The sequence below is a fragment of the Pistacia vera genome, unplaced genomic scaffold (genome assembly GCF_008641045.1).
Source record: "Pistacia vera cultivar Batoury unplaced genomic scaffold, PisVer_v2 Contig508, whole genome shotgun sequence".
In the NCBI taxonomy this organism is placed as follows: domain Eukaryota; kingdom Viridiplantae; phylum Streptophyta; class Magnoliopsida; order Sapindales; family Anacardiaceae; genus Pistacia; species Pistacia vera.
The window spans coordinates 183,077-255,165 of record NW_022196344.1 but is presented as its reverse complement, the minus strand read 5'-3'; the positions used below and the strand labels follow the sequence as shown (position 1 = coordinate 255,165).

The 72,089-nt window shown below is 34.8% G+C and overlaps 2 protein-coding genes and 1 pseudogene across 2 annotated transcripts; 2 read left to right on the top strand and 1 right to left on the bottom strand.

Annotated features, from left to right (window-relative positions):
- Positions 1-28,996: 28,996 nt before the first annotated feature.
- LOC116106021 lies at positions 28,997-37,271 on the top strand (annotated as a pseudogene).
- Positions 37,272-44,137: 6,866 nt separating this feature from the next.
- Positions 44,138-47,733, top strand: LOC116106039 (protein WVD2-like 4). Its single transcript, XM_031392399.1, has 9 exons — positions 44,138-44,371; positions 45,145-45,364; positions 45,485-45,871; positions 45,966-46,024; positions 46,192-46,269; positions 46,375-46,447; positions 46,540-46,611; positions 46,728-46,835; positions 47,104-47,733. The coding sequence occupies exons 2-9, from the start codon at positions 45,182-45,184 to the stop codon at positions 47,557-47,559; spliced, it is 1,416 nt and encodes a 471-aa protein (XP_031248259.1). The 5' UTR covers positions 44,138-44,371; positions 45,145-45,181; the 3' UTR covers positions 47,560-47,733.
- Positions 47,734-53,641: 5,908 nt separating this feature from the next.
- Positions 53,642-56,710, bottom strand: LOC116106041 (fasciclin-like arabinogalactan protein 16). Its single transcript, XM_031392402.1, has 3 exons — positions 55,214-56,710; positions 54,073-54,200; positions 53,642-53,880 (listed from the first exon to the last, which is right to left on the bottom strand). The coding sequence occupies exons 1-2, from the start codon at positions 56,526-56,528 to the stop codon at positions 54,127-54,129; spliced, it is 1,389 nt and encodes a 462-aa protein (XP_031248262.1). The 5' UTR covers positions 56,529-56,710; the 3' UTR covers positions 53,642-53,880; positions 54,073-54,126.
- Between the last annotated feature and the right edge of the window lie 15,379 nt (positions 56,711-72,089).

Below are 72,089 nucleotides of genomic sequence, written 5' to 3'. Positions count from 1 at the left end.
TTATAGATTATCATATATTTATTATTATTACATAAATTATCATAAATATTTTAAATGTTTAGATAGATATTTTATATCAACACCCATAAATTTATAGTGAAATGAAAGTCTATTGTAATATATGATCAATACATATGTGTAATTAATTTGTTATATATATATTATCATTACTGTCTACATATAAATTTTGTATCAACACCTATAAATTCATAGTAGTATGAGGGTTTATTATAATATATGATCAATACAAATGTGTGATTAATTTAGGTTTAATTAAACTATTATATTATTAAATTTGTTATGCTATACATCACTTGATTATATAATATGTTATGTTTATCAATTTACCATATTATATTTATTATTTATTAATTGAAATTCTATCTTATAATATTTAATTATTGATTACATTTGGAAAAAAAAAAATGAAGCTATTATGTTATTGGATTTACTATATTATATATCACTTGATTATACAATCTATTATGTTATTAAATTTGTCATGCTATGTATCATAATAATTTATTACTTTTTAATTAAAATGCTATATACTTATATATTTAATTATTGATGACATTTGGAAAAAAAAAAATCCAAACATATTATATATATAAGAGAAACAAATTTATTACTTTTTAATTAAAATGCTATATACTTATATATTTAATTATTGATGATTTGGAAAAAAAAAATCCAAACATATCATATATATATATAAGAAAAACAAAAGTATCATAATATTTTATTATTGATTACCATTAAAAAAAACTCATCCAAACTAAATCAAACATAATATAAAAATGCAAAAAAAAAAATTATAATAATGCATAACATGTTTTTTGAACATAAACGAACAAACAATCGAACGATTGTTCGCGAACAGATGGATTAGTCAAACGTATAATGTTCGCGAACATAATCGAACGAACAACCCCTGTTTGAACTCGATCGAACATATTATCGAACGAATATCGAACTATTTGCGAGCATTATCGAACAGTAATCGAATGAACAACGAGTTGTTCGTGAACTGTTCGGTTTGTTTGCAACCCTAGGTATAATCGAATCCTTATATGGATTTATGTTTTTTTGATCTAAGCGTGGAAAAATTAGAGTAATCGATGGGCCAAATTAATTGTTTTTACGATACCAACGTCCATCGATTACTAACAGTGGTATCAGAGCTTTGGTTCTAGGGTTTCTGATTTTGGGAAATTTCTTGATCCTAAGGTTTGTTAAAATTAGGGGTTTCTTGTTTTAACGATTCCTGGTTCTGGAAATCATCAATCCGGTTCTTGATTTGGGAAATTTTTTATTCTAGGGTTTTTTAAATTGGGGGTTTCTTGATTTAACGGGTCCTAGCTAATCTAGGGTTTTGGTAATCATCAATTAGTTTGTCAATTAGTGAGAATCAAAAATCAATTCCGATTTCTAGGGTTCAATCAAAAATTCACACAATGACTATGACCACTCACATGGAAATCACCCAGTATGATGGGAAAATTGATTTCAATAGTTGGAAAAAGAAGATGAAGGCTCTTCTACCTCACAACAAGGTGGGAATTGCACTGGAGAAGGATTCCACAAAATGGCCGGAGGAGAAGTTGAAAAAGAAGGCTGAGGTTGATGAGAAGGCATATAATCTCATCATCCCAAACCTATCAGACAGCGTTTTAAGGAAGGTAGATGGCCTGGAAAATCCAATCGCTTTGTAGGGTAAACTTGAAATTTTATTTGTATTATAGTCTGCCCCTAACTTAGATTTTTTAAAGGGTTCTTTGTTTGCATATAAAATGAATGTCTCTAAATATTTAGATTATAATCTAGACAAGTTCCTAAAAATGACATTAATTCTTAAAGGCACTGACCAAGAATTAGGAGACTCTAGCTTGGCGATGATCCTGTTAAATTCCTTGCCTAAAGACTATTTAGTTATTAAAAATGCATTGCATTATAGTGGGATTGTCCCTAGTGTTGATCTGATTGTGGCTGGATTGAAATCTAGGGAATTAGAACTAACAACTTAGAAACTATAATACTTTCTCTCTAGCTAGTATACTCGGAAAATAAACAGTATTATAAGAAAATATATTAATATATATATATATATGAGTAAGAAATAATGGGCCCATATCTAATTTTTTTTCTTTATATACAAATCTTTACATAATATTATAAAGTCACAAAATAGTAACTCGACAGTGTTGCCAAACCCTTCCGCTTCTTGACGTTCCAAGTGACCGCAACCACATCTACTACCTACAAAAATATTGAAAAAACGGGGTGAGCACTAATTGTTCTGTAAGTAAACCCGCTATGCTACCCTTCTCTCTCCGTTGCTTAAATTCTGAATTTCTTTCCTTACATCACATTCTCTATTATTCTCTGTTCTTTCTCTATTCTTTCTCTGTTCTTTCTCTATTTTTTCACTGTTTTTCTCTATTCTTTCTCTATTTCCAATTTCTCACTACTCATGATAATAGGCATGGTATCATGCATAGGTATGATGCAAATGCACAAATGCATAAAATGTGCATTTTCTTTCTATTTTTTCTTATTCTTGTTCTGTTTCTTTTTCTGTACTTCTTTCTTTCTTTCTTTTCTAGTCTTTCTTTCTTTCTATTCTTTCTTTCTTTCTATTCTTTCTTTTCTTTCTTTTCTTTTCTTTCCGTTCTTTCTGTTCTTTCTTTCTTTCTATTCTTTCTTTATGTTCTTTCTTTCTTTCTATTCTTTCTATTCTTTCTTTCTTTCTTGCCGATCGGACTCGATTGAGGCATGAATTTGGAACCCTGGCCGTGTGAGTGTATTCTCTAATTCTGGGTACAGTCCTTATCCACATGCACTTATAACGGACTGTACAATTCTTCTTTCTAATTCTGAGGCTGCTCACTAAAGGCGGTGTGCATGCAGGGCTATGTCACTTATGATTTCCTCATCGTAACAACCTTCTCTTCTCTTATCTTTTTACACTTCTTTAGATAAAATTTCAGATTTGAACTTCTTTAATATTTCTCATTTCTTTCTATTTGTTCTTTAACTTTAATGTTCATTATTGCTCTTTAATGCTCTTATGAGTATGTATGCATGTATATGGGCTCATGCTTATTATTCTTTCTAAATTCACATGTTTGGATGCAATAATGCAATATGGAATGTGAACATGTCATTCTCTACCATCTACCAACTCATCTCAAGATATCAAATAATTATAATCATGTATGCACTTCTCTTTGACATTTCATCAAACAATTTATATGTACATATCAACTCTAATTTGGCTACATTTCTACTCTCTTCAAAGCCACCAAAATTTGGAATAAAACACACCAAGATTAACATCAAACCTGTCCAAGATTCACACTCCATAAATTCTACTCCAATTCTTCCATAATTCATCCAAACTGTCATCAACCATCAAGTACACAAACACTACTTCTCATGGATAAATTCTAACCATAATTCAATATCCATTCCATCAACAATTCTTCATATATAAGCATATACATGCATAAAAGAAATTCTCTATAGTTCATCCAAACTCTTTTTCTCTTTGTTCTTTAATATTCTCATACATGTGTATGTGCATGGAAATATGCTCATTCTTTGCTATTCTTTCTAAATGCAAATGTGAGAATGTGAGAATGCATTGTGGCATATAAAGATATCATTATGGAACTATTATTCTCTACCAATAATATTCCCATACTTGAAATCAATCATAGATTATCAGACTAAAAATAACTAATAAATTGGAGGTACTTTTGAGGTAGTCATTTTGTGCAGGTCATATTCAAGAACGCTATACACATCGGATCGCTATGATATTGGCCTCATTTTAAAGCTTAGAGAAAGGCTACAACTTTTATGTTTAGGTCTCAACCCAATTCGATGGGTATGATGCTTAAAAATCACTTAGAAGGTCACGGATTTGACAGGGCAACCATGGTAACATGTTTTCTCTTAGGATTTTCATTAAACAATTCATATGCACATGCTACGACCATGTTGGCTACACTTCCACAACTCTCTAAATCAACCAAATTGTGAAACAAAAACTCACTAAATTGAGTATCAAACCTGGCCGAATTTCTCACTTCTCTACACTCCAAAAATCTCAACACAAAATCTTCCACAACTTCAGCAAATCATCACATAACCATACACTACTTCTAATGGCTAGAATTTGTACATCAATAAACAAAAAAAAACAGGCCATAATTCTCTCATACCATCACATACAAACATGCAAAAAAAATTCATTCAACAAAGTCTTGCTCAAATTAAGGTTCAAATTAGGTTTACTTACCTTGAATTTGAGCAACTCCAATACTATACTCTCTCTTTGGTAGAATTCCCTCCTTCTCAAACCCTAAGCATATACAACCATAAGAATTCAAAACTTTAAAATTTAATCTCACTTCTTGGTGTAAGAATCTTACCTTTGGATGCTTAGGATTGAAAATCTATCAAAAGTTAGCCAAAATCCTATGAATTTCCTTGGAAATTTAATGAAGAAATTTGAGAGAATTTGGGTAGAGAATGGCTTGTATGTTGGGTAGAGTGGCTAGGGTTTCTCTTCTTCAACTCTTAATATCATAAAATAATATATATTAGATTCCCATTTTACCCTTGCACTTTCTATGAAATTCCATCTTTGCCATTTAGTCAATTACCATAATGCCCTCATTTTTATTGCATTCTCCATGAAATTCTATCTCTTTTCACTCCCCACAGTTTCAACTAATTATGAGTGAAAAGACCATTTTATCCCTAATGAAATTTTGAGGGATTTTCTTCACACTTGTTCAAGAAAACTTTAACAAAATTCAACTAAGGGTATTAGGGCATAAGTAAAGCTACGTACCTCGATGTGGACATTGCAGAAATGAAATAGCAATAGCTTGTTTGTAAAAGGTAGGACTGATACTCGTCAATTAGGAAAAGAGGCAGGAAGAGTGTTTTAGCATAATTTAGGGTTCAAGAATAAAAAGAAGTGTAAAGGTAACAGTAAGCTGAAATAAAAAACTAGGAAATGCTTTCACTGTAATAAAATTGGGGATCTTAAAAAGAATTGCTATGATTGGATTAAGAAATAGAAGCAGACTAATATTAAAAGCAATCTAGCATGCACTAGTAATAGCATTGAGCTTGCTGAAGCTCTTATTGTTTTAAACTTTGTTAGTGTTAAAGAGTGGGTCTTAGACTCAGGGTGTTGTTTCCACATGAGTCCAAATAGGGACTAGTTTCAGGACCTTAAATGTGATGAGCATGAAATTGTGTTTATGGGTAATAATCACTCGTGTAAGGTCTAGGGAGTTGGTAGCATTGCCATCAAGCTAAATGATGACAGACTAACCAAAGTAAGATACATACCTAAACTAAAACAAAACCTAATATCTTTAGGGACACTTGATGAGGCTGGATACTGTTATAAGGCTTAGAATGGTTGTATAGTAGTGTACAAGAATAATCATGTATTGCTTAAAGGGATTAAGAAAAATGGGTTGTACATTCTATGTAGGCATCACTATGATAACTCTTTTTATACTACTCTGTTTACTACTAACATGTCTGCTGCAAAAAAATGTCACTTGAGGATGGGCCAGGCTAGAAAGGTATGAACATTCTCAAACAATAGGGTTGTTTTGGGAATGATACAGTCACTGACCTAGAATTTTGTGAAATATGCGTGTTGGGTAAACAACATAGGATGAGTTTTCCAAAAGGAACTCATCAAACCACTAAGTGTTTAGAGTACCTACATACGGATCTGTGGGGTCCTGAGAGGGTTAGTTCTCATGGTGGGAACTCATACTTCCTATCCATTATCGATGACTTCAGTAGGAAGGTATGGGTATACCTCCTAAGGTCTAAGGATGAAGCCTTTACCAAGTTTAAAGGCTAGAAAATTCTGGTCGAAAACCAAAGTGATAATAGAGTTAAGGCTCTTAGGACTGACAATGGTTTAGAGTTTTGTAACTCTGAATTTGATACCTACTATAGTGACCTAGAGATCCTAAGGCATAAGACAGTTAGGAGAACCCCTCAGCAAAATGGGGTTGTTGAAAGAATGAATAGAACACTGTTGGAAAAGGTTAGGTGCCTCTTATTCACATCAAGGCTGCCTAATTTTTTTTGGGGAGAAGCCATAACTACTGCTACCTACCTTATCAATAGGAGTCCATCTAGTGCTATAGAATTCCAGTGTCCCAAAGAAAGATAGTCGGGTAGGAAGCCTAGTGTCGATCACTTAAGGGTATTTAGGTGTCCTGCCTATGCACACAAAAATGATAGGAAGTTAGAGCCAAGGTCTCTTAGATGTGTGTTTCTAGGATACCAAGAAGAGACAAAAGGGTACAGACTTTGGGAAAGAGAGGCTCGGGTGGTAAGAGTCATAATTAGTAGGAATGTTGCCTTTAATGAACGTGTTTTTCCTTATAAATCTTTTAAACCTACTGTAGGTACCTCTAATAGTGAGACTGAAAATCTGAACCAAACTGATACCACCCAAATTGAGGTGGAGCCAGCAATGTACCCAACTGATCTAACCAATTCTGATGAAGAAGCTGAAGCTGCAGAGTTGCCACAACCTGCAGATATCACTAAATACATTGAAGATGAAATAATATAGCTTGTAGGATACTTTCAACAAGTTGATCTTGCTTAGTATCAGCTTGCAAAGGATAGGATCAAGCGGGAGATCAGACCCCCCTACAGGATAGAACTATGCAGACCTGATTTACACGGCATTGGTGGCTAGGGTTAAAATCGAAATAGTTGAACCTGCCACCTATGAAGAAGCTATAAACTCAAAGGATAGAAAGCTATGGTTGGTTGACATGAGTGAAGAGATGCACTCTTTAAAGGTAAATAGACCCCGCTCATTGGTTCAAAAACCTAAAGATCAGAAGTATGTAGAGTGTAGATGGTTGCTCAAGCTAAAAGAAGGGATAAATCAGTTCGACCCTCTAAGATACAAGGCCAGGTTAGTTGCAAAGGCCTACACATAAAGAAAAGGCATTGATTTTAATGAGATATTTTCTCCAGTGGTTAAATTTAAAATAATTAGGTTAATGTTGTCTATAGTTGCTCACTATGATTTATAACTAGAACAATTAGACGTTAAAACTGCATTCTTACATGGTGAGTTAGAAAAGATTATATCCATGAGTCAACCTATTGGTTTTATAGATAAAATTTGCTTGAGCATGTGTGCTTGCTGCATAAATCTCTATATGGTCTTAAATAGTCTACTAGGCAATGGTATAAAAGGTTTGACTCCTTTATTGTTGGGATTGGGTTTGCTAGGAGTAAACATGACAATTGCTTTTATTTTGCACTTGCTAGTGACATGCCTATATATTTGTTTTTGTATGTTGATGACATATTGTTAATATGAGAGTCTAAGTCCAAAATAAACTATTTAAAGGCAAAGTTAAGTGCTGAATTTGGTACGAAGGACTTAGGATGTGCAAAGAGGATTCTAGGAATGGTGATAGAGAGAAATAGGAAATCAAATAAGCTAAAAATTCACCAAATGTCATATTTAGAGAAACTTACATCATAGATTCTATAGTTGTATTTTGTTTTCCGCTGTAAAGTTTATGTTTTCTTCATCATGTATTTATTTCTTGTTCTGGATTATTAAAGATATGGAAAAAAATCTGATACCATACATTTCATTTTGCCTAGATCCGAGTATAGATTATACTGTTAGCATGTTTATAAACAAAAATTTGTATAAAGTAAATCCATTCAAGGATTAGAATACTTACGTACGTTTGGAGCTCCTTCGAATATCTCTGATTTCGGACGGGAACATTGTTCATGGTACTATTCACCATCTACTGTTCACAGTTACTGTTCACCATCTACTGTTCATGTGATTTTTCGCTAATCAATCCATAGTAGGATCGCACTCACGAAAGTCCACATAAAGATAATCCGAAGAACCCTTGACTATTTTGCTAGAACAATCAAGGGCTTCAAGAATCAAGAAAGAAGAACAAGAAAAGCTTTATTCTTGAGAGAGAAAGAGACAGGGTGGCTAGGGTTTTAATTGAATGAATAAATTCCCCCTGTGTTTTAATTTTAAGTTGCACTTGTATAATGCAACAATTAAAACCCTATTCCACTTAGGAATTGTTATAATTAAAATCAATTAATATATAATAGTATATTAACATTCAATTAATAATAATAATTCATTTAAATATATACATAGATATATTTAAATATAATCTCACTAATTTAATTTTAATATTAAAATTAAATATAGGCAACAACCTCAGCAAATTTAATTGCATTGTGAGATTACCAAAATATCATTTTGTCCTGAAAGACGAAAATACCCTTCTCACAAATTGATCCTTAAATTATCTTCTAAGTGTGTGACTCGTAGGCTCCTCATCATATCGGTAGTGTGTAGTATTGTGATTAATACCAATTAATTGTCTCACTACACACAGACCAAGATTGGCCCCTAGTAAGGCATCATGGCCACCTGATAGATTCTGATTCACTGAAACCGCAGCCTGTCAACAGTTTGGTTACTGTGCAATCAAATCCTTTCATCAACTGTTATCTCATCGAGACCGAGGTACAGAAATAGTGTCAACCTCAAATATCTTTGACATGTTTGTATTCAGTTATTGGACCAATGACAAGAATATTAAATTGGATTGAGCATCAACTCAATCCCATGTGGCCATAGATTTAGTGTCATTGCTATTTACTGAATTACCCAGTGAGATAACTTCTCTTGTACCCAGGAGTGATGAATCTTTTGTCGATCCACCATAGTCTTGATACACTTCTCAATGTAGGCAATCACTATCGTATTGATAGCTCTGAATAGAACTATGTTGGGCTAGTGTCAAACTACACCAATTGGTACACAATGCGCTCCGGTGATCTTAAGTCTAAGGATCACATGCACCACCATCCATTAGAGGATTTATTCCATAGACACTAGGTTACCATCCATATGGAATCCTCTGGTGAGTCTATCCAGTGAACTTACCTCTAGTAAGCACCTATGCATTGCACCAGGTTGTCGGCAAACAACGTTGACAAGTGAGATCAGTCACTGCCTTTCGACAGGGTCGTTCAACACTATGATAGCCTTCCCGCATTATCTGTGTCCTTGGTCAGAATAATACTAGGGCTATAGCTGTTTCAAGAATGGCCATCATATGTGATCATAGGGTACTCACTATCAAGATTTAAAACACTTGATACCCTCATCACGGTTTTACCATCATAAGAAATATATCATTACATACATGATACAGAAGAATATGTCTTTTATTGATAAATAAACATTTATTACAGAGTCAATTTTACAATAATTGATTGGCTCTAGGGCACGTACTCTAACAATCTCCCACTTGCACTATAGCCAATCATTCATGTATTTAATATTGAATGACCTTAAGTGTTTTTCATGCTTTTGCTACGACAAAGGCTTCGTCAGTGGATTGGCGAGATTGTCATCAGTATGCACTTTACTGATCTATACATCTTTCCTCTCAACCATTTCTCTGATGAGATGAAAACATCTAAGTATGTGTCTAGACTTTTGGTGAGACTTGGTTCCTTTGCTTGAGCAATTGCTCCATTGTTGTCACAATAGACATCTATCGGATCAACAATCGTGGAAATCACACCAAGTTTGGTGACGAACTTCTTAATCTAGACTGCCTCCTTGGCTGCATTAGATAATGCAATATACTTAGGCTCTATTGTGGAGTCCGCTACAGTGCTTTGCTTAGAGCTCTTCTAGCTCACTGCACCCCCATTGAGACAAAACACAAATCCTAATTGCGATCGATAATCATCTTTATCCTTTTGGAAACTGTAACACCCACATAGAGGTATGTAATTTAATTTATGTTCTTATACCTTTAGTTGATTGTTGCTAAAGTTATTTTGAGAAAATGTGAAGAAAATGCCTTAAACTTGCATTAAGGGTAAAATGGTCTTTTCACTCAAAATTAGTTGAAAAAGTGGGGAGTGAAAAGAGATAGAATTTCATGGAGAATCCAATAAAAATGAGGGCATTATGGGTATTGAATAAGGGACATAGATGGAATTTAAAGAAAGTGCAAGGGCAAAATGGGAAACTATATATATATATTATATAATATATATATATATAATATATATAATATTATATAATATATATATATATATATATATATATATATATATATATATATATAATAATATATTATGTTATATCAAATTGAAGGATTGAAATCCTAGCCACTCTTACCCATTTTCACGCCCCTTTCACCTCCATATTCTCTCAAATTCTTCAATTCTTCTTCAAAGGAAATTCAAGATTTGGGGTATTTTTTAGTGGATTTTCAATCCCAAGCACTTTAGGTAAGATCCTTACCTAAGAAGTGATTTTTCATTTTTAAGTGTTGAATTTTGATAATTTGTGCTCATAGGATTTAAGAAGAAGAGAGTTTGATGAAGAAGATTCTTAAAGGGTGGGATTGCCTCATATCAAAGGTAGTAATCCCACCCAGTTATGATTTGAGAAATCAATGTGTAGAGATTTTACATTATGTATATGCTATGATTTTGAGAATTGTTGATGAAATTGATGAATTATTAATGATTTGATATATTGATGAATAGAATTTAGCCATGAGAAGTGGTTTTGGTTGTATGATGATTAATTGAGTTTGGTGGAAGTTAGAAAGAGTTGAGTAGAATTTTTGGGAGTCTATTGTTTTGGATAGGTTGGTATTGTTTAAGGGAGTTTTACTTCAAATATTGGTGGCTTGAGAAAGAGATAGAATTGTAGTCAAATTAGAGTTTGATTATGCATGCAATATGTTTGATGAAATGTCCAAGAGAAGTGTATGCATGAGTTTTATTCATTTATGAATTGATATGAGTTTGTAGATGGTAGAGAGAAACTTATTTTATGCTACATGGCATCCTTGCATTTAAACATTTGCATTTAGAAAGAATTATAAGCATGAAACTATCTATATGCATACATCTTCATAAGAGCATGAAAAAGCATTAGAATATGTTAAAGAAAAAATAGAAAGAAATAATAGAAAGAAAGAAAAGAAAGAATAGAAAGAATAGAAAGAAAAGAAAGAATAGAAAAAGAAAAAGAAAAGAAAAACTAGAAAAGAAAAACCAGAAAAGAAATAAAGAAATAAAATAAGAAAAATAGAAAAGAAAATGCATAATTTATGCATTTGTGCATTTGCATCATGAATATGCATAAGACCATGCTCATTATCGTGAGTAGTGAAAGTTAAGAAAATTGAGAGAAAAAAACAGTGAACAAAACAGAGAAAGAAGAGAGAATACTCGAGAAATGAGTGTTAAGGAAAGAAAATTCAAGAGTTAAGCAACGGAGAAAAAAGGATAGCATAGCAGGTTTACTTACTGAGCAATTAGTGCTCACTCCGTTGTTTTCAATGTTTTTGTAGGTAATAGGTGAGTTACGGTCACTCAGAACTTCACGTAGTGGAAGGGTTAGGCTACACTGTCAAGTTGCTATTTTGAGTATATTTTGTAAATATTTGTATATAAAGAAAAATTAAATATGGGCCCATACTTTATGACTCGTTTATATGTGTATTTTCTTATATATATTTTTAATGAGTTTCATTGATTATTTTACGAGTACACTAGCTAGAAAGAAAATATTACAGAAACTAGCATCATTGTATCCTCTTACAATGAGCTCATCTTCCTCTCCATAAACCAAGAACATGTCCTCTTTAGGTACTTAAGGATGTTCTTGACAGCTATCCAGTGATGATCACCTGGATCTAATTGATATCTACTACAAGTACTTAACGCACATAAGACATCAATCCAAGTACATAACATGACATACATGATGGATCCAATTGTTGACACATATGGGATCCTCTTCATTCTATCCCTCTCATCATGTGTTTTAAGACACATATCCTTAGAAAGATAGACACCATGTGACATCGAAAGAAATCCCTTCTTGGATTCTTCCATACTGAATCTCTTTATTACCTTGTCAATGTATGTACTCTGACTTAGGCCAAGCAACCTACATGATCTATCTCGGTAGATCTTTATTCCGAGGATGTAGGCTACTTCTCCTAAGTCTTTCATGGAGAAGCACTTGGATAACCAAGTCTTTACCAACTGTAAGTTTGGTATATCATTCCCGATCAGAAGTATGTCATCGACATACAACACTAGAAATGCCACTGCACTCCCACTCACTTTCTTGTAAACACAAGGCTCATCTTTGTTCTTGATAAAACCGAATTCTTTTATGGCTTCATCAAAATGAATGTTCCAGCTCATTGAAGCTTGCTTGAGTTCATAAATGGATCTCTGCAACTTGCATACCTTCTCAGCTTGTCCATCAAGAAAAAACCATTGGGTTGTGTCATATAGACATCCTTTTCAAGGTTTCTGTTCAGGAAAGCCATTTTGACATCCATTTGCCAAATCTCATAATCATGATATGCAGCAATCGCAAGCATAATCCGGATGGATTTAATCATGGCAACGGGTGAAAAGAATTTCGCATAGTCAATACCATGAATTTGTTTGAAACCTTTGGCAACCAGTCATGCTTTATAAGTGTGCACCTTGCCATCCATGTCAGTCTTCTTCTTACAGACCTATTTACACCCTATGGGTTTCACCCCTTCAGGTGGTTCCACCAGAGACCATACTTGGTTCTGGTACATGGAGTCCATCTCAGATTTCATGGCTTCAAGCCATTTAGCAGAATCTAGATCCGATATAGTGTCTTCGTAGGTTATGGGTTCATCGACTTGGTAGACAAGTACGTCACCATGTTGAGTCACAAGATAACCGTATCTCTTAGGCTCATGGCGTACTCTCCCAGATCTATGTAGCTCCTGTGCTACTTGAGGTGATTCACTTTGATCCACAAGTTGTGAAGTAACCTCCTCCTGATGTTCAACCACTGCATATGGCACATCTTCCCATCCTTCCTCTACTATATCTTGTGGCTCTAGAACATTATCGAATTCTACTTTTTTGTCACTAGTACTTCTTAGAAAAAATTCCTTTTCTAGGAAGACACCAGTACAAGCAACAAAAATTTTTCGCTCTTCAGAATGGTAGAAATAGTATCGTTTGGTCTCGTTAGGATACCGCACAAATATACATTTGTAGGATTTTGGGCCCAGCTTCTTCGAAGTCAATTTCCTGACATAAGCTTCGCAACCCCAAATCTTTAGATAAGACAAATTGGGCTTTTGCCCATTCCATAGTTTAAATGAGTCTTGTCTATAGACTTTGACGGCACATGGTTCAAAATGTGAGTTGCAATCTCTAGGGCATATGTAGCACCCACATTGAGGTACGTAACTTATTTATGTTTTAATGCTCTTAGCATGACTTATTTCGAGGTAAAGATTGAAAAAATAGAAATTTCAGACTTCGCTATGGCAAAGGATTTTTCTCATCGTGGCAATGAACTCTCTGCCCAAATCGAGTTCTCAAAATTGCAGGCTTCACCGCGGCAAGGAAAAAATTTTGCCGCAACGACATGCTCTTTAGAATGCTTTGCTACGGCGAAGAAAAAATTTCGCCAGGGCAAAGAACTTGCTTGAATTTTTGAGAAAATTCTAGAAAACTTCCATAAAGGCAAAATGACTATTTTACCCATAATTAGTTGTAAGTGTGGTGAGTGAAAAGTAGTAGAATGTCATGGAGAATACAATGGAGATAAAGGTATTATTGTAATTGACTAAAGGGCAAAGATAGAATTTCATAGAAAGTACAAGGGCAAAATAATAAAGTATAAGTAATAATATGAGATATTAAGGGTTCAAGAATGAAAACCCTACCAATCTCTACTCCCTCACACGCCACCTTCATCCCCAAATTCTCTCAATTTCTTCATCAAATTTCCAAGGCAATTTAGAAGATTTTTTGTTGGATTTTGGTAGATATTCAATCCTAAGCATCCAAATGTAAGAATTCTTGCAATAAGATGTGAGATTAATTTTTAAAGTGTTGAATTCTTATAGTTTATATGCTTAGGGTTAAGAGGAAGAGGAAGTCTATCAAAGAGAGAAAGTCTAGTATGGAACTACCCAAGTTCAAGGTAAGTAAATCCAACCCTAACCCTTGATTGAGCAATAATTGTGTAGAGAATTTCTTATATAAATTTATATGCTTGAGTGTTGAGAATTGTTGATGGATTGATGTTGAATGATGATTAGAATTCCACCATAAGAAGTAGTGTTTAGTATGAGATGAATTGGTGGAAGTTTGAAGAAGTTATGAAAGAGTTAGAATAGAATTTTGGAAGTGCGAATTTCCTGGCCAGGTTTGGTGTTGATTTTAGGGAGCTTTGCTCCAAAATTTTGGTGGTTAAAGATTGTTTAGAGATGTAATCACCTTAGTGCCTTATTTGTGCATACAAAGTATTTGATGAAATTTCAAAGAGAAGTGCATGTATGAGTATGTTAGTTAATTATTATTGACATGAGTTTGTAGATGTTAGAGAAAGAAGAGAATGACATGTTCACATGCCATATTGCATCCTTGCATTTAATCATTTGAATTTAGAAAGAATAATAAGAAATGCCCATCTACATGTATACATGCATATAAGAACATTAAAGAACAAAGAAAGAAAAGAAAATTATTAAAGAAAAGAAATTGAATATTAATTTCTAAAAGAATATAAGAGAAGACGAGGTTGTTGCGATGGGGAACTCGTGAGTGACAAGAAGAAGAATACTCCCACATGCATGCCGCCTTTATTGAGCGGCCTAAGAATAAGAAGAAGAATTTGTACAGTCCATAAGAGTGCATGTGGATGAGGACTATACCCCGAAGAATATACCTACATACACGCCGCCTTTAGTGAGCAGCCTAAGAAGAAGAAGAATTTGTATAGTCCGTAAGAAGTACATGTAGATGAGGACTGTACTCACTCACACGGCCAAGGTTCCGAATCCATGCCTCAACCAAGTCCGATCGGCAAAAGAATAAGAAAGAAAGAAAGAAAAGAATAGAAAGAATAGAAAAGAAAAAAAGAAAGAATAGAAAAGAAGAAAGAAAAGAAAGAAAGAAATAAAAGAGAGAATAGAAAGAATAGAAAGAAAGAAAGAAACATAGAAAAAGAGAGAGAAAACAGAATAAGAAAGCAGAAAACCAGAAAAGAAAATGCACATCCTATGCATTTGTGCATTTGCATCATACCTATGCATGATACCATGCCTTCTATCATGAGTAGTGAGAAATTAGAAATAGAGAAAGAACAGAGAAATTAGAAACAGAGAAAGAACAGAGAAATTAGAAATAGAGAAAGAACATAGAAGAATAGAGAAGTTGATGTAAGGAAAGAAATTCAGGATACGAGTAACGGAGGAAGAAAAATGGTATAGTAGATTTACTTACTAAGCAATTAGTGCTCACTTCATTGATTTCTCTATTTTTACAGGTAGTAGGTGAGAAGAGGTAGGATGGAACGTCGAGAAGCGGAAGAGAATGGCACTACTATCCACCATATTATGGTTTTCTGTATATGACATTTTATTTTATGTAAAGAATTTATATATCAAACTAAAGAAATTTTCTGGGCCCATTATCTTCTACTTATATATTTATGTGTTTTTATAACATATTTAGTGAATTTATATTATATTTTCCAAAGTATACTAGTTAGAAAGAGTTATTACATTTTTTGTATCAGAGCAAAGATTTTGGGATTTGACAGTGTGCCTCTCCCACCGCGCTGACATTCCGTAGCCGACCGTAGTAAGTTATATCTTTCCTTACTTATGGTAGTAGACGAGTTATTTGAGTTGATGCAAAGTGTTGTTGTTAGGTAGATGAGACGTAAGATCCGAGCAGGTAGTAAGAATACAATGAGTACGAGTGAACCTTCCAACCCGTCAGAATCTACTCCCCCTGCCCTCGATGAGGTGAGGATCTGTAATATTATATAGCAAGTATTAGTAGAGAATCAGGGAAGAGTTGTACTGGAGAGAGTTGAAACCCCAGCTAGTGTATTGACCACTAAAGAAGAAAGAGAAAGGTCAGTACCCCCGACAGTTCCGAATTGTATCGAGCCTATACATAGGTAGCGAAGTCAACATCAGTGATAAGAGTGTAATTTATATATTTTTATTCCTTCCATATTATGTTTTTTGTCATTTTTTATGCCTATTTGAGTTGATTAGAGTTCATTTTATGAGTTTGGCATGGTTGGATAGACTTTAGGAAATAAGTGATAAAAGATTAGGAAATTCCAGATTTTTGTTATTCTGACCAGTGCTACGTTTTTCAGGTTTTTCATGGAGTCATAGTTCTCGATTGCAAAAGTGTTCTTCAGAAAAAATTAAGTTGACAAATCAAGCTTTCCAGGAAGGTATTATGGGCGAGAATCCGAGTTTTTTTTGGTCTTCATTAATTGTTGCAAAACCGGACCTGGAATCCTAGTCGTGGAAGGATTTCCTGGCTGAGTACTGAATCTTCGAACGGGCCTAACTAGAGCGTCAAATATCGAAAACGGGTGATTCAAAAGCCCATATTCATCTACTTATCTGGGACTACAATTTTTATGAAGTGACTGAGCTCAGAAAAGATCTTTTACATTGCAAGAATCCTGGTGCAAGCTGGAGACGAATTCTGGAATCTGATAAGATTTTGTCAAATCTAGAAGTCTATCTTTTAGGAAACGTCTAGGAAAGATTTTCCATGATTCCTGGGGTAGAATTAGGAGAAAAATATGTTATTTATTCTGGAGTGTTAGGTTAACCAGGGGAGAAAAAGAGACAGCAGTAGTTTTTAGTTTTTTTTGGGTTTTCTTTTACTTTCTACGTCAAGATGTGAGGCTGATCTTTCTTCTTCAATTCAAGGGGATTTTGAAGCCTAAATTCGTGTCATTGGTGTAGCATAACTTCAGTAACATTGTTCTTAATCTCGTTTTTATTGGAATTTTTTATGTTATTCTGTTTAATTGTTTATAATTTTCTGTTTGGGTGATTTATAATGGCCTGCTGAATTGTTTAATCGGAATTTTTTCTGTTAGAATTAGGAATTGTGATCCGTAATTGTCCTTTTTTCTATTCAATGAGTAACACATGATGATAGCTGATTATGGACAAGTATTCGGTCTATTGTCTTGAATAACATAACCTAAGTTAAATAATCCGAGCTTGCGTGATTGTTGCTTAGATTGATCTATTCTCCTAATTCTTAAGGCTGCCATTGAATTAAATTAAGAGAGCTTGTTCTAGGTTGTTCAAGGGTTAGTATCTACTTAAAGAGCTTATTTCAGTAGTGACAAACTAAGGGAGAATTCGGGTAACAGAGCTTGTTGTTTCCTAGGGTCAGTAGTTCCATAATAACGAGATAGAATAGTGTTACAGTTACTTTATGTCCAATGAATGTTTAGGTGGATCTTAAACCGAGAACTGATGGTTTTTAATCTGATATTTTCTACCATTAGAGATTTCTTTGTGTTACTTTAGTTTGCTTTAACTACAACCCCTTCCGTTATTGTTGTCATGTTTACTGTTTAGGGTTTTATTTTATTTTTCTATTGTTTTCATTGTTTTAGAATATATAAATTAATCGAACCATTCCCTGTGGGATCGACCCTTGCTTACCCTATATACAATTTAGTAGTTAGGTTAGGAAGGTTATTGATTTGAAGCATTCGGCATGCTACCAATCGGTCGTCAAAATTTAGGGGTACAACAAACCCATTAGAGGCAGAAGAGTGGTTTAGGTCCATAAAGCATATGACGGTGCTTTTCCCTTTGACAAATAGAGAAAAGATTCAGTATGCGAGCTTTCTGTTTAAGGGTGATGCCTGAATATGGTGGGAATTGATGGAAGATACCCACGACATAGCTTCCATGACTTGGGGAGAGCTTAGAAGATTGTTTAAGGCAGAGTATAGGACAGTTGATCGAGTTCATGAGAAGATCCAAGAATTTATCAGCTTACAGCAGGGGTCCAGTTCAGTAAAGGAGTACTCTATGAGATTTAATTCCTTTGCAAGTTTTGCGCCTGGTGTAGTGAGCACACCAGAGTTGAGGAGAGGTAAGATTATGCATGGGATGATAGAGAGATTTGGCTTGAAACCTATTACAGTGAGTCAGCCCATTAAGATAGAATTACCGGATGGGGTTAGTGTGGTGACGCAAGAGACACTTCCAAAAGAGTCCGTAGTGATCCATAGAAGGGAGTTACCGGTAGATTTGATTGTGTTAGATATGCCTGATTTTGATGTTATTTTGGGCATGGATTTCCTAGGGAGATATGGAGTAGAGATTGATTGTCAGAAGAAGAAAGCTAGATTTAATCTTGATGATGGTGATAAGTTTAGTTTCAGAGAGCGCCATCAGCTTAGTATGTTAATTAGCAATGTAAAGGCCAAAAAGATGTTAAGAAAAGGGTGTTTTGGGCATATTGCCCATGTGGTGCAAAGTCATAATGTCCCATAGCCAGAGATTCAAAGTGTGCCAGTAGTTCGAGAGTTTAGAGATGTATTTTCGGAAGATTTGCCAGGTTTACCTCCGAAAAGAGAAGTAGAATTTAGCATTGAACTGGCACCAAAGACAGCACCGATTTCTAAAGACCCTTACCAGATGGCCCCAGCCGAGCTTCAGGAGTTGAATAAGTAGCTTCAGTAACTTCTAGACAAGGTTTTATATGACCTAGCCATTCTCTCTGGGGAGCCCCAATCTTATTTGTGAAGAAGAAAGATGGGTCGCTACGAATGTGCATAGATTACAGAGAGTTAAATGAAGTGACAGTGAAGAATAAGTACATGTTACCTCGTATGACGATTTATTTGATCAGCTGAAAGGAGCAGCATCATTTTCAAAAATTGATTTGAGGTTGGGTTATCATCAAGTAAGAGTGGCAGAACAAGTTATTGCGAAGACTACTTTTCAGACTAGATATGGGCATTATGAGTTGTGGTGATACCTTTTGGGTTAACCAATGCCCCCGCAATCTTTATGGACTTAATGAACCAGGTGTTTCATGATTGTCTTGATCAATTTATAGTGTTATTTATTGATGACATCCTGGTTTATTCTAAGTCAAGAGAGGAGCATGAAGAATACTTAAGATTTGTGTTGCAACGATTAAGAGATAAGAAGTTGTTTGCCAAGTTTCTAAGTGTAAGTTTTTGGCTGGATCAAGGTATCTTTCTTGGCCATACTATCTCTAAGGAAGGTATATCAGTGGATCTTAGTAAGGTGAACGCAATTCTTGAGTAGCAAAAACCGAAGACAGTAAAGGAAGTTAGAAGTTTCTTGGGACTAGCAAGCTATTATTGGCAGTTTGTAACAAGATTTGCCCAATTGGCTAAGCCACTTACAGCTTTTACCAAACAGAGAACTCCTTTTGTGTGGTCAAATGTTTGTGAAGAAAGTTTTCAAGAGTTGAAAAGAAGATTGACTACTGCTCCCATTTTTGTGTTACTACAGGAGGGTGTAGATTATGATATTTATACAGATGCCTCACTACAGGGACTTGGTGTTGTGTTGATGCGATTGGGTAGGGTAATAGCTTATGCTTCTTGACAGTTGAAAGAGTACGAGATGAGATACCCTACACATGATTTAGAGTTGGCAGCTGTAGTCTTTGCATTAAAGATATGGAGGCATTACCTATATGGAGCAAAGAGTAATATCTACACCGACCATAAGAGTTTGAAGTACTTTTTCACTCAAAGGGAGCTGAATATGAGACAGGGGAGATGGTTAGAGCTGGTTAAAGAATATGATTGTGAGATTAAGTATCAGCCTAGAAAAGCCAATGTAGTGGCTGATGCCTTAAGCAAAAAAGCCTATTTGTCCCGACTCACAAGGCAAAAAGAATTATTGAAAGAATTGTGCAGAGAACAGATTTAGGTGATACTAGGAAGGATTGCTAGGTTAGAACCCTTGCACTTTCTAAAAATTTCATCTATGTCCTTTAGTCAATTACAAGAATGCCCTCATGTTTATTATCTTCTCCATGTTATTCTATTTCTTTTCACTCCCCACTTTTTCAACTAATTATGAGTGAAAATATCATTTTACCCCTAATGAAATTTTAGGGAATTTTCTTCACACTTGTGCAAGATAACTTTAATAAAATTCTACTAAGGGTATTAGGGCATAAATAAAGCTATGTACCTTGATGTGGGCGTTACATAGATGGCATGGAAACTCCACTGAATCTATAGGGTAAACTTGAATCACTCTACTCCTTATAATCTGCTCCAAATTTAGCTTTCTTAAAGGGTGCATTATTCTCTTATAAAATGGATATCTCTAAATCTATAGAAGATAATTTGGATGAATTCTTGAAAATTCGAAAAGGAAGATATCAAGGATTAGGAGATACAAGCTTAGCAATGATAGTTCTTAATTCTTTAACTGAAGAGTACCAAGTTGTTAAAAATGCTCTACAATATTCGAGTATTGTACGTAGTCTTCACTAAATAATTTTTGGATTAAAGGCTAGGGAGTTAAAATTAAAAGTTCAGAAAAGAAATGAGAATAACTTGTTTGTAAAAGGTAAAGTAGAATCTAGCCAGTCAGGAAATAACTTCTAACGTGTCACTGGTTCAAAGAATAAGAAGAAAGAGAAGGGATTTAGCAAGGAAATGCTTTTATTGCAATAAAATTGGACATTTAAAAAAGAATTGCTTTGAGTTGATTTAAAAACAGAAACAATCAAACACTGAAAGCAATGTAGCCTCCACTAGTGACAGTATCAATGAATCTGAAGTCCTTACAGTGCCTAGATCAAATCAGATTCAGGAATGGGTTCTAGACTCGGGGTGTTCTTTTCACATGAGTGCTAATAGAGATTGGTTCTAAGACTTTGAAAAGGATGAACATGAAATAGTGTTCATGGGCAATAACAATGCATGCAAAGTTCAAGGAGTAGAGAGTATAACCTTAAAGTTGAATAATGGGAAACTGACAATGATGACTAAGGTTAGTTACATCCCTGAGCTAAAAAGAAACCTAATCTCCCTAGGAACACTAGATGAATCTAGATGTTGTTATAAAGTAGAAAATGGATGCCTGAATGTATATAGAGATAACAACATAGTGCTAAAGGACCTGAAAAAGAATGGGTTGTATATACTATATGGGAACTATTATTCTGATAAATTCAATATTGCTCTTGCTTCTTCAAACCCTAATGTGACAGAAAAATGACATTTGAGAATGGGACATATGAGCCAAAAGGGTGTTAGTGAACGACCCAGTTACGCAGCGGAAAACAAAAACATAAACTACATGGATCGTTCCTTAGAACCAAGATCCGGGAACAAAAATCACAGTTTATACAAAAATAATCAAATCTGCATAAAAATTAGTTCAAGTTTAAGAAACATACGCATGTTTGAAGGCTCCTACAAGTTGTCTCTGAACGTATTTTGCTATTGACCCAAATGTAGGATTGAACCCACGTAGTCCACACAAAGACAATCACAAAGAACTAAGGAGGGATTTGCTGGATCCTCCTTAGCTTTAAGAAACAAGAAGAAAATCAAAAGAATTTGATTTCAAAGCAAAATAGCAATTTGGCATGGCAGAGAGTGTTTTGGGGTTGTGTGTTTTCTTTCTCAATCAAAGAATGAATCAATCAAAAAATCACACACACATTTTTCTTTTATAGTCATATTTTAGTTGCCCTATTCCCTTATGGAATAGGCTTGGGCTCCAACCTAACACCCCATCTTTCCAAACACTCCCAATTAGATATTTATTTTAATTCATCATTATCTTCAATTAAAATCAATTAATATATATATATATATTAACATTTAACAATAATGATAATTTATTTAAATATATGCAAACACATATTTAAACATAATTTCACTTATTTAATTTTTCTAATAAATTAAATAAAGGCTACGACCTCAGCAAATTTAATTGCACTATGAAATTACCAAAATACCTTTTCGCCCAAAAAGATGAAAACACCCTTCTTTCTTTCTGGCTCTTAAATTATCTTCTATGTGTGTGACCCATAGGCTCCTCATCATATCGGCAGTGTATAGTATCGCGATTAACACCAATTAATCGTCTCACTAATACACAGACCAAGATTGGCCCCTAGCAAGGCATCATGGCCACCCGATAGATTCGGATTCAGCAAAGTAGCTACCTGTCAACGATATGGTTACCGTACAATTCGATCCTTTCATCATCCGTTATCTCGACGAGACGAAGGCATAGAAATAGTGTCAACCTCCGGTTACTCTCGATATTATCTATTCAGTTTCTAGACCAATGACCAATATTATAAACCGAATAGAGCAACAACTCAATCCCACTATGGCCACAGTTTTAATGTCATTGCCATATAATGAATTGTGTCATGAGATAACTTCTCCCGTACCCGGGAGTGATGAATCCTCTGTCAATCCACCATAGTCTTGATACACTCCTTGATACAGCCAATCACCACCGTATTGACAGCTCTGAATAGAACTGCGTTAGGCTAGTGTCAAACTGCACCAATCGATGCACAAGGCGCTCTAATGATCTCAAGTCTAAGGATCACACGCACCACCATTCGTTAGAGGATTTGTTCCATAGACACTAGGGTTACCATCCATATGAAATCCTCTAGTGGGTCAGTCCAGTGAACTTGCTGTGGTGTATTCACCTACAGTAAGCACCCATGTGTTGCACTAGGTTGTCACCAAACAATCTTGACAAGTGAGATCAGTCACTGCCTTTCGACAAGGTTGTTCAACACTATGATAGTCTTACCGTATTATTTGTGCCTTTACTTCAGAATAATACTGGGGCTACGGAAATTTCTAGAATGGCCACCATATGTGCTCATAGGGTTCTCACTATCAAGATTTGAAACACTTGATACCCTCGTCACGGTTATACCATTCTAAGGACATATATCAATACATATTGCAATAATAATGATTTACACAATATAGAATAAAATGCCTTTTATTGATTAATGAACATTATTACAAAGAGTCAATTCTACAATAATTGATTGGCTCTAGGGCATCTACTCTAACAAAGGGGATGACCATCCTCTTTCAATAGGGGTTGCTTAGTAAAGACACTATGTCTTCTCTTGACTTTTGTGAAACCTATATGTTGGGTAAGCAACACAAAATGAGTTTTGCAAAAGGAATACACCTTGCCACTAATTGTTTAGAATATCTACATGCTGATTTGTGAATAGTTATTTTCTTTCCATAGTAGATGACTTTAGTAGGAAGGTTTGGGTTACCTCCTTAGATCTAAAGATAAGGCTTTACTTAAGTTAAAAAACTAGAAACAGTTAGTGGAAAATCAGGCTAATAGGAAGGTTAAGGCCCTTAAAGTAGATAATGGCCTAGAATTCTACAATATAGAATTTGACAAATTCTGTAGTGAACAGGGAATCCTTAGACATAAGACAGTTAGAAAAACCCCTCAACAGAATGGTGTTGCTGAGAGGATGAATAGAACCTTGCTTGAAAATGTTAGATGTCTCTTGTTTACTTCAGGTTTGCCAAAGACCTTTTGGGGAGAAGCTTTGACCACAGCAGCTTACTTAGTGAATCGAAGCCCTTCCACTACCACAGAGTACATGTACCCGAAAGAAAAATGGTTAGGAAGAAAGCCTAGTCTAAGCCATTTGAGAGTATTTGGGTGTGTTACATATGCACACACTAATGAAGGGAAGTTGGAACCTAGATCCTTAAGATGTGTATTCTTAGGATACCAAGCGGGGACTAAGGGCTGCATACTGTGGAATAAGGTCATCAGGGGTAAAAATCATAATTAATAGGAATGTTGTGTTTAATGAAACTGTTTTCCCTTGTAAATCCACTAACAAGAATGCAGGTATTCCTAATAGCAATGAAATAAGCCCTGGTCAAACAGGAGTTACTCCGATTAAGGTGGAGCAAATTCCACAGTAGCCTAATACTTTTCAGCATGACCAAGAAACTAAACCTAAATTGATACAACTACTGAGGAACCTGACCAAGCAATAAAGGATGAAGAACCACAGCATGATGACCTCACACAGTATCAATGAGCAAAGGATAGAACTAGGAAAGAAACAAGAGCCCCTGCCAGATACTCCTATGCATACTTGATCTACACTGCCCTTGTGGCAAGGATTGAAGTTCAGAGGTGGAACCAAACACATATGAGGATGCTATGAGATCCAAGGAGAAAGACAAATGTGTGTCTACAATGGAGGAAGAAATACAATTACTTAAGGTAAACGACCGATGGTCTTTGGTCTCTAAACCCAAAGACCATAAACTGGTGGAATGCAGATGGCTTTTCAAGCTCAAAGAAGACTCTGACTTTGCAGTGACAAAGATACAAGAAAATCAACCATGTCCTACTGTTTCACTTTGGGTGGGAAGTGTATCAATTGGAAGTCCCAACTACAGCTACTTGTTGCACTATCTACAATAGAGGCAGAGTACGTAGTTGTGGCTGATGCCTTCAAAGAAGCATTGTGGCTTCAAGGAATTCTGAATGAAGCTAATCTAGTGGACAATGTGGTGACAATATACTCTGACAGCCAAAGTGCTATACACCTGAGCAAAAACCCAATTTACCATGAGAGGACCAAGCATGTGGATGTGAGGTTTCATTTTGTTAGGGTTCTAATTGCTAAGGAAGTGATTGATTTAAGGAAGATTCCAACTAAAGATAATCCTGCGGATATGGGCACCAAAGTAGTTACTACTACCAAATTCAAGCATTGCTTAGATTTACTGTCCATTGGATAAACAGTAACGAATAGAACTAAGAAGCAATTGATGATGAGTTCTCTGAACAAATGGGAGTTGTTGTGTTGCTACTAGGAATCCTGACTTTAAGGTAGAGATTGTTGAAGGTGAATTCAGAAACGTCATCGTGCAGCTTATGTTGATATGTTGTCATGTTGACTTGCACCTTCTTGACCGTTGATCTATGTATTGATCTAAAGGTTGCCTTGTTGCCACCTGGATAGGAGTATATAAACGCCCTCTCCCTCATCTGAAGTCAACGAACACAAAAATTGAATATCTCTCTCTCTTTATCGAATTTTACTCGATTAGGGTTAGCATTCTTGATTCTTCTTCTGTGTGATTTCTATAATTGTTGTAGTGACATTCAATCACTCTATGAGGGTTGGGTTTACTCTCAGTTTAGGGGTTTCCAAATTGAGTTTCCCCTAGGGCAAAATTACGGGTATTCAGAAGAAAGGATTAAGGGAGAAGAAAGTGGTGATTTGTAAGTGTGTAATATGTAACAAAGGTTCTAATTAGTACAGAGAGCTCCTCAATTATGGAGTTCAATGTGGATGTAGCTTATCCAAGTCTTGGATAAGTGAACCACGGTAAATCGTGTTCTTCTTGGTTGATTGTTTCTTGCATGTGTTATGATTGATTGTGGTTTTAGTTGATTAAGTTGCAATTGATAATTGAATCGAATCGTAACACGAACCATATAAATTTTTTATAACTAGCTTGCCATGCCATCATTAACTACTTAACTAATATATTATAGTATCATCATGCCAACTTTAACTTGTATATTTAAGAAAATATTTATTACCCTTTTCTTTAAAGTTGTGCAAATAGTCTACTACCATTTTGTATCCCGTTATCCAAAGAGTTATTAACACTTTTTCAATCGACATGTTTATTTGTTACCAGTCGTCTATTCATTTTCCACCTCTTCGTATCCTATTCTCCTATAAATAATCCTCTAACATTAATCACCCATTTAAATTGCTTCAAATATTATACACTTTCATTGTTTGTTGCTTCTCCCCAAGTTAATTTGACAATGGCTGACAGAACATCGCAACCAAAAGAGTCTGTAATGAATATCAGCAGCAATGCCAACAACAATAATTCTCCAACAAAGAAACTAAAAGGTATGAACACAAAATTATAAATTGTCAAACGAAATAGTAATACACATTTCCAGAAATATAAAAACCAAAAAAAAAAAATCCTCTCTTGGTATGTCGAAAGTTCGTTTCATGTTTATATTTACAAAATCATGTTATGTTTAATTCTAAACAACTATAATAAACTATGTAAATGTACCGTTTCATATATTTAGAAAACTTGACTGTATTTTGTTTCCCTAATTGATTTAGCAATTGTTCAAGCAATGTTGGAATTGACGGACATTCTCCAAAAAGTTGACACCAATTTAGACAATCTACATGTTGTTAGACAAAAATTCAAAGAAGTCATTGACCAGATGTTAGACAACATGCAATCTGCCATGGATATTATTTATGGTATAAACACAAGGGAGTATGCATTTGAAGCAGAGGAACTGAAAAATCTTAAGAAAAAAAAATAAACACCACCTACATCATCTAAACCTACTAAACCTACTTCACTAAGTGAAAAACCAATGTACGTATTTCCTTTATAATAAAAGTATTATTCTCTATATTCTACTTTATCTTGCTCTCATTGTTACTCATAATCACATGAAGGTAAAAGAAAATAACTAAAATGTAATTTGATTATACCAAGAAATTCATTCACCTAAAACTTTGAATAAAATTTTAATCTATAGTCTTGCCACAAACATTTTTTTTCGTTATTTTATTTTTAATTTTTTAGTTTTATTAAGACAATAAATGGTGTATATTAGTTGTAATTGTCTAAATATGCTTACAGAAAGTAGATGGGTGGTTAAGACGCATGATCTCAGATTTAAATCTTTTGACTCTCAAGATCTAAGTGAGTGATCATGATGGTCACAGAGTGAAAAACTAATGTACTTATTTCCTTCATAATAAAAGTATTATTCTCTATATTCTACTTTATCTTGCTCTCAGTGTTACTCATAATCAAATCTAACAACATCTATAATATTACCTATGAAAAAATATGCTTAAAAATTGTTTTCTGTCATTACAATAAATTTGTTTACAATCTGTTTCAAAAACATCGAATAAACACGCTTGTGCATCGTGAACCAGCAATCCATCAGCCCTTCTCTCCTTTTTCCAAAAATAAAAAAATTAAAAAACATGAGAAATCCAAGTACCCTATCACATGAAAATTCGAAAAACTTTAACAAGAAAACACACTTGTTCCGGAACAACATCTACCAATAAAACACTCAATCAAGGCAACAACAGAAAAATCTCCAGGCTTATCCATAACAAATTCACCATAACCATTAACAAGTGCTAGGTGATTGAACAAAATGGTATAATATTTGCTTTCAAATCTTTGAGAATTATCGGTAAAGTTAATAAGAGGGTTAGCAAGCAATTTTTTTTAATTATTTTAGGGTTTATCTTTTATTTATTATTTTTAATTTCTTGTACCCTACTTCTTTAAAAACTAACGGTGAAATGGTAATTTTTGACAACAACAGGGGGTTGACTGTAATATCCAGAACTAGAAGGGGTTTATGGACATAGGCTATTCCCCTGTAGCTCAGGAGTTTAGTTTAGAATAATTATCTCATAATCTTTACTAAGGGGGTGTTTGTCTGAGCTTATGAAAATTAGCTTATAAGCAACAAGTACTTATAAGCTAATTTTAGCTTATAAGCATTTAAAATTTTAAGCAATTACGTGTTTGGTTAAACTACTTATAAGTGACTGATAAGTAGTTGACGTGTTTGGTAAAATATGGCTTATAAGTACATTTTATTATAAAATGACTAAAAAGGGTACTATATTAAACAAGGGTATACTATGGAATTTTAAAATTAAATAAGGATAATGTGGTAATATACTTGGTCAAACTAGCTTATAAGCAGAGTGCTTATAAGCAAAAAAAAAAAAAAAAGTACCTCCCCCCCAACTTATTTTTTTTTTGCTTATAAGCTCAACTTATAAGCTCAAAAAGATTATAAACAAACAGGTCAGCTTAATTTTAGAGCTTATAAGCAAGTTTGACCAGCTTATAAGCTTAGACAAACACCCTTTAAGAGATAATGGGTCAACTTGTTACACCATAATTCTTTAGCCTCAATTTATAGAACGGAAGTGGACTCTAGACCCACACCCACCTAATTGATCAGTATTCCCACTTTTAAATATTTTTTTATTTTAACAAATTTAGTCTTAATTTAAATTATTAGAAATAATATTATAATTTCTTTTGTTTTAAAAAATTTAGTCTTAATTCAAATTCCTCCTATGTGATTTGTGAACTTGTTTTGTGTTGTACAAGTATACGAGAGCATAAATGCACCAAAATCTTGCATTATTTTCTTCATATTGTCTAAGACTGTAGGGTTCTACGATATATTTTTATGGTTTTTCGACAAAATTAACATTCAGAGATCAAGGTGAAGTTTGGTTCATAAATGTGACATTTACATCCAAATAAACCTAATTGAGTGTCAGGAGCAAAAACCTTGAATGAAAACCTAAACGGCCACAAAAAAACCTGTATGCGACATTTTGAAAATGAATTTTACTGCTATGAGATTACAAACTCATCCATCTAAATACGAAGAGAAGAAATTCTTGTCATCAAATTGTATGAATTTTCTTAACTTGGTAATGCAAGTTTATGAGTTACCCATTATCACTTGAAAAAAAGGTCCTAAGTCAATTTATTACAACTTGATTAATTGCTTAATAACAACCTGTTATTTGTACCAACCATCAATTATGACACCTAAACAAAAATTGGCGATAGAGGGCTGCTTCCAAATTTTACAGTTTTACAAGTTTCGTTATAGAATGACTAGGGGTGAAAGTCGAGTTGAGTGGCTCAAGCTCGGCTTGTTAAATGTTCTACTCGGCTCAACTACAGTGTCGAGCCGAGTTCAAACACAGTGCCAATGGGCTTGAAAAGCTCATGAGCTTCAGAGAGCTCGAGGATGTGCATGATATTTTTGAAACTAATAGGGGCCATGAGAGATTTTACAGTTTTTAAAATTGCAAATCCATCCCTATGTAAATTATGTGAAATACGAATTGGATGTGGGGATTAAAAATTAGAAAGAAACCCTAAAAATATAAAAGGAAATTCCATATGTATAAAAAGCCTATACAAGTTTTGCTTTCCAACCCTTTCCCTGTTCCCCCAAAAACCTACCACCCAAAGGGCAAAAAACACCTTATTCAATCAATTTCCTGGGCGCTAAAATTATTTCTCAGGGCATTGCAAGGGATATTTTTTCTTTGTGACCAAGACAAGGATGACGCCCTCAGTGATGCAGAGTTTAGTGATTTTCGGGTTTGTTTGTATTTATGTTTTTTGCCCTTTTGATACTTTCTTACCATGGCTGATTTACACTCTTCTTTGAGTGTCTAACATGTTTAATTGATGTTAAACAGATTAAATGCTGTAATGCTCCATTGAAACCTGCTGAAATAGTGGCAGCGAAAAGAGCTGTAAAAGAGAAGCAACCAGATGGAGTCAATGACCGTGGTGTTACCTTTAAAGGGTTCGTCACTCTCCATGCTCTTTTCATTGGAAATGGGCACCTTGAGACTCCTTGGGCTGTCCTGAGAAAATTTGGTTATGGCGATGATTTAGAACTAAGGGATGAGTGTCTTCCTGTCCCACCTAAGCTTGCTCCTGACCAGGTATCTGTACTAAGAGAATTTATGAACATCATTCCGTCTAAGTTTTCAAATCCTACTTTTTTATTTACATGTGGCTGTTGGATCTACATTAATGTGGTTTTATAAAAAATTTCCTCTCTGCCCTTCTCTTTTATTATCTGAGAAAAAAGAAGGAATTTTTTTATTAACTTTTCATAACATCATTTGAGATATTTACTCTTTGATGCCGCCCTGCTGAGTTTGGAGCTAGCAAGTGAGGTTGTGGAATTTCTATGTGGTATCTTTGGAACGTATGACAAGGATAATGTATGTTCTACCCTCTGCCAATATGAATTCTTGCTTTATGCCATTGAGAGTGCTTTATATTTGGGCTGTCTTTTATGTGTTGACTAATACATTGCACTAAATCTGTGAATGCTTTAATCTTGTTGCTTTTGTAGGATGGAGCCCTGAGCCCCACTGAGCTTGAAGATCTATTTTCAACCGCACCAGAAAGGTGAAATCTGTTTTTTCAGACTTGTTCCTCTATCCAGCCAATAATCTAATTTCTAGGTTTTGCTATCTTTTAGCAAATTTTCTTAAAAAAGTTTTCTGCGATAGGATTCACTGAAATTTATACCGATGCCTTATAATTGCTGTGGAGAAATTTTTCTTGGATTTCATAATGAGATGTACAATGAATTATAGCAAAAAACAAAAAACTAATAGGAAGTAAATGTTACATTCCTATTATAATTCTATTTCCTATTCTATTATAATTCTATTTCCTATATTACAATGAGAATAATCTATTTCCTATATTACAAAGAGATAATTCTATTTCCTATTTTACATTTTAACACTCCCCTCAAGCTGGAGCATATAAGTCATATGCACAAGCTGTTACAAATAAAGTCAACACGAGAACCTTTGAGAGACTTAGGAGGGGTGTCTGCTAACTGGGCGTTGGAACTAACATAACTAGTTGCAATACACCCTGATAGAACTTTCTCTCGAACAAAGTGACAATCAATTTCTATGTGTTTAGTTCTTCATGAAACACTGGATTTGAAGCAATATGAAGGGCAGCTTGATTATCACAGAGTAACTTCATTTGTGATACTTCGACAAATCTCAACTCTTGAATTATTTGTTTAACCAAACCAGCTCACAAGTGGCTAAGGCCATTGCACGATACTCTGCTTCAGCACTTGATCTTGCAACAAAAGCTTGTTTCTTACTTTCCATGAACTAGGTTTCCTCCAACAAGAACACAAAATCCTGAGGTAGAACGTCTATCAGATGGAGAACCTGCCCAATCAGCATCTGAATATCCGACAATATGCGAATGACCCTTTTTTTCATATAGGAAGCCTACCTGGTGCTCCCTTGATTACCTTAAAATCGGACAACTGCATCCCAATGACTATCACACGGAGGTTGAAGGAATTGACTCACAACGCTGACAGAAAAGGAAAATCGGTCGTGTGATAGTAAGATAGTTAAGTTTTCCAACAAGTCTTCGATACCTTCCAGGATCAGTAGAGGCTCCCCCTGTCCAGGTAAAAGTTTTAAATTAGGATCCATAGGAGAGTATTGGTCTGCAATCTGACATCCCTATTTCCTCTAGAATATCCAGTACATACTTCCTCTGAGAAATAACAATACCAGATTTAGACTAAGCGACTTCTATGCCAAGAAAGTATCTGAGTAGCCCTAAGTCTTTCGTCTGAAAGTGTTTGAACAAGTGTTGCTTCAACTGTTCAATGCCACTTGATCACTTCCTATAATAACAATATCATCGACATAGACACCACCGATATACACTGCCCTGATGATGTATGTCTATAGAAAACAGAATGATCAGACTCACATCGAATCATACCAAACTCTTGGATAACTGTGGTAAATCGTCCAAACCAAGCACGAGGAGACTGTTTTAGACCATATGAGAATGACGAAGTTACATACCAAACCAGACTCCCCTGAGCAATAAAACCAGGAGGTTGCTCCATATAATATCTTCCTGAAGGTCACCATGAGAAAAGCATATTTAATATCCAATTGATGCCTAGACCAGTTTCGAATGGCAGCCATAGCAAAGAACAACCGGACGGAAGACATCTTAGCAACAGGAGAAAAGTGTCAAATAATCTGTCCCATAGATCTGAGTGTATCCCTTGGCCACCAAAGGGCTTTCAGCCGATCAACCTTCCCATTGGACCAACCTTTAGTGTAAATCCATCGACAACCAACATCAAATGGCCCAGAGGTAAGGAAACTAACCCCAAAGTTGATTATGATGCAAAGCAGACATTTCTTCAACCATTGCCTGACGCCACCCGGGGTGAGAAAGTGCCTCATGAACATTGCAAGGAACAGAAACAGAAGAAAGGGTGGAGACAAAGGCATAATATGAAGGATATAAACGATGATAACTCAAAAAATTGTAGATGGGATGAGGGTTGCGTGTAGACCGCATACCTTTACGAATAGCAATGGGAAACTGATCAGCTGGAGACAGGACCGTGGCATTAGAGGAATCGGGCACAGGACCTGTAGGGACAGGGATCTCAGGAACGACAGTGGGAACATCAGATCGCCTGTAAAAGGAACAAGACTATTGTCGACAGGAGGAGTGGTCCTAGTAGGAGACTGAGGTATCGAAACAGAAGAAGGTGGGAAAGCAACGTATGGAATCGGTAGAACATTACTACCGGATCAGACTCCACGGAGGATGAGGAAAAAATGGAAAAGACTCAAAGAACGTAACATCAGCAGAGATGAAGTAGCGAACGCGGGGGAGAGAAAAAATGGACTATCAGGGAATAATGGAGTGTGGAACCTGGTCTTGTAAGACAGAAGAAGCATGCGGTTTATTAAGTAACAGGCGGTTAGAACCGCGTCAGCCCAAAACCCGAAAGGGACGTGGCTATGTAAAGAAGAGTGCGAGCAGTTTCAATAAGGTGTCTATTTTTACGCTCAGCAATGCCATTCTATTGAGGACTATAAACACAAGAAGACTGGTGAAGAATTCCTGAGGTCATGAATTTAGTAAAGGATCAGAGAAATATTCACGAGCATTATCACTTCGTAATATACGAATGGTAGTATTATGTTGAGTCTTAATTTCAGCACAAAATGATGAAAATATGGAAAATAATTCAGAACGAGAGCGCATAAGAAATAACCAAGTGCAACAGGAATAGTCATCAATAATGTAACAAAATATTTAAATCCCAAAATAGAGTTAACACGACAAGGACCCCACACATCTGAATGCACTAACTCAAAGAGGGACGTAGCCCGTTTATTAACATGCTTTGGAAAAGAACTATGAGTATGCTTTCAAGCTGACACGAATCACAACTCAAGGACGATAATGTAGTAGACCTGGGATCATTTTCCGAAGTTTGGAAAGACTAGGATGGCCCAAACGATATGAATGAGATCCGGAGACTCGAAGACAATGCATGATGTAGAGGGATATGGAGATGATAGAGACCCTGTGACTCAAGTCCTGTGCCAATATCCGTACTGTGCGCGATCCTGTATAACAACAGAGTCAGTATCAAAACGAATAGAGCAATTTAAGGAGCGGGTAAGTTTACTAACAGACACGAGATTAAATGGACATTTGGGAATATAAAGCACAGAGTCTAATGCTAAGGAGGGGAGGGGTTTTGCACATCCAATAGCTTGAACATCGGCTTTAGACGCATTGGCTAAAGTAACAGGAGGTAAAGATACAGTATTTGTAATCTGAGTAAGTAAATGAGGGTTACCAGAAATATGATCTGAGGCACCTGAATCTAGGACCCAAGGTCCTAAAGCGGAAGACTGAGAAAGGAAAGCAACTGAATTACCCGTTTGAGCGACGGAGGCAATGGATGAAGAAGACTGCTTACTGGCCTGATACTGTAAGTATTCATCATAATCAGTACCTGTGAGAGTTAGTTTCCTTACCTCCGGGATACTGTAAGTATTCATCATAATCACGATCGGCTCGTGAAGGCGCGTGCAGCGGCGGCCGACGATGAAAGCACTCGGGTTAGGACGACGAGGAGAAGACGATCAGTCCAGTGTGATTGGACCAAATTTTGATCGTTGCCGGAGAACAGTCGCCGGAGAACAGTTGCCGAAAGAAAAAAAAATGCAAGAAAGAGAGAAAATTTTTGAAATTTCAGATACGAAGCTCTGATACCATGTGGAGAAATATTTTTCTTGTATTTCGTAATGAGATGTACAATGAATTTATAGCAAAAACAAAAAACTAATCTAGGAAGTAATCTAGGAAGTAAATTGTTACATTCCTATTATAATTCTATTTCCTATATTACAATGAGAATAATTCTATTTCCTATATTACAATGAGAATAATTCTATTTCCTATATTACAAAGAGAATAATTCTATTTCCTATTTTACATTTCAACAATTGCCAAATATAAGTTCTTATGTACTGTCCGTTTTTTAATCCAGTCCATGGGATGAAGCTCGTTACAGGGATGCTGGAGAGAAAACATCGCTGGGCAATTTAACTCTTAAGGGTTTCCTATCTGAGGTTTGTATGACTGTCACTTTGATTTTTGCCCTTCCATGGGTTAATATAGCAAATGGTGACATATGTTATCATAAAGCAATATTTTATGGGCTTATTCTTTCACTGTGTCCTGTTTCAATTTTTAGTTTATATTGTTAAATGATTAATCAGTTATGTTCAGTGATACATGCAAATTGCATTCTCATCTGAGATTAACACAATTTTAATATGCTTATAGGAAAAAGTCTAGCAATGGTATCTAAACTCTAATACGTTTCCTATGTACACACCGCCAAATTTTAATTGACAAACTTGTTTTATGGAACTAAAAATGAACACACACCCTGGACCCAATACAGGTTATAACTTATAGTACAATCAGAGAATGTCAACAACAAAACATGCTAGTCGACTTGGCTCTACTACCATGTTGAGGAACCATTAATTCTATTAGTTTGAACTTTTAAAATGAATCATGTCTGAACATTGTATCAAACCAGGTTGACCATGAGGTTTTGTTTAATCTCGATTTATTCATTAACTATGTAAGATGAGCCTGTGCTTGAACACATGAGCGTCCATGTATGTTTTTGTGTTTATTTGGGTTCCCATGACAAGTTTATAAATTATATTTGGCCATACATGGACGGGGTTTGCCAAGAGTTTACACACTTTTGTAGGCTGTTTCCTATAAAGTTTTTGGAATTAATGGTTGCTTAATAAACATCTTTTGGCTTTTAAATATGTTATTTTTACTCTTATGTTATAGTTACAGTTGCCTGGTTTTTATACAGTTTGTTTCATTGACATGTCCGACTTTTTTTTGTGTTTTTTGACTCGTTTGCTTCTCCTATGAATAAAGGCTTTCATCTTTGTCAAGAAAAACTTCATCTGGGCACTATATAGTTTTACGAGTTGTATTGCTTCTATACGTTTTTTAATGTCTTAATGCTTTCTTCTGTCTGTACTATCTGTCCTACCCTAGTTTTTTCCAGGACTTTGTCTCGTTTATGTTTATTTACCCCTTCTCGTGTACATCTTTTGGTTGTATAAAGCAGAAGAATCGTTCTCCTTATATGTTGACTTCCACAAATTACGTTTAACTTTTTGCATATGCATTTTAATCAATTTGAACTATTTGTTAATGGTCTGGTAAAAATGCTTGGTTCAGTGGGCCCTAATGACACTACTTTGATCCACGACGCACTTTGGCTAATTTGATTCGTTGGATTCGTGTGATGCGGCCAAAGTGTTTCATGTTAGTAGGAGAAAATCAGCCGTCGTAAGGAGCAACTAACTGAAAGAATGTTCTTTCGCTGCTTTGTTTTTGGCTCTAAATGCTGGAAGTCTGCACTGTTTGATTCATTTTTGGGAAGGTGTTGACCTGTTCCAATTTCAATGTAACATAGTCAGTTATTGATCTTGCTAATTTGTGCATTACTTTTCATCTAGTTTTTATTTCTTGACTGTAGAGTCTACTCATTTTGACTTTCCATGTTACTCTCTTTTTGTCTAAGGACTTATATTTTAGTGTCCTCGAATTCGATTACAGGCCTTTCTCAGAATATTATTATCCAACAACTTCTGACCGATATGCAGCAAATGTGGTCGACCAGCTTGGGGTAAGTACTAACACTAGAAACACAATGTTATCTGGTAGTTTTATATTTCTACTCCCTCCCCTCCATCTTGATGTCCACTCCTCCCTTTCTCGTTGTATTCCTAAAATTCCGGCCTGGAAGTGAACTGAATTTTTTTTCCTATTATCTTTACATCAATATTCTGATATCTGGGAGATTACTACGTCGTTCATCTGTCATGAGATGTTGCAGAATTGATGGGATTTATCTATGTTATCGTCATTCTGATATCTGGATATTATGCGGTTCATCTGTAAAAGACATTGCAGATTTAATGGCATTTTTCTATGTTTTCAGTATTCTGATTCTCGTACATGTGTTATGCATGTTCTCATTGTCTTGGGATGTTACAAATTTGATGATGATGGTCAGGGAACTAAGAAGACACTTATTTTGCAAGAAATACCCGAAGATGGAGTAAGAAGTTTTCTCTTATAAGGCATATATGGCAACCTGTGATGTTGCTTTATTCGTCTATGATAGGTACTTAAAAACTTTATCATATATTTGCAACGTGAACTCTTCTTGTTGGATTAGTGCTTGTGATTGTTTGTCTATGTATTTCTTTACTACTGTCATTTTATTGGATTTATGCCTCCTCTCTCTTCTGTCATGCATTTGCCTGTGCACCATGGTCAGAATTAAAATTGGGGTGATGCTTTTATTTTATCTTCGTTGGCTTTTTGTGATTAACAAGAGTGTGTATGCACAGTAATTTAATTTCGCTCCCTCTATGTTTTGTGATTCGTTCTGTCATGATATTTTAATTTATTTGAATATGTAGATATCATGAACTGCATTGTTTCTAATTTCCAGTTCAGTTGAACATTCATGGAAAGGCCAGAGGAACTGCTGGTGAGGTTGCCAGGCAAGGGGAAGTCCGGTCATGGGGTGCCATGCCTTCTTATTGCAGCCAAGGATGACTTGGATCCATGTCAAATCACCGTACAATATCAGCAATGGTAAGAACAGTCTTTGGCTACTTAGACTACACAAATATAAACATCTTTGGATGATTGTTCCTATAAATTGCTAGTCATTGATTATGGAGAACAAATAATTTCCTTTCCTTTTCCAATTTTAGGTTAGTCAGGAGATGGGAATCGAGCCTCCTATTCATGTAAGCATGAAAGTAGGAGATCCAAAAATTTATTCAGCAAATTGTGAGGCAGCTGAACACCCTCGTTTGAACATTCCTGAAACTGAGGTCGGGAAGGGCAGGAAGCGATACCCCATCGTGTCAACAACTCACTTATGTTTGTTTCTGGGTGTGTTTGTTGTCTACTAGTTCCACATCTCCCAGGATTAATCCATGAATTGTATAGCACTGATTTTTTTTTGTTAATGTACATTTTCTAACAGGATTTTTGTTTGATTTATCTTAGGGTCTCCGTTACTATTGCTGGACTGGCAGCTTATCGGCCTATGCTGCTAGTAGAATTCTAACTGAGTGTCAGAGCGAAAGCTATGTTTAGCAGGAAACTAAGAGGTAGGCCATATATCAACTGCATTTTGCTGTCTCTTCTGGTTGGTTCTCTGTAGGTCCATCAAGTTTCACTAAACCCAGTTTCTGCCTGAACATAGTGCAAAGAACACATATTTAGGAAGGTTCAAAAACCAATAGCAGTGTTAACTTATTTGATCTTTCAATTAAAAATCATAGATGATAAAATGCCATTTTACTCCAACATGAATCGAAATGTAAATAATACATCTTCTAAGAAATTACAACCAATCTAAACCGCCACAGCGCACAGACATGATCTTGATAAGTCAATTGACCAGATGGAATTCTTTGTGTAAAATAGGTTTCGGATGTAAAACTTAAATCATTTAAAACAAAGCGTTCCTTAACAATTCCAGCTTCTATAGCCATTAACCACCACATGCACACAACCTCAACTAGGTTCCACAAAAACAAAAGTTTACAAAAGTGGCCACCGAATTCCATTCATGTGACTACTCTACTATAACCACCAGACCACCTTGACCATTAAGCTTGAATATTAAGTATAACTACTAAAAGCTTAGTTTAAAATTCAGTACAATACCCTATCTATGAGCATTTAAATGTTAATTACACTACTTTATAATCTTTCTATCAAATTTCTTCACACTTAAATTCATATAACATAATCATCCAATTAAATAATATATACAATAAGTTAAACATTAAACAGCTGAAAAATAAAGCACCTGTGATGACTCGGTAGGAGATATAAGCTGAACGCACATTGCCTAATTTCACGGATCGGTGACGAAACCGATAATATGGCTACGACGATGGAGATCTGGGCTCTGCTCTGATCTGATCTGCTTCTTGCTTCAATTTAAAAAAAAAAAAAAAAGTCATCCAAAAAAAGACAAAAAATATAATTATAACTAAAAATATCTTAGTTTAATTAGCAGGCAGGGGTAGATTCGTATATCGTGGTAATTGGAACTTTAAATTCGAAGAGAAGAAGAAGATGGAAATGAGCAGACTTAAGACCATCTCTAACCCATTGCACCAAATTGGTGCGATTTTATGTGAAACACTATTGCATCTCCAATTCATGCACCAAATATTACACAAAAAAAATATTTATTAAAATATTTTCTTTCTTTTTCTTTATTGTAGTAATCAACAATTAATCTATTTCACTCGTTATTTTTGTATATATTAATTAAATATTGAAATGATATTTTTATTAATAATAATTACTTTGAAAACTATACTAATTTAATAAAATTAAGCATTTATTTAATCAAATAAACATTACATTTATATAAAAAAATTACATCTATATAAAATGATACCAAAAAAAAAAAAAAAAAAAGACACAAGAACCACAAAGTAATTTCATATGATAGTAATTTAATTTTTTGAATTAATATATTCTTCCTATAAATGATCATAATGCATTTCAAGAGTATGGTGAGCCTCTATATCCAGGATTTGAATTCCATAACCGATCCATTCTACGTGAGTTTTTTCAAAATGAGCAATCAAGAATTATGCAAAAAGAGCTCAACAACAAGGTCAAGATCTCAAAAAACTCTTTTTTTTTTCCAATATTTTGATGATTTAGAGGATTCGGAACTAATCTACCAGAATACTAAATTATTATTTTAGTTTATGTTGTATTTTCTTTTATTTTTTATTGTTTTAAATAGTGTTAATTTTTATTTTGAGTTATTGTAGTTTAATATTTGCATTGAATAAAGTTTTGTTTTTAATTTTTTATTATTTTTTGAATCATAATTATTATAAATTATTATATAATATATATAATAATTAACTTAACTAAATACAAATAACAAAATTTAAATAAATAAAATTTTTTTTTTTTTACTGTTTAAATAGTCACGCCAAATTAGTGTGCACGAATAGTATTAACCAATTTGGTGTGTCACTACACGAGACACCAATTAGTGCAGATGTTGAGTTGGAGTTGAATTCACGCTATTTTGGTGTTTTTACACCAAAATAGCGTTGGTTTGGAGATCCCAATAAAGTTAGAGCTTGATTGGGTCAGGATACATCTAATGCACGGGAGTGCAGTGCTCTCTATGGATTATATGATTGAAAATCCCTAAGCCCTGAGAGTGGGACCACATTAGACAGGCAATTTATAAAAGTCTAGTGTGCACTCCCTCCTTCCGTTTCTCCCTGCTTACATATTTGATATTTCTCTTCTCATGGAAAATTTGATGTTGCTAGTTGCCTCCAACTTGGATGATACCTCAAAAGCTTGAACGAGCAGATAAACGGAGAGAAAGACATAATGTTCCAAACAAGGGCCTAGATGAACTCCGAAAAAGATTCCTTACTGGATTGTTTAAGCCATTTAATGGAAAGACATTTGATTCTGTTCAATCACATAGATTTTTTTGAGGTAATGATCTGATTTACTACGTTTCCATTATATATTTCATAGATGTTTTGATGTTTTTATTTTTTGCAGTTAGAGAGTGTTGTTAGCTAGCTCACCAAACACGGGTTCCACGAAGTCAAGACAAAGCCTCAAACATTTTTAAAGGAGTAATGCTAAGTTACATCGATGACGTGACAAAATCTTGACTGTTGATTATTTTAACTTAATATTATGACGATCAGGATTTTGCCAAGTCATTCGGTGCATAAATTCGATGCACTTCTTCGGTGACTGTATCCTTTCTGTTCTTAAAGGTGCGTTTGATTCAGGGAATGTTTATATTACTGAGAATGTTGTATTACTGAAAGATAGTTTATCATAGAATCTTTAGATAAATGTGTTTAGTTGGTTGGAATATTAATGGGTATGTTATAATAATATGTTTGGTTGGGAGGATAAATAAGTGGCTATGTTTTGTAGATTACTAAATTGTCTTCTTTTTAAATATAATATAATAATATATATATTATTTATTTAAATTTTTCTTTCTACCTCCTATATTTGAAATTTTGCTAAACTTAATTTATAGCAAAATCACTCCCACCCACCCCAAGCCACTGTCGACAGTCACTATAATGCGCACGACCGGCCAGATCTAGCGGTCGTGCGCTGGTAAGGCTATCGATCTATGGCCAAAACGGCTTAGATCTGGCCATGAAACGGTGGCCATTTCACATTCACGACCAGATCTATGGCGTTTTCATGGCCACATCTTTGGTCGTGAAATGGTCAGATCTGGTTGTTCTGTGTGATCCATGGTTAGAAACGTTCTTAGGCACACGACGGCAATGTCTTGGGTGACTAGGGGTATTTGTAAACTTTTAAACTTTTTTGTAGTTAGGTGGTTTTAGCTAAATTCTCAAATATAGGGGGTCTGGTAATTTTTTTTGTTAGACATATGAGGGCAAATGTTCCGAAATGATAAGAATTAAAGGCAAAATAGGGTCAAAATTAAGATTACTCGTATCTTATATTAACACCTTTGAGAAGGTAATCTGATTACCCCAATATTACTAACAATAAACACTATTTGCAATAAAAGATTACGTAATATTTTATTGTTTGACAACCAAATAAAGGAATCTTAAAATTAAACAAAGATTACTAGATTAATTTTATGACCCTGAGCCAAACGCAACCAAAGATCATTGTGTGACTCTTATGAATGCTGACTCTCAGGAAATGAAGATTTGTTGAACGAGACTATGCCCAACGAACCCCAATGCGCAAATCTTCATTCCCTTGAACCCGAATCCGAACACACTAAACTCGACCCACACCTAACTCCGAACCGTTCCTGAACCCATGCCCAACCAAAACCTGCACCTGAACCTGAACTCACATCTGAACCAAGGTCCGAACCTGATATGATTGGATAGTTTTTATTTAGTCACATTTTACGTTAAAACAAGGTTGTTCTTTTATGCAAAGTTAATATTTGTTGGAGGTTGTCTTCAAAATTAGTTAAATGATTTCCTCCTATTTTTGTTAATCTTTCAACTCAGAAGTAACTTTTTTGTGATGTGAATGGCTGAGATTCTGAGATACCTTTTCGCTGGACATTTAAGAAAGTTTTGTTTATGAGTTTGAAGCTTATTTTCAGCTTTCATGGATAGTTTTATGCAATCAAGTATCAATATTCAGGATGTGCACTCCTCCATTCTCATCTTTTAAGCATAAAGTAGAACTGCATAGAAATGGTTCTGGGTAAAATCCCAGAAAAAGTCTTTATTGTCATAATTGTGGTTTAAGTTTCTGCTTGTGTAAGAGGTTCAACCATAACAAAAACTGGTGTAGCATTGGATTTGGATCCATTTTTTGATAAAAGGGCTGATTGGCTGTGGAAACTTCTGTAGCATTGGATTTGATCCATTATTTGATATAAAGGGCTGATATGGCTGTGGAAACTTCTGAGGACTTAAAAAAAACTCTCCTGTTTTGTGTCTACAAACCTCATTTTCTAAACTTTTTCGATCAACACAATCTGTACTGTGTTGATTAAAGTTCAATTATGTTTCTTGGAATCCTTTTCCATCCAACTTTTCCTGAAAAAGGTGTAATCGGGCCGAGCCAAGTCAAGTTTTTGCCACGAGTTCGAGTGACGCTTGAGCCATATTGAGCTTGGAAAACTGAATCGAACTCGAACTTGTGATAATATTTCAAGCTCGATTCAGCAGAGTGCAAAATCGAGTTGTAGCTCGCATTTGGAGCTCGACTAGCACAAAAAATGACTTAATGAGAGTGAGAGGGTGACGAGACTATTCCCGAATGAGAGTGAGAGGGAGGCGAGACTGACGACCATGAGAGAGGGCTATCTTGCTATCAATGTGTTTTCTTTTTGCCCATCAAATTAACAAACTAAGTGGACACACGAAAGAGACAAACCAAAGTACAGATTGGATCAGAATCAGATGATAGAAAGAAAAATCAAAGTTGGGGTTTTTGAGAGCTTTCAATAAACGTATTGGATAAAGCAATTCCTTCACAGACTCTCTCTCTCTCTCTTATCTTCCCTGCAAGTCCCATCTGAAATACTACTTGAAAGTCCGTATTCAACTCAAAAATTTGTAGTTTTGATTAAATCTTGGAAGCGCGTGACGACGTTTATGAAGACATGATGAAGGTGACATTCCAAGGCCAGCCTTGCCGTTGGATACAACGTACCACCCACAAAATCCAGAGGTCAACAAAAACGTGGAAAATGATTGGGCTGGAATCCGACGGCTGTGATTGTCTGTCAAGGCCCTAAGATTTCGGTTAGTTTTGCTCTCTGATTCTTGAACGCACGTTGTTGACAGCTCACGCGCGGTTGTTGAAGGTGGGGTCAGTAGTTAAGGTTGGCCTAACGTGAAACCAATCATGTTCGATGTCTTGCCACGTCAGCACTAAGAGACTATCGGAGACACTCCCACCTGTGGCCGATGTGTCTCTGACCCCCACCCTTCATCAATTTTAATTATATTTTGTATACCCCTCCTTTAAAATTTTTCGATTTCCAAACCCAAGATTTTTGGAAAATATCAAAAAAACCCTGAAATCATTTAAAAGCCCCCTTTCTCAAGGGGCCATTTTGATGGTTTTTCAAAAAATTTGGCTGGTTAGGTACATCTGCAAGGGGTTTATATTAAATAAACCCTTTATAAACCCCTCAGATTATTACAAATCCTCCTACCCACGTTCTCAAACAGTGCTTTCTGTTGTATTCAATCATTTTTTTCTTTATTGACCATTTTGCCCTTCTCTCCTGTTTTACACTCTTCAATTAAGGATTTTACTATTTCTAATATATATAATTATTTTCCATATGAACCTTTGTTAATATTTTAGATGTATATCATAATTCAATTCTATATTATATGTCTTATGTTTAATGTCATCATCGACTTTTCAACTTATGAGGTTATTACAAATCTAATATCTAACGTTACAAAACCTTTTAGATCATCGTTTAAGGATTATTAGATTGTAATTCTTCATATCAAGATAATATTAAATTAATTGATGTAATAAAATCCGATACTCTTTTGTCGAGTTTAAAGGGGTTTATAATTTTCATATTTCAAATATTATTTTTAATGAATTTTAGAAATTGGTGAGGGCTAGTTAAATGTTATGAGAGAGTAACGAAATTTTATCTTATAAGTTAATATTTAGCCTTTTTATTTATTAAAATGTCTGGTGTTAATCATTAAATCTAATTATGAGAAGTAATCAAGTTGATAGGCTGTGTAATCTTTGAACAATCTGAGGTTAACAACCTGTTTATTGTAATTAAGATTGATTTTGATTGGTTACCAACTAATTAATTAATTTCAAATACAATTTAATTTAATTATTTATTATTATGTCTTCTTTATTAGGCATTAGCACAGAGATAAAAGTTTTAGAGAGGATACAGCTTCAATTATTAAACACAATACTTGATTTAGAAAACTGACAACTCACCTTTATTTTCATATAAATTTTATTTTGTTTTTTAAAAAATCAAGAGATATTTTTTATAATCTTCAATTTTGTGAGAAATTTTCTGATTAATTTTGAAATTAATAACTTACGCATTTACTTAATTTGAGACACCGATTTATAGCCATTGAAAAATCATAATCCAATGGTTGAAAAGGTAACGTGAAATAACTATTTGTAACTTCCTATTAACCAAGCGTTAAATTGTTTTAAATAAAAACTGAAAATTTAAGTTAAAAAATTAAGTTGATATAATTGTGACCCATACATATACTTCATATTTAATTGATTTTATGGCGTTGAAAAATATCCCAAATATTCACACATTTTTTAATTTAAGAAATGATTTTTTTATTTTTTTTTTTTAAAAAATCATTCATTGTTCATTTTTCACCTTTATTATTCACCCACCACAGGAAGTCAAATTCTATTACCTCTCAGTCTCCTACCAACATTCATAATTTTAAAAAATTATAAATCAACCCCCAATCATGCTAGGGGCATCTTTGTCATTTCACATCTCCCATCAATCTGTCTATGCATATCCTCTTCTTTGAAAATGGCTCATTGCCAACTCCATTGGCTTACTTCTTTGTCATTTGTCTTCTTCAAGCTCTCAAAACACACTACACACTCTGCCTTTCACTCACTCAGCGCATTAACCCTTCTTTCACTATCTCATTTTGATTATTCTTCATAAAAAGCATTAAATATTCTGTCTTTTCAATCACTTCCCTATTGCCCTTTCAGTTTCAGTTGGGTTTGTTTTAGTTCATTGCTTCAGACTCAGTTCACAAGGTGAGTTTTCTTTTTTCTTTTTTTATTTTTGAAGTTCTGTGATTCAAGATGGTAATTCTGAATGTTTTTTTTTTTCTTATGTGGGGTTGGTTGAATTATTGAATCTTTGAAGCTTTCTAGATGAGTTTAAGTTTGTCAACTTATTGTGAATTGGTGTTCTTGATGATGAGTTCTGTTGGATCTTCTTGAAATTCAGTGCTGTTTCTCTTGTTTGGTTCCTGAGAAAATGAGAAGGAAATGACAGTAGAATCTTGATATTCTTCTTATGTTGAGTTTGTCATTTTATGAAAAGTAGAATGATATAGAATGTAAGTGGAGATATTTACAAATTATGGATAGATTTAAGTTTGAGTTTAAGGTAATAGTTGAAATTTCAATTCATGGTCTTTCTTGAGTTCCAATGGCTTGAAGTTTTATCGGTAGATTCTGCTTTAATTATGTTTAATTAAATAAAACTAAGTTTTTGCTTTGTTTTAGTGCTCAATTAGTTTGGATCTCTAATGTGACTATGTGAGTTCTTGTTTGATTTGGACAAAACGTGAACCTAAAGAGGAAATGAAAGTTTGAATCTTAAGGTATTAATTGTATTAGTTTTGATTTCTGATTTGTAAGATTGATTTTGGATCTTTTAGCAACCAGAAAAATAGAAATTGATTTGATACACATAAGAAAAGAATATCACATTGACTGTGTTTCTTGAGATTGTTTCAAGTCACTCGACGTTTTCACTTTGAGGCAACCTTTAAGATGGTATTGCAATTGCAAATTTGCAGGACTTGGTGCTTCTTTGCTGTAACATTCTGTTAAAGAATGGAATCTGAAAATGGAGTTGTGATGGAGGAGGAGAGTGTTGTGACAGCAAACGTTCATGCGGAAGGATCTGCTCTTGAAACAAAGAAAGAAAAACAGAGTGCTAAAAATGGCGAAGACGCTTCCAAGCATTTTACAAAAGCTGAAGGTGTTTCAGAAAGTAAAATCTCAAAACCCTTGAAGGTACCTTGTATCTTTTGTTCATTTTCTTCGCTTGATCTTTTCTGTTGCGACTAATTTTGTCACATATCTTAATAAAAGTGTGTTTTGAATTTGTGTTTTTGTATCTATGTTTGTTTTCAGGAACCTAGTGTTACCAACGGTGGTAATTCAAAAACCAGTAAAACAACCAAGGATAAGACTAATTCGAAAGGTGGAGCTCCATTTACTCGTAATCAGAGGCCGGTCCTCTCCCAGAGTCTTTCCTTTCCAGCGAGAGGAGCTCATGCAGATGGTATGAAGAGGAGCATAGATGGACACCCAGTGAAGAACGAAACCAAAAATACACGAGCAATTGGGGCCAAAGCTCAGGGTCCTTCTGCAAATGGAACAGTCACTTCGGTTTCCCGTTTGAGTCAACCCAACAGACGTGCATCCACTGGAGCGGACTCAAAGGAAGTGAGCACAAACAATGGAGTTTCTTCCAGGCGGACTAGTTCAGCAACTGTTCCTGGTGTTCACAAAGCTGCAGTAAGCTTTTATGTTGTCATTTCTTCCCTTAATCTTTTCGTTTGACGTTTCAAAAACTGCTGTTAATTTAGTCATTTTTGTCTTTGCTTGTCAGCCGGTGAATTCTGGTTCGGTGAATGCAGCTGCTAACGGTCCTCCACCTGAAGTTTCCCAGTAAGTAGTCTTCATCTATTACATAGATATGTCAATGCTCTTCCATCAGTAGCTGAATTATGCTAAACAATTTGTCGAAAGACGTATTGAAACTAAAGTGTTAGAAGAGACCTCTATCAATATCCACTGAACTGATTATAGTTGGATCATATCTTACGTAATTGCAGATCAGTTGATCAAAATTCAAAACCTATAACAACTGCATTGTCAAACAAAGAGGATGATGACACCCGTTCCACTACCTCGTATTGTTCTTATCTGACCTCATATTGTTCTTATCGTTCTATTGCTTTTCTTGTTTCCTAGTGTTCATTTTATTGATGTGTCTATCATTTCTGTACTACAAACAGGAGTGCCACTGGGCGGAGAAGCGGCGGAGGATTCAACTTCAGGTTGGATGAACGTGCTGAAAAACGAAAGGAGGTTGTCTATTTGTGTTCAATTTCTTCACCACTGCATTAACCTCTTTATACTGAACGCTAAAATAATTGTACTACGGTCATTTTTCTCACCAGTTCTTTTCGAAGCTAGAAGAGAAAATCCATGCCAAGGAAATGGAAAAAAGCAATTTGCAAGCAAAGTCAAAGGTAGTGCGACTAACTGTACTTTGCACTTGAAAGAAAATTTCTTTTGTCTTAGTCTATCATTATGTTTTTCATGTTTTAAGTCCGATTAATCTTTGAAATTGCACGGTATTGTTCAGGAAAACCAGGAGGCAGAGATCAAGCAACTGAGGAAGAGCTTGACATTTAAAGCTACGCCAATGCCGAGCTTTTACAAGGAACCTCCTCCAAAAGTTGAACTAAAGAAGGTACCTTACATTTCACTATACCTATGTGATCAATTATGTGATTGATAAGATAGGAAGCTAAGAATATATCTTAAAAGCTGAAACTTATGCCAGCATCACGTTTTAATGTTGTTTGTTCATCATGTCACGGGCCTAGATTCGCAATTAGTCTAAATATTTAAACAGCCTAGTCTTTGTAAGCATATATAGTAAATTTTTCTCAATTTTGGAGCTCTTTTTTTTCTCTCTTTATCAACATTATACTCATTCCGTGCCACCAACGTTATAGATACCAACCACACGTGCAAAATCCCCCAAGCTCGGAAGGAATAAGGGCTCCATTGCTGCAAAAGATGTCTCCTTCGAAAATGGAGAGTCTTGTCTTGGCCCAAAAGTGAACCAAGAACCAAGCAATACCACGAAGGGGATCATAACAAATTCCAACAAAGACTCTGCCACCGCAAAGACTGTCATCAGAAAGTCTCAAACTAAACTTCAGTCACAGGTTACTGCACGAGCAAAATCCGAAGCGAAGCCTATTAAGTCAAAACCGAAGATCATAAAAGCTGCAGGGAACAAAATCCTGGAAGGATGCAATGGGAAACCTGAAGAAAACCAGAACCAATATTTGGTCCATCCTGAATGCTCGGATGCAAACCAGAGCCATCCTGCTCCAAGCGATGGACCAATTATGAGTATTGCCAACGCTGAGATTATGATGCACGAAGTTACGGTCGGAGGTTGAAGAAATGAGTCTTAGCCATTGTATTCATAGGTTCTTAAAGTTTCAAGTTCCATGATGTTTGTTCATAATGTTGTATGCTGTATGTTGCTTATGACATTTTATATTTTTTTGGAGATGTTATATATGTAGCGTCTACAGGTTAAAGTATTAATGCATTCATTTATTGAGCGTAAATGTGGATTGAGTATGTTAAGTGTCACAATCTATTAATGTTTTCATACATCTGACTAATCATGATATATCTACACACTTAGGCCATGTTTGGTTTGTAGACTTGAAATTGATGGAATAAAAGTATTATGAATAGAGAAATCAATGGAGTTGAAGTAATTATGAATGAAAAGAATGAGATTACTTTGTTTGCTTGTAATAAGGAATGTCGACGGAATGGAAAACAATTTGTTGTTTTTTTTGACTAAAATGCCCTTAATTTATTTTATTAAATAAATATAATTTTTTTATTTAAATATAAAATTCAAAAAACTATAAATATTAAAAAAAAAAACAATATTTAAAAATTAAAAATTAAAAATATCAAATTGATCAACATGGGTCAAACTCGCAGGCCGACAAATTTGCCCCACACTTCTAGCATCACCGCTAGTGCATGAGAAATCACTTGCTAACAATCTGCCTATTTGGGTGGATCCTAGCTGCCGAAAACTGTCGTCATGATGTCACATAGAGTGGCAGTAACAGAAGGCCATCACGCATGACATCATGAAGACGGTTCCAGATGGATAGATCATTGATCAGTGATTTCCATAAGCCGATGGTGATGCTAGCGACATTACCAAATTCGCCGTCTAACAAATTTGACTAGCATTGACCGATTTGAAGATTTTCTAATTTTTGAAAAGTTCTTGAAATTTCTTAAAAGTTCTAAATATTTAATTTTTGATATTTTAATAAAATAATTATTGAATTATAAAGTAATTTAGATTTAAATAAATTGATTTTGGGGTAAAATGGGAAATCATAATTTAAAAATGGGCAAATAAGATATTTAACTATCCATCACTAGTAATGGATGGCATTCCTCCCAAATTCTAAAGGAATCCCACTCCACCTTTTTTTAAGGAATAAGATTCATATTCCTTATGCAACTCCTATAAACCAAATAAGGGATAAGGAATAAGATATCTATTCCTGTGTCCCTTCACCTCAACCAACACGACCTTAATATTTATGTGTGTTATGATTGGATGTACACACAACTTTCGGCTTTAAAAAATTCTTTAATGAATATGTGTATATACATTAATCAATCATAATACATCAAACTGCTCAATATGTATGTGCTATAATTGAATGGATGCATATATGTCATACACTACACAAGTTTCTTTACGAAGACAATTGTGTGTATATTAACCGTTGTAGCATGTTAACACTATAATATTTATGTGCTCTGATTGAATAGACGCATATATGCTAAACTCTACTAAAAATTCTTTAGTGTGAAACAAATGTATACATCCAAACAATCATAACACAGCAATACCACTTAATAATTAATATATAATATATATACACACACAGACATGCGACATGATTGGATAGACATGTATTAGCTAGAACTACATAAGAATCCTTCAATGAGATTGGTATATAGAAATAACTACATATTTGACCTTATTTTAAGAGTCAATTAAAAAAAAAAAAAAAAAAAAAAAAAAAAAGACATTTATTTGTCTTTGCAAGTAAGACCTTTGATGCAAAATTTGGACAATTTTACCCTTCTTCTTCAATTCTCTTCTTTTTCGTTCTTTCTCCTTAATGTTTTAGATTTAGTTTTTTTGTTATTGTTTGTATATATTTAGGAGGGTATATAATGTTCATCTGTGTTTAATATAAATGAATAATGCATATTTAGGGGGAAAAGAAAAAACTTGAATCGGAAATTTTTTTTAGAAAATTTACGATTCTCGAAACGCAAGATCTAGCCTCAGAAGAGTTTGTCTCGCACGAGTCTGTCTTGCACAATTGGGCTATAATGATATTAACCTTGCTTGAGTGAGCTCTTTTTGATATTTTACATAATTGATTATGTACATAATATTAATTTGATCCATATAAAATATATATAAAAAAAATCCACGTAAGAGAGGCTAATATTATATAACCCACTCGTCATTGCAAAAGTTCAATAGCTCAATTTAGAGTAAACGACATGTTCCACCCAAAGTTTGCTAAATTTAAGGTTCCCACCTTTGGTTTCATAAATTCATATCATTACCCTTAAATAACATTGTTCGTGATTTTTTGGATTATTAATCAGATAGATTTGCTATTACCAAACTACCCTTAAAAAATAAATTAAAAATTATTTTTTTAAACCCCAGATTTTCAAACTAATTGGGTGTTTCCCGAAGCTGACGACCTTCCAACACCACCCACAACACCCCTGTCCATCCACCACCAAAACCTCCCTCTTCCCGAATTCACCCACCATCATCTCTGTCGCCGTTGCATCGAAAGTTTGGTGAAGTTTATTTGTTTGATTGTGGAGTTGCTTTGATTGGTAGAATTTGGAGATTTGGGAGAATATTGATAATTGATTGTGTGTGTTGAGAAGTTTAGATTGATTGTGATTTATTGATGTAAATTTCAGGAATTTATGCCATTACCAACATTCTAACAGCTTTCTCCCTAGACGCACACCAAGTGCTCAACAAAAAGCCCCACCCACCCACCCCCACTGGCACAAAAGAAAGGTCGGTGGACAGCAAACGGTGAGTGAGAGAAGCTATGTGGGGATGGATTTTGAAGAGGGGAGTGGGGGGCGAATGGAGGTGGTGGGTGAATTTCTGAGAGTGAGGTGATCAAAAAATGGCTACAAAGATGGAGGTTTTTGAAGTCCAATGATCGTCATTTTTCGACGAATGGAGGGTGCTCCGGTGTGGGAGGAGGTTAGGGAAAGTGAGGAGGAAGCAAGGAAGAGGAGGGGGCTATTTTAGGTGGAAAGGTAGCCAGAAAAAGGCTAAAAAAGTCGGCGAGACGTTTGCTAATGTGCGCCGCCCATGACTAAAGTGGTCAGCCACTATACAAGGATGCTACAATGCCCCACGCACGTCTCCGCCACCCACCCTTTGGTTTCAAGAATAAAATGACCATTTACCCTTTAGTTGTTAGCTTAAACAATTTTCTGTTAATTTAAAGGTGAGAATTTGGAATTTTAAACCAGAAGTGAGAACATAGGATTTCGCCAAACCTTGGGTGGGAACATGTTGTTTACTCCGCAAATTTATTATCAGTTCTAAAAGCCATTTTTTAACCAAATATTTAACATTAATATTTTGCTTTTTAAATACACAAATGTATTTTCGACATTCATATATCTTTTACTTACAATCTTTTAACATATATCTTTAATATTCGATGTTTCAACTCAAATCAAGTTTTTTTGTCATTTTCATAGAAGCAATAGTATTAATGTAATTATGTGCAGAAGACAATGGTAGAATTGTTTAAAAAATCTATAAGAGGTCTTCCTTACAAAGTTATTTAAAAATTGGTTATTTTTAACTTAACTTTTTTAAACAGTTAACTAAGTAAATTTTCTATATGTATATATACATGCCGTGATTGAATGGATGTAATCGTTAAATAACATTGATTATGTACATCCAACCTGTCATACTACGCCAACACATTTGATTATATACATCATTATTAGGTAGACATACAGGCATCATTCGATTAAGGACTATCTGAACCTACCACGGGATCTTACAAGTGTTAGAAGCTTATAAAAGGTGAAATTGTTCTTTTGCTTCCACAAGCAAAGATAAGTTGTTCTCAAGTCATGTAAAAGTAAAGCTAAAACTTGTTCAATTTACCTAACTTAATAAATATATTTACTTTTTAATTTGGCACATCTGTCCAAGAAGCTATGTGTAAAATTCATATGCTTCCTTCTTTCCTTTTCAAATATAAAACTTTACTCTCCTTCATTCCAAGCTGCCATTCACAATTCAACATTCATTATATTATTATATATAGGGTGTCCAGACCATTTTACGCATACTTTAACTAATCTCCAAGACTTGAAACTACGGACGAATAAAAGCCTAGTGACCACCCCTATTAGGTGTCGAGGTGAATCGAATTCAAAATCTCTTGAGTAATTACCCAAGAGTCCTAGTTGACCACTCGACCACCACTGGTGATTAACATTTCATTGTTACTGTCTCTCTACTCAACTCTTCTATTCTGTATAGGGTCCAATAAATTCTTAAATTTTATCTTCACCTAATATATTTAATTAAAAACCCATTTTGTAAGGGAATTTTAAGTAATCTAGAAGATTTTTAATAATTTATTGAAATATCATGCAATTATAAATTAAAATTATTTTTACGAGGACGGTTGTAATTTGTCATAAATCAATTAGCTATTGCACATGAAACAATGTCATTAGGAGCGATATTGCTATCGAAAACTAATTTGATATCGGTTCTTAACTTATGAATGATGCGTAAGATTTCATATGGTAAAAATTCTCTTGTATTTGACCCTTTTTTTTTTTATTACTCTTCCATTTTAGGGAAGATTTTCCTCTTATTGTATTTTATTTTGTTTAATTAAAATTAAGTGTATATATTGTATCCCAATTGATAAATCGTTGGAATCTCTATGGTCAATAGGATTATGTGCATAAGATAAGGTATGGCTAAGCGAAGTTGCCATCAACAAAAGATGGAAGATAACCAAAGCCCTAATAGACAACAAATTCAAGCTGTGTTTTTTTTTTTTTTTTTTTTTTTTGTAGTTTTTTTCGTTATTCTTCTGAAAAAATTTATGTGGGGAATACTAATTTATTAAAAGGATATCTTATTTTTAGTAGAAAATATTAAATTTCAAATAAAAGAGAATTTATTATTTGAAAAATACAATGAAAACCGAGAACAGAACAACATCTAAAGTTGGTCTCAAGTAAACCATCCAACACCAAATAATAAGGATAAATAAATATATATTCTTGTATTAAAATAATTTTAAATATAATTTTTTATAATATTTTGCTTTTTGCTTTTTTATTTTATAAAAAATATGTTAGTTTTCTTTTATGTAATAATTTAATTTGACCTCTATTACGATCATTAAATTAACATTGAAAGCCATTCCAAATTGTTATATTGTAATGTAGTAATCCATTCTGATAGGAAATTTTATTAATTATTTTAAATATTAAATATTATATCTGTTGATCATTCTTGAATAAATTTCAGTGATCTCCCCTATTCTTAGCTTAATTTTAAAAATATTATAAATGTTGTTATATATTTTAATGAATAAATATTAATTGGTTTTTAAAAAAGTGTTACAAATATAGGTAATCTCAAGGAATTGGCTTAACGGTCAAGAAAAATTCTTTGAAACCACCTATCATTATAACATTATAATTTGTCTAACCCTTTAGACTTGTAAGATGTTCTACTAATATAAGAGATTACTTACCTAATTGGTTTTTGGTGTGGCATGAAGCCAAACTGTCAAAGTCAAGCTTACATTTTAGCACTTTTTAGAGTTTTCTTAAGAGAAAAAAAAAAAGGGTGAGCTCAGCCTAGCAGCCACATGTAAAGCAAAGTTAAATAGTTAATTAACATGATAATGTTAATAAAAATAATTAAAAAAAGCACCAACCAATAATTGACAAATTATTATTTATTAAATTTCGTCAATGAAGACAAATAGCACCAACAACTCATGAAAGATTATGACCATCTAATCTTGAGTTATGATGTTCCTATCACCCAATATTTTATTCACACAACTTTTAATTAAAAACTTAATTTAGAAAATAAAATAAAAACAATTAACACATTTCCGATCTAGAGAGCGTATAACACACAAATACACTTTCACTGTCCAAAAATGTATTCTCAAGATAAAACCGTGTGAATCCCAAAACTCATATAGGATAATACTTTTTGAAAACCCACCTATTAGACCTTCCATATACCAACAGTTACAGAGAGCACGAACCCATTTCCGATTTTTATTTTCCGAGATTGAATTTTGTTAGAGAAAATAAAACAGATAAAGGAATACAAAAGTTGTAAATTTTGATTCACAGTAAGGCAAAAAGAACACAAGCAATTGATATAACAGAGATAACTTTTCCAAATTTGTTCATGGATATAGTGGCAGTGAGTCTTACAACAAAAAAAGAAAAAAAAATAATTAAAAAATGATATGTAATTACAGTATTTATAACAAAACAACATCAAACTCTCTTTTTGTGTGGGATTTTTATGAGGAAATCATGCAGCCTGTTCAATCCCCTTCCTTGTGTTTACATAAATCTTCCTACAACTGCACAATGAAAATATACCCATTATTAGTCAAAGCCATAAAAATTACAGAAAAGTTACGTCGTATCAATGACATCCGACGTCAATCAAAATATTACAAGTGTGATGTTGTACATTGCCAGAAACCCGTTGATCCGGTAAAGTTACTGGGATTCTTTTAGGGGATGTTAATGAAAGAAAGTGAAAAACTCACCAGTGTGTTTACATGGCTACAAATTTTGATCTTATAGGGAATTTAAATATGTGTTTATTGACAAGTAGTGAAATGGGAATCCTGCCCAACAGTTCCAAGCATTCTACAAGTTAATTCCATCAATTTCCCTGCAATTTGCACAATTAATTAAACCAAAAATATTATTAAGTCAACTCAAATAAAAATATCAACATCAGATGCATAATTAATTAAACCCTGGCCCATCTTATGGAATACAATAAATAAAGACCAAAAGAATCATGCCAGCTGAGACTACAAATCAAAAAGGAAATTATTAATAATAAGGTGTGGAAAATGAAGGAATTGCAAGCTGTTTTTGGGTGGTGGGGCATCAAAAGAATGTGGCTGCCATGGCATATTCTAAACCCTAGAATTTTTATCACATGGCCTCATTGCTGGTGGCAAACTGGCAAGCAAGAAGAACAATTGAAGATTGGGAAATAATTGTTACCCACTTCATAAGAAAAACCTTATTATAATTTTCTTCTACCTTATGACTAAGTCCATTCTATTTATCAAACCTTCATCACTTTTTAACTTATCACCGACCATTTTGTTTACCTAAACTCTTCTTTAAAATTGCTCCAAATTATATCCATTGGAATATAGTATAACTATTCCCCAATTCAACCGAACCCCAAATCTACCTAAAAAGTGAAAACTACTACCAAAGTCTTGATCCCATAACTTAAATGTCGACCTAATAATGTTATTCGAGTATTCGACCAGAATCACAACACCTTAACTAATCCTCTGTGGTCCTGGATAAGCGTTCAATGGTCACCCTATTAGTAACCGAGGTGAATCGAACTCAATACCTCTTAAATAATACACCCAAGAATTTTAATTTATACCATCCAGTGATGGTTACTTTCAACAACTTACTTCATTCGTAATTTAATTATGGGTCCGACGGGTTTATTAGAAGTTGTTAAGAGTTAGCATTAAATAACTGTTTCTAACTTTCTTCTAAAGTAATTGGATTAAACTTGTGATTCAATAATCTAACCTCCATTCACAACTATGATATTTTGTGTCACTAAAATGAACATATAATCAAATTTAGCTGTACTTGAAACAAAACAATTGGCACTAAATTTAACGAATTAAGCATCCATACCTCTTCTTGGCTTGGTCACAACCTTCACATTTGCCGGTTTTGTTGCCGTGGGAGTTTCCTCCTCCGGGAACAAAACCCCATCAACTCCCTGCACAGATATCCGCCCATCCGTATAAATATCCGGGTCAAACAAATAAGCCGATCCATCACCAGACCCGAATTTAACGGAACCATCAGCCTCTTGTGCCGTTACTTTATGCGGTAACCTTAACGTATCGTACTTCACCTTCCCGAATCTCCTAACGGCGTTATACATACTCTCCTCCGTTTGGTACTCCGGAATTATATGGTAGTAAATAATCTGCTCCGGCGCGCCCGGCTCGCTCAGTTGATCAGTCGTCAGCTTAGCCATGGCTTCATCATTCGGCGCGAGAACCGTTAAAACGTAACCCTCCGAAACTAGCCTTCCCATTTCCGTCGCCAACGACGTTAAGTTTACCAGAATATCCGCCATTTCGTTATAACCCCCGTAATGTAACAGCGTGTGGATGAAGTCCTTCACTTGCTTCTCGCCGTTAAAGTGCCCGCGTGGCCCACCCGGTCCCGGAGCCGGTGCGGGTGCCAACGATGGACCCGGAGCCATCGCGTCATAAATGGGAAGAACCGGAGGGGCCCCAGCTGGAACCGGAGCTGCCGGTTTCTTCAACCTGTGAGTCCTGGGGTCCACCTCCGGCGCACCCTGAGGAAGCACGGCAGCGATTGACTGGAGACTACGGCGGCGGTTGAAGTCTTCCTGGACCGATCGGGGAATTAACAGGCGTTCGATTCCGTGGATGATCCCATCGGGTCGGATCACGTCATCGGGTCGGATAATCTCGGCTGACCCAATCGCTTTTTTCCCCGAACTCTTGCTGGTTAAGTGGACGAAATCGTTGCCGAGCGTGTTGTGTTTGGTTGACCTGGGTTTTTTGTCATCGGGCCATTCGGAGGATCCGATTCGTTTGGGGAGAATGTGGAACATCAAGAGGGTTTGAAGAGACCTGAGGTTACCGGGTTCAAGCAAGAAGCGTTTGAACTCGGGGTCGAGTTCACGCTCCAGGGCTTCATTTCTGGGGGCAAAAATGGTAATATTGTGTTTCCCAACAGCTTCTTCAAGAGTCTGTAAGAGAAGCGCTTTCTCAACGAGTTCAGCTAACTCAGTGTAATGTGAGTCGAGGAGAGCGACGAGAACAGAGTTGGAGTTGATTTGGCCGGAAGAGGAGAGTGGCTTCTGAGGCAATGTGGCGGCAATGGAAGCGGTGGTGTAAGAAAGAAAGATCAGAAAGATGAAGAAGAAAATCTTGGAAACGGAGCGGCCATAGATGTTGAGATCCATGGCGCTCAAAATGGGGAAGAAGAAGAACAATCTTGTAGAGGTGAAAGATTTTGATATGAAGAAAATGGTGGGTGGTGGGCTTTGTGGAGGTAATGAAAGAATGAAAATGGAGAAAGAAAAAGTGTGAGAGTGAGTTGAGATGTAATGTTAATGTGATTTGTTGCTGCTAACTCTATGGGGTTGATGTGTTAATATTATTGGGATAGTGTAAAAAAAGTAGAGAGAAAGACTTTGAGGCTGTACTGAGTGTTGAGACAGCCTGGATGGGGGGACCACACGTCTATTTGGTCTTGTCACTTGTGGGACCAACACTAGTGGCTTTGGCTTTTGAGTGAGTTGTTTTTGTTTGGCTTTAAGCTTGAGCCGTTGATTCTGCTCTCTCTTTGACATCTTGGGAGATCATTAATGGTCAAGATAGGTTTAGCCATTCATTCATTCCCTTTTCAATTTCACGTATTTTATTTGACTTACCAATTTACTGCCATTTCGGCCACTTAAGCCAGCGGTAGCAGGCGATACTAGTCTTGGGTTGGAATGAGAGAAAGAAAAATATTTTTAATTTAGGAGTGTTTGATAATCGAAGAACAAGTTTTCACTCTCTTTTTATCTTTAGACAAGAAAACCTTATTTAAATTAGATTAATTTTTAGGTCCAATAAATAAATAAACAAATATCTTATTGTTTATTCCAAATAATATAACAAAATAATGATCTAAAATAGTGTAATAAACATAGGCATAATTCTCATATTTGTGTTTAAAAACGATTTTAATATTATGTAAAAAAATTAATTACTACCTTTAATTTTATTATGTAATATCTTATCAATTATAATAAAAAATAAATAAACTTATTTCACTCTCAATAATTAAAAAATGATTACAAAACAACATCACAAATTCACAATACACTTGCTTTAATAACAAACTAAAAAGACTTTTGGGTAGTTAATGAGAAGATTAAATAAAATAAAATAAAGATTAATAAGAAGAGCGAGTCATGTGAGGGAGTGAGCGAGGAAGCCGAGACCAGAACTGAGTGAACTTCACATGTGGCTTGATTAAAGAGACGGTGTCGGTGTCTGATAATGAATAAATGCCCTTGTTTCTACGCAAAGCTTATTTCCCTTCGTCGCTTCCAAGCGCGCGTGGCGTGCGTAAACTTTACAGCTATCATAACTCCGACGTGTCGCCCACCGTTAGATTGTTTGTCACCATCAGCTGACCGCATTGCTTTGCCAAACCCAAACATACAAAGCGTGAGTTTTGAGTTATGACCCTCTTTGGTCTTCTCTTTTATTCTAGAGAAACATCATTTATTTTTTATTCTATTTATTTATTTTTGGTATGAAAATTATGTGAAATTTTTTTTTTAATTTTTTTTAAAGAAGAACAATTTTATGTGATCTTTTACAAAATCCCACCAAACTTTTGATTTGAAAATTAATTTTTTTTTTAATTTACTATATATTTTTTCTTATTCATATTCGAAAATAAACTCATTTATTCATCACATACTTCGATTAAAGATTTTCAATTAATAACGTAATTAATGAAAATATTGTATTTTTTATTGAAATAGAATATATATCATGTGGTATATTTGTTTTAAGGCTTTCATTTCTTCACAAATATAGTTTCTGTATAATTTTCAAACTAAAGACCAATCTATATTTAGGTCGAACTCATAGAATATTTTTACATCATTTAATATGTGTAATTAGACTTAGAACAACCCTTTTTTTTTTTTTTTTTTCGTCACTCTAGTAATTTTACAGCACTTAAAATTTGTATATATATAGGTTAATGTTTTGCTACGAAAGGGAGTTTGATAATAATAATAACAATATTTTTATTTTTATTTTTTTTATAAGTTATACCATAATAATTTGAATAAAATTATAATCTAATGGCATTTATAAAATTAAATAGATTTTTTTAAAATCAATAAAAAAAAGTAAGTTATTTTTTATATGTACATAATTCTTAATTTCTTAAGTTTTTTGCTATTTTCTTCTATTTTCATTTTGTAATGCTGGATTTTACAACAATTATATAAAAATGAAGGGCCCGTATCTTTGGATTCCAAGGCACGCCCAGAGGATATTTCTGATTGAATAAATGTGTTGGAGTTTCCTTGTCTCTTCTGAATTTATAATTGTCACAGATTTTAAATTTTAAAAAAATTAATAATAATAATATTTCATGCTACCCTTAATTTATTTTAAAGATTATAATAAATTATTATAATTATATTTGAAGATTGTGAGGATTTTTCTTTCACCACCACCACCGTCACCGTTTTATTATTATTATATTTTGGCATGCAAAGATTTATTTTTGTTTCTTAAAATANGGTTGTTTCCCGAAGCTGACGACCTTCCCCAACACCAGCCACAACACCCCTGTCCATCCACCACCAAAACCTCACCCTCTTCCCATGAATTCACCCACCATCATCTCTGTCGCCGTTGCCATCGAAAGTTTGGTGAAGTTTTATTTGTTTGATTGTGGAGTTGCTTTGATTGGTAGAATTTGGAGATTTGGGAGAATATTGATAATTGATTGTGTGTAGTTTTGAGAAGTTTAGATTGATTGTGATTTATTGATGTAAATTTCAGGAATTTATGCCATTCTCAACTCATTCAAATAGCTTTCTCCCCTAGACGCACACCAAGTGCTCAACAAAAAGCCCCACCCACCCACCACCCCACTGGGCACAAAAGAAAGGTCGGTGGACAGCAAACGGTGAGTGAGAGAAGCTAATGTGGGGATGGATTTTGAAGATGGGAGAATGGGGGGTTGAATGGAGGTGGTTGGGTGAATTTCCAATGAGTGAGGCAATCAAAAAATGGCTGCAAAGATGGAGGTTTGTGAAGTCCAATGATCGTCGTTTTTCGACGAATTGAGGGTGCTCCGGTGTGGGAGGAGCTTAGGGAAAAGTGAGGAGGAAGCAAGGAAGAGGGAGGGGGCTATTTTAGGTGGAAAGGTAGCCAGAAAAAGGCTAAAACGCCGGCGACGACGTTTGCTAATGTGCGCCGCCCATGACTAAAATGTGTCAGCCACTATACAAGGATGCTACAATGCCCCACGCACGTCTCTGCCACCCACCCTTTGGTTTCAAGGATAAAATGACCATTTACCCTTTAGTTGTTAGCTTAAACAATTTTCAGTTAATTTAAAGGTGAGAATTTAGAACTTATGAAACCAGAAGTGAGAACATAGGATTTCGTCAAACCTTGGGTGGGAACATGTTGTTCACTCCGCAAATTTATTTAACATTAAATATGCTTTTGCTTTTTAAATACACTAAATATATTTTCAGACATTTCATATATCTTTTAACATTACAATCTTTTATCATATATCTTTTAATATTCGATGTTTCAATCTCAAATCAAATTTTTTTTGTCATTTTCATAGAAGCAATAGTATTAATGTAATTATGTGCAGAAGACAATGGTAGAATTGTTTAAAAAACTTATAAGAGGTCTTCCTTACAAAGTTATTTAAAAATTGGTTATTTTTTAACTTAACTTTTTTTAAACAGTTAACTAAGTAAATTTTCTATATGTATATATACATGTGCCGTGATTGAATGGATGTATATACGTTAAATAACATTTGATTTATGTACATCCAACCTGTCATACTACGCCAACACATTTGATGTATATACCATCATTATTAGGTAGACATACAGGCATCATTCGATTAAGGACTTTCTGAACCCTACCCATGGGATCTTACAAGTGTTAGAAGCTTATAAAAGGTGAAATTGTTCTTTTTGCTTCCACAAGCAAAGATAAGTTGTTCTCAAGTGCATGTAAAGTAAAGCTAAAACTTGTTCAAATCTTTACCTAACATTAATAAATATTTTTACTTTTTAATTTGGCACATCTGTCCAAGAAGCGAGTGTGTAAAATTCATATGCTTCCTTCTTTCCTTTTCAAATTATAAACTTTACTCTCCTTTCATTNTTCTATAATTGTTCCATTTTGACATATTGGATTAACAACTAGGGTTTGTGATTTAAAGAGCCCAATCAAATTGTTTCATCTTGACACATTGGATTTGTATTTATTGCTCCATCTTGACATGTTAGATTTGTATTAATAATTAATAATTAATAAAAAAATTATTAATAGTTAATAATAATACTAATTATATAGGTGCATTACAATGGCATTCCAAATGTCTAACTCTAATGATACCTTAGATTTGTGATTGTCATGTGATTGAATTTTATTGATGATGATATAGACAATATTAATTACTGCATTGGTATTCCAAAGTTAGATGTATAGTTTAATGAGATATTAATGCACTGCATTGATATTCCAATAATAATAATATAAGTGTATTGCATTGGCATTCCAAAGGTATAACTATTTTGACATGATGGATGTGCATTAATAACAAATATACATATGCATTGGATTACTATTAATAATTATGGTTTAGTTACATTTGTCTAGGATTGCTATTAATAATTATATAGGTGCATTGTATTAACATTGCAAACCTTTCTTCATATTCAATTCGTATTTAATTGTGTTGGTATTTGAAATGTCTAAATAAGGGGTTATAAAAGGGGCATATGTTTAGTTATGTATTATCGCAATATGTTAGTTGGTGTTAACAATACGTCTAGTTTTTTTTATAAAAGAGGCGTATGTTCAGTTGTGTATTATCACAATATGTTAGTTGGTGTCAACAATACGTCTGGTATTTTGTTAATTGTTCATAAGTTATGTTAGTTTGTGTCAATAATACGTATGTTCTTCATGATTTTGTTAATCGATGATTTTTTATTTATTTATGTTTTTGTTGTTATTTAGATCAAAGATTCATGAATTGGCATGGAATAAAGGCAGTATGTTCGATTGACACTGTCAAATGAGTTGTTATTTTAATTCGTTCTTCTAAACTGTAAGTATATCTTCTAACTATTTTAATACGAAATCGTAAGTACATCTCCTAACTATTTTAATAGTTATTATTTGATTGAATGATTATTTTTGTTCGGTCAATCTATTTGACTGACTAATTGTGGTAGTTTTGCCGAACGATAAGTTTTGTTGATGCTTGATTTTGACACCAACTATTCGCACGTGAGAAATGCTGAGCGGGCTCAGAAGTCACACGTGATTATGGAAGTATTTAGTTGAATAAAAGGAGAAGAACAATGTTTAAAGTCGTTCGGATGCTCACAAGGCGAATCCTACGTCCACTGATATTGTATTAATGAGTGAAGTCAAGTCGCGCTCAGCGAGCTGAGTTACAGTTTGGAGAAAACAAGAGAGAGAGAGAGAGAGGTAAGCCTTTCTCGAGAGAAATTAGCCAATCTCACAAATGAGAGAGAAGTCTTCTATTTATAGTGGGATGAACCAAGGTAATGATTATTAAATCTACGAGTGGGGTAGATGCTGTGCAAATCCATCTCTACGTCCCATTGCTCACCTACCTGAGTGATTTCCTCGACTCGTGCAGGGATTCGACACATGGATTGTTTCCAATCATTCGCGATCCTGGCATACACCTACTACACTGGCAGGAGCATGCCACTCCCGTCATCACGCGACGTGGCCGCATCTGAGCGGTTGTAAAACCTTCTTAAGCTCTGACCACCCATGCTGACAAGACTTCTGCGTCAACCCTATTTTTCCAGGCATAACAAGTTTGTTCCTTAACAATTTTAATATGAAGATTAATTAACTTTTGTTGATTTCTTTTTCAAGTAACAGTTGTGATACGAATGAATAATTGTTCCTTAACAATCTTAACATGAAGATCCATTAAATTTTGTTATGTTTGTTTTCAAGGAAATGTTCATGTACTCTACTAAGATCAAATCGAGGATGATCCTATTGTCAACTGAACTGTGAGTATGTGTCATATCTATATGAGTAAAAACATTTCATTTATGTTGAATATGTTTTATGTAAAAACATTCGTGTATTTTAATTTGTTATATGAATGATTAATTGTTTTTGTCCTGCTGATGTGCGAGTATATATATTAAATGAATTAATTTTGGCTGATTCTGTTTTCCGATTAATATGTGTTATTTAAAATATTTATAATCAGTCCTAATGTGATAATCCCTTAAATTTGGGTTAAGTAAACTATTCATTTTATTATCACACGCATTTCGGCTTCCACTGAATAATCAGTAGTAAATTGACCATAACTTGCTCAATAAAAATCCAATTTATGAGAGGATTGAATCTTTAGAAACTAGACAGACAGGGCTTTAATTTGATATATTATACGTTTAATTTTGATAACTGTAGCCCCATTGCTGAACAATTCTTTTTATCATCACACACATTTCAATTTTCCTGTTTCTCGATTTCTACTGAACAGATAGTAGTAAATTAGTTATAACTTGCTCAATAAAAATCTAACTGACGAGAGGTTTGAATCTTTGAAAACTAGATAAATAGGGCTTTAATTTGATACATTATACCCTTAATAGGGATAACTGTAGCCCCATTGCCAAACCATTCATTTTATCATCACACACATTTTGGTTTCCACTGAACAGTCAATAGTAAATTGACCATAACTTGCTCAATAAAATTCTAATTTCTGAGAGGTTTAAATATTTAGAAACTAACCAGATAGAGCTTTAATTTGGTATATTATACGCTTAATTTTGATAACTTTATTCCCACTGCCAAAGCATTCCTTTTATCATCACACACTTTGGTTTCCACTGAACAGTCAGCAGTAAATTGATCATAACTTGCTCAATAAAACTCCAATTGATGAGAGGTTTGAATATTTAGAAACTAGACAGATAGAGATTTAATTTGATCTATTATATCCTTAATTTAAATAAATGTAGCCCCACTTGTAAGTAATTGATCTATCATACGCAGCGGAAAAAAAAAATTCAATCGGTAAATCAATTACCTTTTTTTGCCTAGATCCGAGTATAGATTATACTGTTTACATGTTTATAAACAAAATTTGTATAAAGTAAATCCATTCAAGGATTAGAATACTTACATATGTTTGGAGGCTCCTTCGAATATCTCTAATTTCAGACAGGAACACTGTTCACAATCATTGTTCACCGTTTACTGTTCATGGTTACTGTTCACCGTCTACTGTTCACGTGATTTTTCACCAATTGATCCAAAGTAGGATCGTACTCACTGAAGTCCACACAAAGATAATCAGCAGAACCCTTGATTATTTTGCTAGAACAATCAAGGATTTTAAGAATCAAGAAAGAAGAACAAGAAAAGTTTTCTTCTTGAAAAAGAAAGAGATAGGGTGGCTAGGGTTTTAATTGAATGAATAATTCTATAATGTTTTAATTTTAAGTTGCACTTATATAGTGCAACAATTAAAACTCTATTCCACTTAGGAATAGTCATGGGCTCTAACCCTAGTTCACCCTTGCAACTAAACACACCCTTTATGGTATTTTAATTAACTAATTATTATAATAATTAAAATCAATTAATATATAATAATATATTAACATTTAATTAATAATAATAATTCATTTAAATATATACATAGATATATTTAAATATAATCTCACTAATTTAATTTTAATATTAAAATTAAATACAGGCAACAATCTCAGCAAATTTAATTACACTATGAGATTACCAAAATACTCTTTCGTCCTGAAAGAGGAAAATACCCTTCTCACAAATTAATTCTTAAATTATCTTTTAAGTGTGTGACTCATCATATCAGAAGTGTGTAGTATCGCGATTAACACAAATTAATCGTCTCACTACAATCAGACCAAGATTGGCCCTTAGCAAGACATCATGGCCACCCGATAGATTCGAATTCAGCGAAACCGCAGCCTGTCAATGGTATGGTTACCGTGCAATCAAATCCTTTCATCAACTGTTATCTCATCGAGACTGAGGTATAGAAATAGTGTCAACCTTAGATATCTTTGACATGTTTGTATTCAGCTACTGGACCAATAACATGAATATTAAATTGGATTGAGCATCAACTCAAACCCACTGTGGCCACATATTTAGTGTCATTGCCATTTACTGAATTACCCAGTGAGATAATTTCTTTCGTACCTAAGAGTGATGAATCATTTGTCGATCCACCATAGTCTTGATACACTTCTCAATGCAGCCAATCACTACCGTATTAATAGCTCTGAATATAACTACATTGGGCTAATGTCAAACTACACCAATTGGTGCACAAAGCACTCCGGTGATCTCAAGTCTAAGGATCACATACACCACCATCCTTAGAGGATTTATTCCATAGACACTGGGGCTACCATCTATATGGAATCCTCCGGTGGGTCTGTCCAGTGAACTTGCCTCTAGCAAGCACCCGTGCATTGTACCAGGTTGTCGGCAAACAACCTTAACAAGTGAGATCAGTCACTGCCTTTCGACATGGTCATTCAACACTATGATAGTTTTACCGTATTATCTGTGTCCTTGGTCAGAATAATATTGGGGCTGCAGGCGTTTCTAGAATGGCCACCATATGTGATCATAGGGTTCTCACTATCAAGATTTGAAACACTTGATACCCTCGTCACGGTTCTACCATCCTAAGGACATATATCATTACATACACAATATAGAAGAATATGTCTTTTATTGATAAATAAACATTTATTACAGAGTTAATTTTACAATAATTGATTGGCTCTAGGGCACCTACTCTAACAATCTCCCACTTGCACTATAGTCAATCATTCATGTATTTAATACCAAATGACCTTAAGTGTTTTTCATGCTTCTACTGTGACAGAGGCTTCATCAGTGGATCAACAAGATTGTCATCAGTATGCACTTTACTAATCTGTACATCTTTCCTCTCAACCATTTCTCTATGAGATGAAAACATCTGAGTATGTATCTGGACTCCCAGTGAGACCGTGGTTCCTTTGCTTGAGCAATTGCTCCATTGTTATCACAATAAACACCTATTGGATCAACAATCATGGAAACCACACCAAGTTCGGTGACAAACTTCTTAATCGAGACTGCCTCCTTGGCCGCAACGGATAATGTAATATACTCAGCCTCTATTGTAGAGTCTACTACAATGCTTTGCTTGAAGCTCTTCTAGCTCACTACACCCCCATTGAGACAAAATACAAACCCTAATTGCGATCGATAATCATCTTTATCCGTTTGAAAACTAGCATCATTGTATCCTCTTACAATGAGTTCATCTTCCTCTCCATAAACCAAAACATGTCCTTAGTCCTTTTCAAGTACTTAAGGATGTTCTTGACAGCTATCCACTGACACTCACCTAGATCCGATCGATATCTACTACAAGTGCTTAACACACATGAGACATCAATCCGAGTACATAACATGGCATACATGATGGATCCAATTGCTGACACATATGGGATCCTCTTTATTCTATCTCTCTTATCGTGTGTTTTAGGACACATATCCTTAGAGAGATAGACACTATGTGATATCGTAAGAAATCCTTTCTTGGATTCTTCTATACTGAAGCTCTTTAGTACTTTGTCAATGTATGTACTCTGACTTAGGCCAAGCAACCTACGTGACCTATCTTGGTAGATCTTTATTCCGAGGATGTAGGTTGTTTCTCCTAAGTTTTTCATGGAGAAGCACTTGGATAACCAAATCTTTACCAACTGTAAGTTCGGTATATCATTCCCGATCAGAAGTATGTCGTCAACACACAACACTAGGAATGTCATTGCGCTCCCACTCACTTTCTTGTAAACACAAAGCTCGTCTTCGTTCTTGATAAAACCGAATTCTTTTATGGCTTCATCAAAATGAATGTTCTAGCTCCTTCAAGCTTGCTTGAGTCCATAAATGGATCTCTGCAACTGGCATACCTTCTCAGCTTGCCCATCAAGAACGAAACCATCAGGTTGTGTCATATACACATCCTTTTCAAGGTTTCCGTTCAGGAAAGCCGTTTTGACATCCATTTGCCAAATCTCATAATCATGATATGTAGCAATCGCAAGCATAATCCGGATAGATTTAAGCATGACAACTGGCAAAAAAGTTTCCTTATAGTCAATACCATGAATTTGCTTGAAACTTTTGGCAACCAGTCGTGCTTTATAAGTGTGCACCTTGCCATCCATGTCAGTCTTCTTCTTGAATACCCATTTACACCCTATGGGTTTTACTCGTTTAGGTGGTTCCACCAGAGACCATACTTGGTTCTAGCACATGGAGTCCATCTCAGATTTCATGGCTTCAAGCCATTTAACAAAATTTGGATCCGATATAGCGTCTTCGTAGGTTCTGGGTTCATCGTCTTGGTAGACAAGTACGTCACCATGTTGAGTCACGAGATAACCGTATCTCTCAAGCTCATGGCGTACTCTCCCAGATCTACGTAGCTCATGTGCTACTTGAGGTGGTTCACTTTGATCCACAAGTTGTGGATTAACCTCTTCCTGACGTTCAACCATTGCTTGTGGCACATCTTCCCGTCTTTCGTCTAGTATATCTTGTGGCTCTAGAACTTCATCGAGTTCTACTTTTCTTCCACTAGTACTTCTTAGAAAAAATTTATTTTCTAGGAAGATACCAGTACGAGCAACAAAAATTTTGCACTTTTCTGGATGGTAGAAATAGTATCATTTGGTCTCTTTAGGATACCCCACAAATACACATTTGTAGGATTTTGGGCCCAGCTTGTTCAAAGTCAATTTCTTGACATAAGCTTCGCAACCCCAAATCCTTAGATAAGACAAATTGGGGTTTCGCCCATTCCATAATTCAAATGGAGTCTTGTCTACAGACTTTGATGGCACACAATTCAAAATATGAGTTACAGTCTCTAGGGCATAACCCCATAATGATACAGGTAAATCACTAAAACTCATCATGGGCCTAATCATATCAAGTAAGGTCTTATTCCTCCTTTCAGACACTCCATTATGTTGGGGTGTATATGGAAAGGTGAGTTGTGATACTATCCCACATTCCTTCAGGTATTCAGAAAACCTTGAGCTTAAGTATTCACTTCCTCGATCCGACTGAAGAGCTTTAATACTTTTGCCCAACATATTATGTACTTCATTCCTGAATTCTTTGAACTTATCAAAGACTTCAGATTTATGTCTTATGAGGTAGACATAACCATATCTACTGAAATCATCAGTAAATGTAATGAAGTATATATATCCACCTCTGGCTTCAACTGTTAGTGGACCATATACATCACTATGGATGATGCCTAACAGTTCAGTAGCCCTTTCACTTTGTCTTGTGAAATGTGACTTGGTCATCTTGCCTAAAAGGCATTACTCGCATACCTCAAATGACTGGAAGTCAAAAAGGTCTAAAACTTCATCCCTTTGAAGTTTTGCAATGCGAGTCTGATTAACATGACCCAATCTACAATGCCATAGGTATGTATGGTTTTGTTCGCTATGTTTAGCTTTCTTAGTTTCAACATTGAGAATATCCTTATTGATCAAATCAAGAACATATAATCCGTTATATAACTTTGCAATTCCAAATAGAATACCATTCAAACTAAAGGACAACAATCCATTAGAAATCTCAAAACAATATCCTATATTATCCAAAACAGATACTGAAATAATGTTTCTAGAAATCACAGGTACAAAATAACAGTCTTTGAGTTCTAATAAAAAGCTCGAAGGCAAAGACAAACAATAAGTCCGTACAGCTAATGCAGCCACATGTGCTTCATTTCCAACTCGTAGGTCCACTTCTCCCTTGGCGAGTAATCTACTCTGTCTTAGTCCCTGCACATTAGTACAAATGTGAGTACCACATCCTGTGTCAATGACCCAAGATGTTGAAGGAGAAAAGTTAATCTCAATCATAAACATACTTGAAGCCAAAGCATCTGACTTCTTCTTGTTTGCGAGGAAAGCCTTGCAGTGCTTCCTCCAGTGGCCAAGCTTGCCACAATAGAAGCAGACTACCTTCCCACCTTTCCCAACGCCACCCGCAGGCTTGAAAGCATCCTGTCCTTTAGGCTCGGGCTTGGGATTGGGATTGGCCTTGGCCTTTCCCTTTCCCTTTCCCTTGCCCTTACCCTTTCCTTTGTTGTCAACTGCCAGTAAAACAGACTTGGACTTATTCAAGTCCTGTTTTGCAGTCCTTAGCATGTTTAAAAGCTCTGACAGGGTTTTCACCATAGCGTTCATATTGAAGTTCATTATGAATGGTGCATAAAAGTCAGACAAGGATTGCATAATTAAATCCACTTGTAATTCTGCATCCAACTCAAACCCCAAAGTCTTAAGCCTCTCCATTTTGAGCACATGAGGGCCAACTTGGACTCCCTCGATCAGGCGACTTCCAAACAGTGCTTTTGACACTTTGTACCTCTCATGTCGAGCATTCCCTTCGTAAAACTCCTTGAGGTGTAGAATAATGGCAGTAGCATCCATATTCTCATGCTGCTTTTGCAATACTGGTGTCATCGATGCTAACATCAAGCATTGAACGCCATCAGCATCATCAAGGAACTTTTGATAAGTATCCTTTACTTCTTGAGTGGCATCAGGATCAGGCTCAGCCATGTATGGCTTATCAAGGATATACAATTTCCTTTCGAACTTAAGTACAATCCGAAGATTACGATACCAGTCCGAGAAATTGGATCCATCCAACATGTTTTCTTTCTCGATTATCGGTCGCAGGTTCATAATGCTCATTTTTAAGTGAAACTATAATTCAGAAAAGTAAAGTAAGCCAACAAGTCAATCACACAATCCAACGGCCTAGCCATCATCCTCAAGTGTGATTTCCAGTATCAGTAGAGTGGATACTACATGTCGGCACGTACACTCAACATGTGTACTTCTCTACTATGCCTATAATGTGTTTATCAACCTTTGTTGTGGCGAACAAGCAAAACTATCATTTTAAGTCGACCCATCATCATTAAGGAAAACTACAATGAATTTTAACCTCCCACTGGTAGAAGTGTACCCTTCGCGGTGGCAAACAAGGTTCCGACGAACAGTGGTTTGATTAAAACCATGGTGATGGAAGGCATACGTGACTTAATATATCTTATTTGAGGGTTTTTATTTAATGTCTCACCAGATTATTATCTTTGTTAGAATGTCATTGTTTGGCATGTTATTGAACATTCAACCTTAGCATGCATTCTAAAGAAAATAAAACGTGCTGGTACATGGCCCACTAAAACCGATTTCCTCAAGCCTAGACGAATCGGTGGGTCAACCTAGGGTTTAAAAATAAATCTTGGATCTTCAAGTTATTCCTCTTCATAGCTCCTTTGTTTCTTCTTCACGATCATTACAAATAATTTTATAATAAAAAACCTATTCTAATTTATATCAATAAAATAGAAACCTCGCGTTGCATACGAGAGGAGTGAGATGAGGAGAAGAAATACATGGAGATTTAAGAGAGAGAGAGAGAGGCAGGACACGCAGGTCCTATTTGTTTATAAAAATTACAAACAAACCCAATAAACAATAAACAATAGGTCTAAGGCTCATGTACCGAGCACCATGTAATTATCAAACAAGAACATTTTATATATTAAAAAACAATCAATTTTTGAATTGGGTGGGTTGAATTATCAAGTTACCACCTTAAACGTGCAGAATGAATATTGGCTTTAAAGGTTCAAAAAATTGCAATTTAGCCCCTGTGCGAAAAACGGAAAGCAAAAACGGAACAGTGAGTTACTTGTCGCGGCAAAGAAATTTTTCACCATGGCGAAGTTTTATTTTGCCGCAGCGACCGTGAACTTCCAGAAAACACAAATCGTTCCAAAGAGTTTATGTCGCGGCTAGATCTACTTTTCCAAAATTTCGCTGCGGCTAGATCTACTTTTCCAGAATTTCACCGCGGCAAAGGTTTATTTTGTCGCTTCCAGATTCACTTTTTGCATCTCCCCGTGGCGAAGTGTTATTTCGCTACGGCTAACGCCGCAAAACAGTGAATCAGGCATAGTAACGTCTTTTGCAATTTTTCACATAATGACACGCATCCAAATCAAATCGAATGCTTAAACATTTGACCAAGATACCAACCAACCAATACATATTCAATCAACACATTATTTAATCAATTGATTAATTAAGACATTCAACATACATAATTTTTCCAAATTTAAAAACACTTCAAATCATGCTATAACACGTTATCAAACAAATATACATGTTATCAAACATCAATTAAACAATATAATCTAATACCCAAGGCTTTAATACCACTGTTAGTAATTGATCTACCATACGCAACGGAAAACAAAAATTCAATGGTTAAATCAATTACCTTTCTTTGCCTAGATCCGAGTATAAATTATAGCGTTTACATGTTTATAAACAAAAATCTGTATAAAGTAAATACATTCACTGATTAGAATACTTATGTATGTTTGGAGGCTCCTTCGAATATCTCTGATTTCAAACAGGAATACTATTCACGGTTATTGTTCACCGTCTACTGTTCATGGTTACTGTTCACCATTTACTGTTCACGTAATTTTTCGCCAATCGATCCAAAGTAGGATCACACTCATAGAAGTCCACACGAAGATAATCTGCAGAACCCTTGATTATTTTGCTAGAACAATCAAGGGCTTCAAGAATTAAAAAAGAAGAACAAGAAAAGTCTTCTTGAGAGAGAGAGAGAGATAGGATGGCTAGGGTTTTAATTGAATGAATAATTCTATAATGTTTTAATTTTAAGTTGCACTTATATAGTGCAGCAATTAAAACCCTATTCCACTTAGGAATAGTCATGGGTTCCAACCCTAGTTCACCCTTGTAACCAAACACACCCTTTATGGTATTTTAATTAATTAATTATTATTATAATTAAAATCAATTAATATATAATAATATATTAACATTCAATTAATAATAATAATTCATTTAAATATATACATAGATATATTTAAATAAAATCTCACTAATTTAATTTTAATATTAAAATTAAATATAGACAACAACCTCTGCAAATTTAATTGTACTGTGAGATTACCAAAATACCCTTTCATACTGAAAGACGAAAATACCCTTCTCACAAATTGATTCTTAAATTATCTTCTAAGTGTGTGACCCATAGGCTCCTCATCATATCGGAAGTGTGTAGTATCGCGATTAACACAAATTAATCGTCTCACTACAATCAGACCAAGATTGGCCCTTAGCAAGGCATCATGGCCACCTGATAGATTCAGATTCAGCGAAACCGCAGCCTGTCAATGGTATGGTTACCGTGAAATCAAATCATTTCATCAACTATTATCTCATCAAGACTAAGGTACAGAAATAGTGTCAACCTCAGATATCCTCGACATGTTTATATTCAGTTACTGGACCAATAACAGGAATATTAAATTAGAATGAGCATCAACTCAATCCCACTGTGACCACATATTTAGTGTCATTGCCATTTACTGAATTACCCAGTGAGATAACTTCTCCCGTACCCAGGAGTGATGAATCCTTTGTCGATCCACCATAGTCTCGATACACTTCTCAATGTAGTCAATCACTGCCGTATTAATAGCTCTAAATAGAACTACATTGGGCTAATGTCAAACCACACCAATTGGTGCA

What these genes read in the sequence shown, in the direction of transcription:
- LOC116106039 (XM_031392399.1), top strand. Translation starts at nt 45,182, where the DNA reads ATGGAATCTGAAAATGGAGTTGTGATGGAGGAGGAGAGTGTTGTGACA. An exon ending in AAATCTCAAAACCCTTGAAG is followed by an intron (nt 45,365 to 45,484) that starts GTACCTTGTATC and finishes GTTTGTTTTCAG; the next exon opens with GAACCTAGTGTTACCAACGG. An exon ending in ATTTGCAAGCAAAGTCAAAG is followed by an intron (nt 46,612 to 46,727) that starts GTAGTGCGACTA and finishes GGTATTGTTCAG; the next exon opens with GAAAACCAGGAGGCAGAGAT.
- LOC116106041 (XM_031392402.1), bottom strand. Translation starts at nt 56,528, where the DNA reads ATGGATCTCAACATCTATGGCCGCTCCGTTTCCAAGATTTTCTTCTTC. An exon ending in TGTGACCAAGCCAAGAAGAG is followed by an intron (nt 54,201 to 55,213) that starts GTATGGATGCTT and finishes TGCAAATTGCAG; the next exon opens with GGAAATTGATGGAATTAACT.